A 54553-nucleotide genomic window follows, 5' to 3' on the forward strand; every position below is an offset into this window, starting at 1 on the left:
TGTCACGTCTGGAGGAAACCTGGCACCATCCCTACGGTGAAGCATGGTGGTAGCAGCATCATGCTGTGGGAATGTTTTTCTGCGCACAGGGACTGGGAGACTAGTCAGGTTTGAGGCAGAGATGAACAGAGCAAAGTATAGAGAGATCCTTGATCCAGAGCACTCAAGACTTTAGACTTGGGTGAAGGTTCCCCTTCCAACAGGACAACGACCCTAAGCACACAGCCAAGACAATGMAGGAGTGGCTTCTGGACAAGTCTCTGAATGTCCTTGAGTGGCCCAGCCAGAGCCCGGACTTGAAACCGATCGAACATCTCTGGAGAGACTTGAAAATAGCTGTGCAGCAACGTTCCCTATCCAACCTGACACAGCTTGAGAGGATCTGCAGAGAAGAATGGGAGAAACTCCCCAAATACAGGTGTGCCAAGCTTGTAGCGTAATACCCCTCAAAAATTGAGGTTGTAATCGCTGCCAAAGGTGCTTTAACAAAGTACTGAGTAAAAGCTCTGAATACCTATATAAATGTGATACTTCAGATTTAATAAATTAGCAACAATTTCTAATAATCTGTTTTTTGCTTTTTGTAAGATATGCCTGCCCATACTATAACCCCACGACCACCATTGGGCACTCTGTTCACAACGTTGACATCAGCAAACCGCTAGCCAACACAACGCCATACACGTGGTCTGCGGTTGTGAGGATGGTTGGACGTACTGCCAAATTCTCTAAAAACAATGGTAGAAAAATTAACATTCAACTCTCTGGCAACAGCTCTGGTGGGCATTCCTGCAGTCAGCATGCCAATTGCATGCACCCTCAAAAAAAAATCTGTGGCATTGTGTTGTGTGACAAAACTGCACATTTTAGTTGCCTTTTATTTTCCCCAGTACAAAGTGCACCTGTGTAATGATCATGATGTTTAATCAGCTTCTTGATATGCCACAATTGTCAGGCGGATGGATTATCTTGGAAAATGAGAAATGCTCTCTAACAGGAATGTAAACAAATTTGTGCACAAATGTTTTTGATAAATACGCTTTTTGTGCGGATGAAAACTTTTGGGGATCTTTTACTACATGTTGTGCTTATATATTTAATCAGTGTATATTGACCCGTGACAATTTTGAAGTACGTTACTTAACTATAGTTTAGTCGGCTGGCTTAAATGTCTGACAAGCTAGCCAAATGGACTGAATCGCTAGACACTACATGCCTGTAGCTAGTCACTGCCAGCCTGTAGCTAGTCACTGCCAGCCTGTAGCTAGCCACTGCCAGCCGTAGGGTTGTCCGTATGTTTTTATTAAACCAAGTCACGTCGAAATAGGCMATTGTGATTTTAGTCCCATCACRAATRTCTYCAGTTAGCTAGCTAGTTAACACYCTTACATCATGARATTGAAATCACATTTCGCCCTTTATGTACAGCTACTTGGTTTACTGAAAGCATACGTTCAMACTCGTCATACATAYCTGATTGTRTCTGAATTACCCWTAGCAAAATGTTCTGGACTAGCTGGCTATTTAAGCAAGAGACATTCAAAATTGGTCAAGTCAGTTAATGCTTTTCCCTTGTCTCTATATCCAGCTAATGTTCACTTTGTGTTCAGCAGAGAGTATTCAGAGGTGGTTTCAGCTGYACACAGCCTCATCTCTGTGCTGACCCAGACTATTAATCAGGGTCAGAGTCCAATGCCACCGCATCAACAAGCTCCGGTGCATCCATTGCATGATCAGGGACATCATCAGCAGACAGAGGTGCAGGGACAGACCCAGAGACCGCTGCATTCCTCCAGTAACCTGGAGATGGCCAGGTGCATATCAATGGTCCCAGAATCCAGGAAATGTGTCATTTTGCAGTCTATACCCAACACATTATAGGGTCTACCCCATTTTGATGATTGATAAATTCAGCCAATAATCTGTAAATGACATATTACTTTTCTCATTATCATAACTCTCGCACTCACTCGCTCGCTCACACACATTTCAGATTCGGTTTGCTGAGCTGCAGGTCACCACCCGTCTATGGCCCATGATGTGTCAGTCATGTTGTCAACAAGGCAACATGGTGCATCGTCCAGAAACACATCTTTTCCATAAAATGTAAGAATTTTCAAACTAGTTTTCATTGGAAAGGCAGATAAAGCGTTATCAGGAGTAATCACTTTTACATGTGAACACAGAACATACTCATTACTCGACGTGCTTAATTGCATCACTTTTGTTTCTAAACGTCCCTTTTTCAGGACCCTGTCTTTCAAAGATAATAATTAATGAATATGGACCTGTGGAACGGTCGTTAAGACACTAACAGCTTACAGACGGTAGGCAATTAAGGTCACAGTTATGAAAACTTAGGACACTAGAGGCCTTTCTACTGACTTTAAAAACACCAAAAGAAAGATGCCCAGGGTCCCTGCTCATCTGCGTGAACGTGCCTTAGGCATGCTGCAAGGAGGCATTATAGGACTGCAGATGTGGCCTGGGCAGAAATTGCAATGTCAGTACTGTGAGACGCCTAACACAGCGCTACAGGGAAACAGGACGGACAGCTGGTCGCAGTGGCAGACCACGTGTAACAACACCTGCACAGGATTGGTACAACCGAACATCACACCTGCGGGACAGGTACAGTATGGCAACAGCAACTGCCCGAGTTACACCAGGAATGATGTCTGGCAACACTGACGAGTCGCGGTTTTGTCTCACCAGGGGTGATGGTCAGATTTGCGTTTATCGTCGAAGGAATGAGCGTTACACCGAGGCCTGTACTCTGGAGCGGGATCGATTTGGAGGTGGGGGGTCCGTCATGGTCTGGGGCGGTGTGTCACAGCATCATCAGACTGAGCTTGTTGTCATTGCAGGCAATCTCAACACTGTGCGTTACAGGGAAGACATCCTCCTCCCTCATGTGGTACCCTTCCTGCAGGCTCATCCTGACACAACCCTCCAGCATGACAATGGCCAGCGAAGAGCCCGGATCTCAATCCCATTGAGCACGTCTGGGACCTTTTGGAATCGGAGGGTGATGGCCAGGGCCATTCCCCCCAGAAATGTCCGGGAACTTGCAGGTGCCTTGGTGGAAGAGTGGGGTAACATCTCACAGCAAGAACTGGCAAATCTGGTGCAGTCCATGAGGAGGAGATGCACTGCAGTACTTAATGCAGCTGATGGCCACACCAGATACTGACTGTTACCCCCCTTTGTTCAGGGACACATTATTCGATTTCTGTTAGTTACATGTATGCAGAACTTTTTCAGTTTATGTCTCAGTTGTTGAATATTGTTATGTTCATACAAATATTTACACAAGTTTGCTGAAAATAAACGCAGTTGACAGTGAGAGGACGTTTCTTTTTTTGCTGAGTTGACGTTACATGTATCACATAACATTCAGTGTCGATTGTTTCTATTTGAAGGCTTATTTTCTGTCAAAAGGATCACTTTTCCCCATAAATTAAAAAGAAATGAGAAGGAAAATGAAAAGTTAACATTTAACGACTGCATCTCTTTTGTATTCAAACATCTCCATTTAGTCATTTAGATAAACATTTATTATGTTGTCCATAGTGTGGTGGTAGAATTCGGGGTGAGCTGTTCTGTAGCCTGTTCTGTGTTAGACTGATGTTATGCCTTTCATTGACTCCTGGTATGTCTGCACACTAAAACAAGGCCATTGTGTTCTGGAACTGTTGCTTGTATAAAATAACTGTTGTGTAGCAATATGATTGACTGATCACCTCCCACTATATCACGGACATGTAACCATTTACTCCTCGAGTACTTCCCTGTGAAATCAGATCTCCCCTGCAGCTGCTTGATTAAATATTGATCTATTATACAATTAAATAGTCACTGCCTTAATCTTTGGATAAAATTTTCCACAACATTAGTGACCAATCAAAATCAACCAATTGGTATAATTTTGCTGCGACCACATTACATAATATTGCAGCATTTTAGAATTACTGGACAAGACGGTTATTCCTTGAGACAGTATCAGCAGAGGTATAAGGATCATTCAGCCATAAGTAGCAGCACATAGTTCAAAACAGATGCATAAATATCTTGTCCATAGTCTTGATGGTGAGGTTGGGTCGATGGCTGCTCTGAGCAGTATCATGTCCTGCTCTGTCAGCGGGCACTCCACTGGTGGGACCAAAATTCCCTGGCCATGCTCCTCCGACAGGCAGGCATCGTCCCCGACCAAGTTGTTTAAATCCTGAACATGGAAGATCATGTTAATTTACAAACAACCCATTTTTTTTTTAGATAAGACTTAATTACATTTTCATAGTGGCTCCTTTAAATMTATACTTCCACATTGCCAGGGAAGGTGACAGGATTCTCTGCTTGTCCCATTTCCCATAGCTGGTAGGGGTCAGATTTTGCTCGGTGTACAGAGAATGTTTATCCCATCCATTGGATAAGGTGTCTAGGTCTGCTTGGAGGCGTGGGAGGAATACATAGTGCACACAGAATAAGTGAAGGCTGTTCCACAATGTCCTACACAGTTTGGAAGATGAGGGCTCCCTTGACCTGTCAAAGATGTTTGACATGGCCATCCACAAGTCCCGCCATAACTGTTCAAACCTGAAAGCATATGAGAGAACATTTGAAGCAACATAATGAAACATTCAACATCATACCCAGTCCTCTGTCCTACACAAGTTATTACTATTATTGTAACCTTACTGAGCATAAGGAGATGTAATTAGTCAAAGTATTCTAAGGTACTTTGCATTTCTCTTCACCGTCTCCTGTTGAATTGAACTGTTTTTGTAATGAGGTCTGTGTGTAGCTTGTGTAGAGGAGTCAGGCGCAGGACAGCAGATATGAGTAAATAAACGTAATTTACTCAAAATAGCCAAATACAATACAATAAAGCAAGCCCACAATAACTTACCGTAATACATACAAACAATTACTCACAAACACGGGGGAACAGAGGGTTAAATAATGAACAAGTAATTGGGGGATTGAAACCAGGTGTGTAAGACAAAGACAAAACAAATGGAAAATGAAAAGTGGATCGGCGATGGCTAGAAGGCCGGTGACGTCGACCGCCGAACGCCGCCCAGACAAGGAGAGGGACCGACTTCGACGGAAGTCATGACAGTACCCCCCCCCCCCCCCTTGACGCGCGGCTCCAGCACCGACACCGACCTCGGGGACGACCCGGAGGACGAGGCGCAGTGCGATCCGGGTGGAGACGGTGGAAATCCCGCAGCAACGAAGGGTCCAAAACGTCCTCCACCGGCACCCAGCATCTCTCCTCCGGGCCGTACCACTCCCACTCCACGAGGTACTGAAGGCCCCTCGCCCGACGCCTCGAGTCCAGGATGGCTCGAACAGCATAYGCCGGGGCCCCCTCGATGTCCAGAGGGGGCGGAGGGACCTCCAGCACCTCAGACTCCTGGAGTGGACCAGCCACCACCGGCCTGAGGAGAGACACATGGAACGAGGGATTAATACGGTATGGATCGCTCCTTTGTGTCATATATCCGGGACAGTGCGTCTGCCTTAGCGTTCTGGGAACCTGGTCTGTAGGACAGAGTGAAAACAAAACGGGTAAAGAACATAGCCCACCTTGCCTGGCGAGGGTTCAGTCTCCTCGCTGCCCAGATGTACTCCAGATTGCGGTGGTCAGTCCAGATGAGGAAAGGGTGTTTAGCCCCCTCAAGCCAATGTCTCCACGCCTTCAGAGCCTTGACAACAGCCAACAGCTCTCAATCCCCCACACCATAGTTTCGCTCCGCAGGGCTGAGCTTCTTCGAAAAGAAAGCACAGGGGTGGAGCTTTGGTGGCGTGCCCGAGCGCTGAGAGAGCACGGCTCCTATCCCAGCCTCGGATGCGTCCACCTCCTCTATGAACGCCAAAGAGGGATCCGGATGAGCCAGCACGGGAGCCGAGGTAAACAGAGCCTTCAGGTGACCAAAAGCCCTGTCTGCCTCAGCCGACCACTGCAGTCGCACCGGTCCCCCCTTCAGCAGTGAGGTAATGGGAGCCGCTACCTGACCAAAACCCCAGATAAACCTCTGGTAGTAGTTGGAAAACCCTAGAAACCGCTGAACTTCCTTTACCGTGGTGGGAGTCGGCCAATTACGCACGGCTGAAATGCGGTCACTCTCCATCTCCACCCCTGAAAATGCGGTACCCTAGGAAGGAGACGGACAGTTGGAAGAACAGACATTTCTCAGCCTTGACGTACAGGTCATGCTCCAACAGTCGACCAAGCACCCTGCGCACCAGGGACACAAGCACGGCGCGTGTAGCGGAGTATATCAGAATGTCGTCGATGTACACCACTACACCCTGCCCGTGCAGGTCTCGGAAAATCTCGTCAACAAAGGCCTGGAAGACTGATGGAGCATTCATCAACCCGTACGGCATGACAAGGTACTCATAGTGCCCTGAGGTGGTACTAAATGCCATCTTCCACTCGTCCCCCTCCCGGATACGCACCAGGTTGTAAGCGCTCCTGAGATCCAATTTCGTGAAGAAGCGCGCCCCGTGCATTGACTCGATCACACTGGCAATGAGAGGCAGCGGGTAGCTGTACCTCACTGTGATCCGATTGATACCCCGAGAGTCAATACACGGGCACAGACCTCCATCTTTCTTCTTTACAAAACAGAAACTAGAGGAGGCAGGTGAAGTGGAGGGCCGAATGTATCCCTGCCCCAGGGATTCGGAGACATATGTTTCCATAGCCGCCGTCTCCTCCTGTGACAGAGGATACACATGACTCCTGGGAAGTGCTGCGTCTACCAGGAGATTTATCGCACAATCCCCCCGTTGATGGGGTGGTAATTGAGTCGTCTTCTTCTTACAGAAGGCGAGAGCCAAATCGGCATATTCTGAGGGGATGCGCACGGTGGAGACCTGGTCTGGACTTTCCACCGTAGTCGCACCGATGGAAACTCCCACACACCTCCCTGAACACTCTCGTGACCACCCCTTGAGAGCCCTCTGTTGCCACGAATAGTTGGGTCATGACAGGCCAACCAGGGTAGGCCCAGCACCACGGGAAACACAGGAGAATCAATAAGGAAGAGACTGATTCTCTCCTTGTGACCCTCCTGCGTAACCATGCATAGTGGAGCGGTGGCCTCCCTAATCAGCCCTGACCCTAATGGTCGACTATCTAGGGCGTGCACAGGGAAGGGCATATCTAAAGGAACAAGGGAGATCCCTAAACTATGAGCAAATGAACGTACAATAAAATTCCCAGCTGCGCCTGAATCTACGAGCGCCTTATGCGGTGAAAACTCAGGAAATGTAATAAACACATACATGTGAGCAACAGGGGGCTCTGGGTAAGCCTGGCACGATAGTGCCCTGCCTGCTACCTCGACTCCTGCCTGCTACCTCGACTCGCTTAGGGCGACCGGAGGAGGAACCACCCCAGCACCGACCAGCAGTGTGCCTTCTGCGGCCACAGATGGTGCAGGGAATGGCCCCTCCTCCGGTCGCCCTAAGCGCAGCACCTCCCAGCTCTATGGGCGGAGGTGCTGGGGGATGGAACTGACGGGCCCCGATCCGGACGTACGCGGTTAGCCAGCAGGTTCTCCAGCCGGATAGCAGGTCCACCAGCTGGTCCAACGTGAGGGTGGTGTCTCGGCAGGCCAACTCCCGACGGACGTCCTCGCGCAGACTGCACCGGTAGTGATCGATCAGGGCTGTTGTTCCAACCCGCGCTGGCGGCCAGGGTCCGGAAGTCCAAAGCAAAATCCTGCGCGCTCCTCGTTCCCTGCCTCAGGTGGAACAGACGTTCACCCACCGCTCGACCCTCAGGCGGGTGGTCGAACACTGCCCGAAAGCGGCGGGTGAACTCTGTGTAATGATCCAACGCCGCGTCTCCCTCACTCCATACGGCGTTGGCCCACTCCAGGGCTTTTCCTGGTAGGCGGGAGACGAGGGAGGACACGCTCTCACGTCCCGAAGGAGCCGGGTTGATGGTCGCCAGGTAGAGCTCCAGCTGGAGTAGGAACCCCTGGCATCCGGCAGCCATCCCATCATACTCCATCGGGAGTGCGAGCCGAATCCCGCTGGGACCGGGTGAAGGAGGGGTGGACCATGGAGCTTGCTGTAGTGGGTGTGGTGGAGGCGTTGGAAAACCTCCTTCTCTCTCCCATCTATCCATCGTCTGCAGCACGCGATCAATGGCGGTGCCCAGACGTTGTAACAAGGTCGCGTGCTGCTGGACACGCTCTTCGACCGAGAAAGGGTCTGCTCCTGCTGACTTCATTTCAGGTGAGTAATTCTGTAATGAGGTCTGTGTGTAGCTTGTGTAGAGGAGTCAGGCGCAGGACAGCAGATATGAGTAAATAAACGTCATTTACTCAAAATAGGCAAATACAATACAATAAAGCAAGCCCACAATAACAGACCGTAATACATACAAACAATTACTCACAAACAAACATGGGGGAACAGAGGGTTAAACAATGAACAAGTAATTGGGGGATTGAAACCAGGTGTGTAAGACAAAGACAAAATAAATGGAAAATGAAAAGTGGATCGGCGATGGCTAGAAGGCCGGTGACGTCGACCGCCGAACGGCGCCCGAACAAGAGAGGGGCCGACTTCGGCGGAAGTCGTGACAGTTTTCTTCAATGCATGTGAGAGATTGAATTAACATTGGATTCTGTAGCTAGGTTTCCATCCAATTGGCGACAGATATTTTATGCGAATATTCTGAAGTCTGCGTTTAGATAATATGCACATTTTCCCAACARTGGTGTTTCCACCAAACAGACTTGTTGAAGATCCAAAATCAGTGTGTGATGACRTAGTGTACACGAAATCCATCACATTTTCAACTCTACGGATAGTTGTCACAAATGTTTGCGTTAAATAGCAAACGCGCCCACTCTGGTCTTGGTACGTGCGCTCTAGACAACAGCTTGCTGATACAACAGCTTTACGCACTGTAGGCTTTGTGGGTAGGCTAGTCTACATGATGAGATTATTATGGATAAGAACAAGAATATTTGTCAATTGGCAGCCAAGTACCGATCATCATGTCACCAGAATAAGACCCTAAATATCTATTGGAAAGGAGCATCAAGATCACTGTGCACTTTCACCACCCTGTGAAGTTCATAATTTATTTAATCTGTAGCCTAATGAACTGCATGGTGTTAGGTTCTAATTTTTCAGAGTAAATAACTCACGGACACTAGAGATGCTTTACCCAAGTTTAATTCTTCCCAAAGGTTCTGCACAGCTGTATTCAGACAACCCAACATTTGTCCCATCCAGATATTTATATCCCACTTAAGACACTCCCCCTTCTTTCCAATCCTTACATCTTATGCTCAAGGTAAGAAGGAAGAAGGTAACCATATACTAAACCCTGATTACTCCCAACTTCTTATGGATGAGAGGCGCTATTTCCACGTTCGGATGAAAAGCGTGCCCAGAGTAAACTGCCTGCTACTCAGGCCCAGAAGCTAAGATATGCATATTATTAGTGGATTTGGATAGAAAACACTCTGAAGTTTCTAAAACTGTTTGAATGATGTCTGTGAGTATAACAGAACTCATATGGCAGGCAATAATCTGAGAAGAAATCCAACCAGGAAGTGGGAAATCTGAGGTTTGTAGGTTTTCAAGTCTTTGCCTATCCAATATACAGTGGAAATTTGGTCCGATTGCACTTCCTAAGGCTTCCACTAGATGTCAACAGTCTTTAGAACCTTGTTTCAGGCTTCTACTGTGAAGGGGGAGATAATAAGAGCTGTTTGAGTCAGGTGTCTGGCAGAATGCCATGAGCTCAGTCAGGCGCACGCCTGTGAGAGCTAGCTGCGTTCCCTTTCATTTCTAAAGACAAAGGAATTGTCCGGTTGGAATATTATTGAAGATTTATGTCAAAAACATCCTAAAGATTGATTCTATACATCGTTTGACATGTTTCTACAAACTGTAATATAACATTTTAGACTTTCGTCTGGACTAAGTGTGCCTGCGCCTCATGAATTTGGATTTGTGAACTAAATGCGCAAACAAAAAGGAGGTATTTGGACATAAATTATGGACTTTATCGAACAAAACAAACATTTATTCTGGAACTGGGATTCCTGGGAGTGCATTTTGAATAAGATCATCATGTCACGTTCTGACGGGTCGCCGTTCCTAGGAGGACACTAAAGCGGACAAAGACTATGGTGGAATGGGGTCCACGTCCTGCGCCAGAGCCGCCACCGCGGACAGATGCCCACCCAGACCCTCCCCTATAGGTTCAGGTTTTGCGGCCGGAGTCCGCACCTTGGGGGGAGGAGGGGGTACTGTCACGTTCTGACCTTTATTTCCTTTGTTTTTGTCTTTATTTAGTATGGTCAGGGCTTGAGTTGGGGTGGGCAGTCTATGTTTGTTTATCTATGTTTTTCTATTTCTGTGTTTGGCCTGATATGGTTCTCAATCAGAGGCAGGTGTTWGTCATTGTCTCTGATTGGGAACCATATTTAGGTAGCCTGTTTTRTRTTGGGKTTTGTGGGTGGTTGTTTTCTGTCTTTGTGTGTCTGCACCAGACAGTACTGTTTCGGTTTTTCACATTTGTTGTTTTTGTATTTTGAGTGTTCACCTTCATTAAACAAGATGAACAATTACCACGCTGCACCTTGGTCCTCTTCTTCTCTTCCAGACGACAACCGTTACACATCAAAGTTAAGTGAATATTTATAATGCTATTTCTGACTTCTGTTGACTCCATAACATGGCGGGTATCTGTATGGCTTGTTTTGGTATCTGAGCGCTGTAGTCAGATTATTGCATGGTGTGCTTTTTCCGTAAAGCTTTTTTGAAATCTGACACAGCGGTTGCATTAAGGAGAAGTATATCTTTAAGGGAAACTCCACAGATGTCCATCTGTCTCCCCTATCTCAACCGTTGCTCTACTCCCTTCCCCCAACCCMTTCCAACACATTCCACAGCTATCTGTCTTTCTACAGAGGCCCAGTCTCTTTCTCCTTTTATTCTATGCTTCTTTCCTATCATTTATTTAATATCTCAATGCTCAAAATGTCAAATCCAACAGTCCCTCTTGAACAATAGCATCCTAATGCATCCTAAACAATGATAATAAAACAAGAACTAAACAAACAAACAAATGAACAAACAATGAACAAACAGTCACCGCGTGGTGTACAAATTCAGAGACTTATGGCCTCCGAACTATGATCACACAACAAAATGCCATTCCAGCTGAATCTGCGGTCTCGTTCAATGGCAGATGGAGCAGCTTTAAGTTTCTCCACTTTCACCTTCTCCACTTTCCCCTTCTGGTTCCTAAGAGAGTGATAGCACAAGACTTGGAATGCAACAAAAAACATCAAACATAACAGCATTAATACCATGTTAAGATATTCACAATTATATAGGAATGACAACTCAAAGTTAGATAACAATTCCCACTCTCTCTTAGCCTGACTATGCCTTCAGGATACTTTTCTGCTGAGCTTGGCAAAAAAGGAAGCGCTAAAAAGCTTCCTCATGCTTACAACCAGTCTTCCCCATCAGACTACAGGATCCAAGAGGTGTTCCCAAGCCATGTCATTCTCACTTTGCTCCCCATCATCTATGATATCCCAACAATATCACCAAAGTAACCACGGCTATTACTAACACTGCTCCTGACACATATCTCACTCTTCCCCTCATTTGCGCTGTAGTCCAGTTCCATGCAGTCACTATAGCCTCCTGCACTTCTTCTACTGCTCCTTCTGTTACTGTCCCTACAGCGACTGCTGTGAGAATAGCTATTGCTCGGAATTTGTCTCCTATTGTCTTCGTGGTTTACTGATAAGTCTAGGACTGAACCTTTCAGATACCCCCTACCTGTTTCCCAGTTTATCCCTTGGTCTCTAGCCACCAACATCTTCAATGACCTCCTGTATTCTGCTACAGTTGGTACCTGCGGATATACATCCCTGCACTCAAGTTAGGTACACATCTCTCATCCCAAGGCCGATCTACCCCCCACCCGTTTGTAAACACCTTTGTTACAGTGTAGACTTTGGGCCCCAACGGTTGATAAGCAGCCACCTTCTGACACTTTCCGTTTACTGTGGTTCGGTCCCAATCTACTGGGAGGTATGTCAAATGTTTACTATCTGTCAGAAATGGGGGAGAGATTAGTGGCGTTGGAAGAGTATCCAACAGTACAAAACTCTGAGTCACATGTTTCTTAATCACACTCTGCAGGCTATGTGATGCTATTATCACAGCAAACTACCCTTCTGGCGATGTGGCCTCCTGTATACAGGGATCTGTAGCTAGTCCTTCTGGTGATGTGGCTTCCTGTATACAGGGATCGGTTGCTATTCTTTCAAGTGTTATGCCTTCTGTGACAAACTCATTACTGAAAGTTGACAACATTGTCTGAAATGAGCACAATATCTCTGCTACTTTCACCATGATCTGGGTATGTGTAACGTTCAATTAAATCCTCATATTGTGTACAGTTAGCTGCTCTCCTTCTTCTATGAGCTATCTCCTGTAACAATATTCAGTCTCTGGGAATGATACTCCTCTATGATTACATCGAACCCATAACACACTATACTCCTAATGCATTTTCTACATTTACAAACATACTAACACATTCTCAAATCAGTTAGTCAATATTCATCATTCCCTCCTCTGGAACAATGAACACCCTCATGTTCCACGAAACTTAAAAACATATTGACTTGAAACGAAAAGAGAAACAAAGTACATGTTTAGTAACTTAGCACCATTCATTGATGCGTTGTAACATAACATTTTTGAATACAGGGTAAAACTAAAAAAACTTTCATGGTTGTCCCAAGCTGTCATCCAGCGATTGCCCCAACAAACTACCTCCCCTCACGATGACACTTAGAGATTCTTAGAGAGACACTTAGAGCGTTTCTGGAAACACTCTCAGCCACATAAATGTTAGCAGCACCCCGCCCCTCATCGTGCTTTAGCAATTCTCTCTGGCAGTATCCCAATCACAACGAAAACATTTCATAAATTATCCAACCCGAATTTAGAATGACAGACCTGTGCTTACTTTGAGACTAAGGCTCAAATTCCTGTTTTATCAACTTAGCACAGATCATCCCTGTTAGTACATACATTTATAAACAACCTTTTATTGCCAGTCATAACTCTTCTCATTACAGCCCCCCTTTGTCCCTGTTTTCCTGTCATGAGTGGCCTGGTAAAGAAAGATCAGTATCTCGATGCATTTTATTTTAAAAAGTTAGCAGGGCGTATACAATTATTTCTACCATGCATTAGAACACGATCTCACGTCACATTCCATGATAACCTCAAAAAAGCACAGATCATAACAGTTAAGTTCATTACATTTCTGTTTCAGGAAACCAGACAAACATTGACTATATGACGAATTATGACATTAACCTTTTCTTAATAACATCTCTAAGACAAATGTCAAAAAGCATAACATAATGTTACTGCTAAAAAACATTTTCTAAATTAGTCCATACTCCCTTATTCTACTGGCGACCTCTAGGAAGAGTTACCAGATCATGAAGATAGCACCCTAACCCCTCACAGAATTCCCACACCACGATCCCAATCTGGTGAAATTTATGTTAGAACAAAAACACAACATGAAATCAGCAATACATATAATCACAATCCATTTGAAGTTACTGTCATCCCTTATTGACATATATTTTCCTTTCTATATGCAGCCTGAACACAGTACCACTTTATAAGTACCCCAAAAACCAGGACCTCAGGGAACTGGTAATTTTCCCCTTTCAAACACGTGATTAAACAAAAACATGTTAAATCCAAAATAAACCAATTCGAATAACTAATCAACTTAGAATTACAACTCTTTATAACTCCCTACGGAAATAATAATAATCTCCTAAAGTAATGGTACAATTTGGATAGAGAATGGAGTTTATTATGAATTATATAATGAAATCTCCCTGTTATTTAATTCCTAATGAAGTTGATCATTCTTCATTAGGAATTGTTAATATTCAGGGCTTTCGTCACCATTAAAATGTTTCCTCTCCCTTTCTTTCCCTGTCATTCGAAAACCATTTAAATACCTCTTCAAAACATTTCATCCTCCTGCATACCCATTTCAACTGAATTGAAAAGACCCCTTCCAATAAATCCCACAACACGGCGATAGTATCTCTCCACCGAGTCTTATGATTCACTGGTCTCCTTTTCCCCATGATTCTCCATAACCATCATACCATATAAAAAAAAAAAAAAGCTAATTCCTCGTGACCCCTCCACCCTTTCGTCCATTCTAGAATTCCATTCCAGAATAAGACGACATCAAACGTACATGTATTTAAAAATAAACCACATAAAATGTCTAATGATTTAAACAAACCCTAAGGCCTTCTGCATTTGCGAGGAGTGTTTGGCCATATCATTTAAATGTGTTACCTTTAGAATCCATTCCCCTGGCATTTCGCCTAGAATCTTCAACCTAAAATATTTTCCTGTGGCAAATTTAGCCACTTTCTCATCGTAGGTATTCCGCAATATTTAATCCCTGGCCTCTACTAAACAGTTCGGTAAAACGTTATCTCATACGTCTTCATTCACATAGAAACTGTAATCTCTATGTACCACCTATCGATCGAACAGAGACTATACACCGCCAGGTGAAAGTTCCATTCCTTCTACTTTCCGGAGGATTTGTTGTTGCGCTTTTGAAAATGATGCAAACGCTTACCTGGCAACATTTTCTCAGAATACAGCAGGCTCCATACCCACTTTACACTCCCTTTTCCAATGACCAATAGCCCCACACCTAAAACAGGTCTCCCTACGCTTTGATGCTTTTTCGCTACGTTTCTTAGTTTATCCTGGCCATTGATACTACAGTTAGTGATTTTCTCTATGGCCCTATTAAGGTGCCTCTTGGCAAACTCCAAGTGGGCTGTTGTGCATTTTACTGAGGAGTGGCTTCCGTCTTGCCACTCTAACATAAAGGCCTGATTGGTGGAGTGCTGCAGAGATGGTTGTCCTTCTGGACGGTTCTCCCTTCTCAACAGAGGAACTCTAGAGCTCTGTCAGAGTGACCTTTGGGTCTTGGTGTGTAAAATTTTTACAAATTAGCAAACATTTCTAAAATAATTTTGTCGTTATGGGGTATCGTGTATAGATTGTTTATTTTTATTTTTTATTTAATCCATTTTAGAATAAGGCTGTAACATAAGAAAATGTGGATAAAGTCAAGGGGTCTGAATACTTTCCGAAGGCACTGTCTGTATTTCCTGTATGTATGTATTTCACTCAATCTAAAGCATAGACTTTGAATATGACATAGTCAGATTTTAGTTTGGAGAAATTACTTAACGGACTATTGGTGAAATGCATGTTGTCAATATAGGATGAATGAAATKAATGATTGATGATTTACATTTTTATTTTGGGTAGTAATGCAAGCGACCGTTAMTGAAATACTAGCTTTTTATTTTTTGATTGGTGATTCAGTAATGATMATCTATTTTATTTTGRGTGTATAWTGCGAGCGACCATTATTAATGCTAGTTGTTTTGGTTTTGGAGAGGTGGTTATAATACTCATCTCTTCTATTTTATTTTGAGTTGTAATGTGAAGAGACCATTACTGTAACACTAGTTAATTTCTTTAGGAGAGGTGGTTCAGAGATAATAATCACCTATTTTTTATTTTGTAATTCAGAGATACTAGTTATTTTGGTTTTGGAGAGGTGGTTCAGCGTTAATCATATATTTTATTTTGGGTTGTAATGCGGGCGACCATTACATAAATACTAGTTATTTCTTATTTTGTAGTGTTTATTTTGAAGAGGTACCCAGTGAATGAGTTGAGTTATTTATGAATAGTGGTAATTCTGTGTGAGATTTACCAAGTGAATGAGTTGAGTTGTTTATGTATAGTGTGTTGTATGTTTCATTGTTTGGTTGTATGTGGATTATGGCAGGGTTTATTGGGTAATGGCCCAATAGTGGAATAAAAAAGTTAGGAGTAGGACAGAAATTTGAATAGAAGGTTAAAAGTATTTGTTCATATATTGTTACTTTGTATTACCATCAGGGGGCACTGGTGTATAACATATTACTACTACTCTACACCCTTAAGATATAACATTAGGAATTAAATATATATATATATTTCACCTTTATTTAACCAAGTAGACTAGTTGAGAACAAGTTCTCATTTGCAACTGCGACCTGGCCAAGATAAAGCAAAGCAGTTTGACACATACAACAACACAAAGTTACACATGGAATAAACAAACATACAATCAATAATACAGTATAAAAATATATATACAGCATGTGCAAATGAGKTAGGATAARAGAGTTAAGACAATAAATAGGCCATGGTGGAAAAGTAATTACAATATAGCAATTAAACACTGGAATGGTAGGATGTGCAGAAGATGAATGTGCAAGTTGAGATACTGGGGTGCAAAGGAGCAAGATAAGTAAATAAATAACAGTATGGGGATGAGGTAGATTGAATGGGCTATTTACAGATGGGCTATGTACAGGTGCAGTGATCTGTGAGCTTCTCTGACAGCTGGTGCTTAAAGCTAGTGAGGGAGGTAAGAGTCTCCAGCTTTAGTGATTTTTGCAGTCTGCCATGCGGGTTTCYCTGTGAGGCCCGTGTGTGACATATATTTGAGTTTAGTAGAACCAATTACTATCTATAGCCTGGATTAAGTGAGAATAGAATTAGGATTACAGTATCACCCAYTGTTATTTAACACACACTGAAAGAAGATAGAGGAGAATTTATAAAGGCATATTCCTACACATTACACCCACTTTAGAATAACCCTATAGAAATTGGAAAACACAGTACACGCAGACTATCTAAATAAAAAAAAGCCAGAGCACCATGGAACAGTCAAACCAGAATGAGGAGATAGGAGCAATGAAACCTGTCACACATGTTGAATATATGCAAAAGAAGTTTACTGCAGTGGAATTTACGTTCACTTTTAAGAAATGGCATGTCTGGACAAAGATGGCAGGAGAAAATAGATATCCAATGGCTGGAGATGTTGTGTTGACAGGAWTAAAACCTACAATAACTTCCCCTGTTTGTATCTGCAACTCAGGRAATGTGGATGTAGGAAACACCACTAATTGCCTGTCTTACACAGGCCTAAAAACAGATACCAGTAGTTTTGATGTACTGGATGGGCAACAATTAATAAGCTTATGTGTTGTCTCAGATAGAGATGGCAGCCCAACGTAATCTGTCCAGGTGCAAGAGTAGTAGTAAAGGGTAAKGGGATTAACAATTTGACATACTCCATGCAGGCCCTTACTAATTTGATAGTACAGGGTTTTACTCAGTTGTCACTAAATGTGCGAATTTGAAGGCAGTAGTGACCAGAGACGAAATGGCACATATTGGCTAAAGACAGAGGGGCCTACAGGTCCCTTGGAATAAACGATGAGGATTACTGTGTCATGTTGCTTCCTGACTCCTCTGACAACATGACAGCTATTATAAACGACCTGGCTAAATTAGGAYGTACTCTGTGAAAAGCTGACAACATCATCTTTGACCAAATTGGACACTGGTTTAATGGTGTATTTGGAAACGTGATGGGTAAGGTAATGCTGTTYAGGTCTGCCATGATTGWTCCACTCCTGGTWGGACTACTGTGTTTTGCTGTTGCTTTATGWATARTAARGTGCTTGGCTAGAAAGACTGTWGAACATTTGGGGATTATGGGACACATGTATGYTKGGGTGGTCACAAGAAAGGAGCAAACTTACCTAATGTGGTAGAGGGAAGATATGGGAGATACTAGAGCTTGTCGTGTATATWTGGGTCAACTGAGAGAAGAGTATAGTGATAGGAGAAAYTATGATAAAGGGAATTTTAGTGTGTTAGACTTACAGCAACAGGTGACAGGTGTAAACATTTCCAGGATAGGAGAAGGCATGGGAGCACCTTTTGGATGGATGTGGGTATGCAGTGAAAAGTGGTATCTCACTTTACCTTCTGGATGGGGGGGGGGTGTTGTTATTTGGGGAGAACAGAAATGTACATGTTAAGAATTCCGGTCACCGATCTTTTCAATGAGACAGGTAAAACCAACTCTGGGGTACTGCAGCGTGTCAAATGACTCATCCCAGACAATCAGGAAGCCTATGGTCATGTCCTACACCTGGGTGAGATTTTGGTATGTCAATCATACCGTCCTGGGGTGTGGCTGTCCTAGGAAAGTGGGTAAACAATTGAACTTATTCTTACAGGCCCATATGAATTTAACAATCCGAGGATTTAGCCAACTCTCATTAGATGTCCAAAATCTGAAAGCAGTCGTCAGCCGCCATGAGTTGGCTTTAGATTATCTTTTGGCGAAGGAAGGAGGACACTTAACGTACTAGGTATTATTGATCCTAAAAATTGTGTTATGCTCCTCCCTGACTCCTTTGAGAATATGACTGCAATACTTGATAAGATTGCTGATCTTAGTAAAACTCTCTCAAAATCTGAAAAATCTGTTTTTGACAAAATTGGTGACGAGTTTAATGCTGAATTTGGAAATGTGATGGGAAAAGTTATGTTGACTCTGTTTTCATTGTTTATTCCTATACTTGTGGGAGGTTTGGTGATTTTGGTTACTGTTTATATTTGAAAGAAAATGACTGTAACTGCTCATGAACATGCTGGAATGATGGTGTTGGTGGAAGCTCATACAAATCATGCTGAAAATGATACTGGTACATTTCTGGTTTCTCTTAATCCCATTGTTTAATCAACTCGTGTGGTTTCTCCCAGGACTCAAGAGGAAATGGGAGTATAGACAGACTCACCCCACCCCCACCAGCATTCCAGGAACCTCAGGAGTTGTTTCTCACTTTAGCAGGCCATCCCTGGGATCAAATGAATCCAGGGGATTTGCCTAATCTATTTGACTTCAGAGGAGAATATTATGATTGAAGCTGTGAGACTAATTAGTCTCAAAGGGGGAAATGTCAGGAGTTCACCTAGGGGTCCTGATTGGGGCTGTACCAAATGGTTGATGTATTAGAATAATTGATTATGCTTATGTTGTATTAATAGAAGGGGAGGGGTTATAAAACCAGATTAACAATATATATACATTATGAGGTTTTAATATTGTTCCACAGTTGTTTTCTAGTTCTCTCTCTCTGCCTCTTATAAAGAGACCCCTCTGAGAAATGTGTGACTGAGACAGAACTCTGCAGGGGAGCGTAGGAGATAAGACTAGTCAGACATTCCACTATAAATCAACTTGGACATTTACTGCTAAGCTTTTAGATAACACACTAAAAGCCTTGTTTATWTAGCTTTGTAGGCATGGTTTCGGTCTCATGAGTAGAAGATAATGATGTAGGCAGTGACATCACAAGGGCTGGACTTCRGGTTTGATRAAATAACATGGGACCTTTTCTTTGATGCAGAACTTACTCGGAAACATGCGTGCTATGTTCCTGATTGTCAACTTCTGTCTGCAATTGCATTAATAAAGGTTTTTGACTGATTTAATGAAAGATATTGTCATAATGCTAATTCCACCAATGAGCCAATGATTGACAAGGAAACAGGAACGAACTCTAACAGGGGCTGAAGGGAGGGGTTCGCCCAGGGAGCCATACAAGGTAGAACCACCATTGGGCGCAGGTGTTGGTAACTGGTCAGCCACTAAACCCCCTAAACTGCTCATTGGGCGCTGCACTGCGGCTGCTAAAGCCTCTCCAACCTTGTGTGTATGTGTGTGTGTATATGGGGGGATTTGGATAAAAGCAGAAGACACATTTCCATCTCACAGCGACAAATAAAGTATATCATCTAATCAATGGGGTAATGAAAGAGTTGGAACGTCCCAARGATTACGTTTAGAATTTTCCACCCCAGATTACATTATGATTAAATKAAATGCAACACAGTGAACAATAGTTATTGACCTCAAATAATACTTGAAGAAAGAAGGGTTGCCTACGCTCCTTTAAAAATACATGCAGCTGACACAAATTGACACTCCCTCAGATGTGTTAATTCATTTTTTATCAAAAGGTACAATCTGAGATATTCAATGCTGTTGAATAGTCCTTTTAACAGGCCCCTTGTCACACCCTGATCTGTTTCACCTGTCTTTGTGAGTGTCTCCACCCCCTCCATCTTCCCCAATATCCCCTGTGTATTTATACCTGTCTTCTCGGTTTGTCTGTTGCCAGTTCGTTTTGTTCATTCAGACCTACCAGCGKTTTCCCCCTTGCTCCTGTCCTGTCTATAGTRCCCGTTTCCTAGTTTTCCCGGTTTTGACCTTTCTGCCTGCTCTGAGCCTGCCTACAGTCCTGTACCTTTGCCCCACTACTCTGGATTACCGACCTCTGCCTGCCCTGATTCTGAGCCTGCCTGCCGTCCTGTACCTTTGCCTGCCTGTGTTCAATTKAATACACTTTTGTTACTTCAACATTGTCTGAACCTGGGTCTTACCTTCAAACCTGATATCTATTGATTCTTGAATAATATCTTATATGYCACGTGGACTTAGTAGGTTACAGCTGTTGATGTGAGAGTAGTTATATTTCTCTTTATTCCACACCCAAGTGCCAGGGCTGCCATTGGGCCAAAACACTTCAAGATAATGTGGTAATGCAACAACAACAAAAATACAATTTRARCTATATTGAAATGTCACATGATTATGATCAACCCTGTGTTTGCAAAATCACAGTATGTAGTAGTATAAAGTATATTATTTATATACACACCACCGGTCAAAAGTTTTAGAACACCTACTCATTCAAGGGTTTATCTTTATTTGTACTATTTTCTACATTTCAGAATAATAGTGAAGACATCAAAACTATGACATAACACATATGGAATCATGTAGTAACCAAAAAAGTGTTAAACAAATCAAAATCAAAATATATTTTATATTTGAGATTCTTCAAATAGCAACCCTTTGCTTTGATGACAKCTTTGCACACTCTTGGCATTCTCTCAACAAACTTCATGAAGTAGTCACCTGGTATGCATTTTAGATAATTAACAGGTGTGCCATCTTAAAAGTTAATTTGTGGAATTTCTTTCCTTCTTAATGTGTTTGAGCCAATCAGTTGTGTTGTGACTAGGTGGGGGGTATACAGAAGATAGCCCTATTTGGTAAAATACCTAGTCCATATTATGGCAAGAACAGCTCAAATAAGCAAAGAGAAATGACAGTCCATCATTACTTTAAGACATGAAGGTCAGTCAATACGGAGCATTTCAAGAACTTTGAAAGTTTCTTCAAGTGCAGTCGCAAAAACCATCAAGCACTATGATGAAACTGGCTCTCATGAGGACTGCMACAGGAAATGAAGACCCAGAGTTACCTGTGCTGCAGAGGATATGTTCATTAGAGTTACCAGCCACAGAAATTGCAGCCCAAATAAATGCTTCAACAGAGTTCAAGTAACAGACACATCTCAACATCAACTGTTCAGATGAGACTGCGTAAATCAGGCCTTCATGGTCAAATTGCTGCAAAGAAACCACTACTAAAGGACACCAATAAGAAGAGACTTGCTTGGGCCAAGAAACAAGAGCAATGGACATTAGACCGGTGGAAATGTATCCTTTGACCTGGAGTCCAAATTGGAGATTTTTGGTTCCAACCGCCGTGTCTTTGTGAGACGCAGTGTGGGTAAATGGATGATCTCCGCATGTGTGGTTCCCACTGTAAAGCATGGAGGAGGAGGTGTTATGGTGTGGGGGTGCTTTGCTGGTGACACTGTCTGTGATTTATTTAGAATTCAAGGCACACTTAACCAGCATTGCTACCAYAGCATTCTGCAGCGATACACCATCCCATCTGGTTTGGGCTCAGTGGGACTATCATTTGTTTTTCAACAGGACAATGACCCAACACACCTCCAAGCTGTGTAAGGAAGGAGAGTGATGGAGTGCTGCATCAGATGGCCTGGCCTCCACAATCCCCCGACCTCAACCAAATTGAGATGGTTTTGGGATAAGTCGGACTGCAGAGTGAAGGAAAAGCAGCCAACAAGTGCTCAGCATATGTGGGAACTCCTTCGACTGTTGGAAAAGCATTCCAGGTGAAGCTGGTTGAGAGAATGCCAGTGTGCAAAGCTGTCATCAAGGCAAAGGTTGGCTACTTTGAATTATTTCAAAACATTTAATATATTTTGATTTGTTTAACACTTTTTTGGTTACTACATGATTCCATATGTGTTATTTCAAAGTTTTAATGTCTTCACTATTATTCTACAATGTAGAAAATAGTAAAAATATTGAAAAACCCTTGAATGTAGGTGTTCTAAAACTGTTGGCAGGTAGTGTATATTTATTTATACTCCCATCAAAAGTTGTCTSAAGCATTATATTACATTATCTTTATACTTATCCACATTAATGGAGTTCATTATTAAGCAATTTTGACAAAACACACTTTAGTTGTTCCAGACTCACTTAGGCTATAAGTGCATATTCTAACGCTTATAGTTAGTTATATTTCTAGGGTTAAATTGTCAAATGTTTTGACTATGAATAGACATTTTTCAAAATCAGACTTCAATCCACAACTTAAAGGCTGGGGAGCAATGTGCTTCATCTTAATGTTGCACTTCATGATCGCAAACAGGCACTTCATCTGTTGCAGTGGTTGAGGTAAGACTCGGCCACTCTGGCCAAGCCACCCATTGCCAACCTAAAGAAACAAAACCACATCAGATGTTACTGACAGTATCTTGTCCTGATATAAATCTAATATCCTGCAGCTTTATGAGAGTCAGGCCCTTGTTGTGTCATCCTAAATCCTAAACATCCATTGAATATGTTTTTTATTAAAGGGATACTTTGGAATTTTGGCAAAGAGCCCCTTTATCTACTTCCCCAGAGTCAGATTAACTCGTGGATACTATTTTTATGTCTCTGCGTGCAGTTTGAAGGAAGTTGTTAATTAACTAGCGCTAGTGCAATTGCTAACTAGCGTTAGCGCAATGACYGGAAGGCTATGGGTATCTACTAGCATGCTAGCAGATACCCATAGACTTAGTTATTTTGCTAATGCTAGTCAGCATTTGCTCGTGAAACTACGTCTAACTTCCTTCATACTGGACACAGAGACATAAAAATCACATCCACACGTTCATCTGACTCTGGGGGGAGTAGATAAATGGCCTCATTGCCAAAACCCCGAAATATCCCTTTAATCTTCCTGTTATTCATAAAAGCAATGTCAGCATCATTGTCTTCTTCACACGGTAAACACCCAGGCACAATTAACAGTTAGTACAACTAGGAGCTAGTGTGGTATCAGTTTGCAGAATTCAATTTTGATTACTGATGCTAACATAACATTTGAAATTGTACTTTCATCTTATCTTGATGTGATATTGATTTGACCTGTGTTCATGTAAAGAATAATATCAATTAATACACTTACATGAAGTTAGAACTGACTTAAACAATTGGTAAACTTCAGTTGAGAACTGCCAGATACGAGGGTCAACGAAAGAAACTGCAATCTGTGAAAAAATAACAAGAAATAAAAACTGGTTCTCCTTGTATAAAATGTGTTCTATAGAGTCACATTGTATTTAAAAGAGTGTACAAATTATAGAATACCTCAGGATGTATATTAAGCTTCTTCAGAATCTCTTTGACTGCTGCTTCATTGCGATGACACTCCAATAGTCCCTGGCTCTCATGGAAGAGACAGTCCACTGTGAGTATTACATCACCTCTGGTCACTAGTCTGCTGCTGTCAGGTACAGTGTAGTCTGGGTTGAAGGTGTGATGCAGTACTACCAGAATGACAGGTTTACCAGCTGTCAAAAAGGAATCAAAATACATGTCAACTCTAAACCATGGCTATGAGTAGCCTAGCAACGTATGCTAAATGTAATAACATGTATAAATTACTGTTGCCATTGTTAATTACTTTTACTTCGACCCATCTAAACATGGAAGACAGTAGCTGTCAGAGGAATTTGGTCAGATTACTGAATTACCTGGAATCTGCTGCAGTGCTGCTTCAATATCAGTCCCAGCACGAGAGACGATGGGACAGAAAACCATGATGAAATCACTCTCCTTTGGTGATTTCACCCCAGTTACACTACTGGTTGTGGTTAGTTGCTGTGTTATGCCCTCATGAGACCCCAGAGTATTCCCTGCTACAATAGCTAGTAGAGCTATCCTTGGCACTACAGAGAGAAAAAACATTTAGGTAAAAAATACCTGTGCTGCAACAATGGTACATTCACAAGCGTCAAATTTGTTTGCAAAGTATGTCATGAAATACATAGGGGACATTTCGTAAATATGCCCCTGAAGGTGCAGTTGTATGCGCTTTGCAGCCGCACTTTTCTTAACCTGTGCTGCAGTGCAGGGAAACGTAATAAACTGCCCAACTGTGGGTATAATATCAATGTTCGATTTATAACAGGTACTTTCTTACCTTTTGGAGAATCCTGCTGCAACAGAGAGAGAAGTTCAGAAATGACCCCAAAAAGTAAGCTCTCTTATTTTTGTATAAAAGTTAACTGTTTTTTTTGTGCTGTGACTCATTCTGATCAACCGGTCAATGTCTATCAGTTGCTGGGGTTGCTACAGAGAGGAGTTCAAAGGGGGGTGCAGTGTAGCCATGTAATAAGTAACCCTGCTGATTGCTTCATTGCTTATTGCTTGTTTTTAGCTCCCAGAGCTAATGCCCAGGCTATAACTAAGTGGTCTAATGCAGTCTTGACAGTCCAGATTCAATACATTTAATCATCCCTAGGAAAGTGTTTGGACACCAGCATAATACAGTGCATATTTTTGTACAGTTGTACAATCACATCAGCCTTTGAGCAAAGTAGCAAAATCTGAAAKTAGAAAAAAATACCTCCAGGTTTTTATGCTCAAGGGCTTTACTGGCTTCACTGACTTCACTCTTGTCAATAATCTCCCAGCCATTCTGCAAGTTAAAATACACAGTATAGGTAAGCATGCAGGAGGTGCAACTTGGTGTTAGTATTCCCAACTGAAGCTTGCATTACCCCACAGGATAAACTACATTACCTCTGGCGGTATTATGTTCACAATCGTTTTGACTGCTGCTTCATTGCGATGACACTCCAATAGTCCCTGCCTCTCATAGAAGAGACAGTCCACTGTGAGTATTACATCACCTCTGGTCACTAGTCTGCTGCTGTCAGGTACAGTGTAGTCTGGGTTGAAGGTGTGATGCAGTACTACCAGAATGACAGGTTTACCAGCTGTCAAAAGAGAGAGGGACAAATAAGAGCATTTGGAATTAGATAACACTTTTTGAGAAGTTTCTTTATGGATATTGTTGATCTGGAAATAGTCTCTGATGACAGACTGTTACAGTACACTTGGTTCTGGGTGCCAAGATTACCAGGAATCTGCTGCAGTGCTGCTTCAATATCAGTCCCAGCACGAGAGACAATGGGACAGAAAGCCATGATGACATCACTCTCCTCCGATGACGTCACCTTAGTTAAACCATTTTCAGTGAGCCGGCGATTTATTTCCTCATGAGACCCCAGAGTATTCCCAGTCAGAATGGTGAAGAACTTCTCCATCTTYGACTCTATAGAACAATAAACATATGGTGTAAGTATGTGGTTAAGCAACTGTGACACCTCAGTTACAACATAAGCATATTGAAAGAGTCTTACAGCCTGCCATCATGATGGATCTCAATTGCATGTTCCCTAGGCTAACTTCAATTGTATTGAAGCCTCTGCTACAATAAAGACATCTAACTAGCCTGCGGGAATCACTTGTTGTGCCCTTACAGGCAATGTCTGCGAAATTGATGGGCACCGACAAAATGACAGAGCCCATTCATTTTCAATGGAAGGAAAGCGGATCTCGCTAAAATGAGCACGGCCAGAGGAATGCAAAAAGTTGGAGATAGCGGAACTTCGCAGTGCGATTGACCAATTGGGGACAATAACTGTTCTACTGGTGCACAAACTTTCACCACTATGGACAGCACAACAGCAGCGTGAACTGTATATCAGCACACACGTTCTACACTCCTAAAAATAAAGTTGCAAATTGTAACCAAATAAAGGTTCTTGAGAGTGATGCCATAGGGCAAACTCATTCCACGGAGTGCGAGTGTCTGCAAGTTCTCTCMTCCCTTATACTTGATTGAGGAATTAAAGTCACTGATTAGTAAGGGAGAAATCAAAAACCAGCAGACTCCAGGCYCTCCATGGAATGACTTTGACACCCCTATGGGTCTCTGAAAACCATAAATTGGATGGTTCTTAAAAGAACCATAGAAAAATCCAAAACCAGAAATGTTTTTGCTCTCCAGGACCTGAATGGAATAGCTCTGCAGTAGGGTTTTAACCCTTATTTGCATATTTCCCAGGATGCCTTTCGAGTACATTTTTGAATTACCAGTACCACCCATGACTTTGTTAGCTAGTGACAGAGACATGGTTGTTGCATCAGGCCTGCAAGTCACATTGGTTGTTACATCAGGCCTGCAAGTCACATTATGCTGGCTTGCAAAGTGATGTGTAATTCCTATTGGAATCCAGACAGAGAGGTGATATCCAACATTTAGTATTTTTATTCACCTGTATTCAGAATGAAGTAGTTGAAACGGTAACAAAGCATCCCCCCTGTTTGGTAAGAAGCTGAGGGATGGGTCTGGAGAAATGTAACCTCTCTCAAATTCAAATACAAAGCTATGCATGCAAGCTTGCATGGACTGACCATACTTTATTTAAAAATTATAGTTTTAAACATGTTATGAGGCTATATAGTGTYCGTTTACATTGCTTACAAACCCACAAAACAAGCTTAAATTTTGGGTTTTGATGGGGTACGACAGTTCAACTAAACTCATGAGGCATTTATAAGTTATATTCTTCAAGATTCACTGGGTACATGTCATTCATTTATAAGTCCAACAATGTGCATAGCAGCTGCTGATTGCCCCTTTAAAACATCTAAACTGGAACAACCATTTCAGTAACGGGTGAAAAACGTCCAAGTAACAGACTGGAATAGCAAAGAAAAATGTATGTTATTCATATTTGAGTAGCATAGGATAATTAATCAATCAATATACAGTACCAGTCAAAAGTCTGGACACACCTACTCATTCAAGGGTTTTTATTTGAACTATTTTCTACATTGCAGAATAATAGTGAAGACATCAAAACTATGAAAAAACACATATGGAATCACGTAGTAACCAAAAAAGTGGTAAACAAATCTAAATATATTTTAGATTCTTCAAAGTAGCCACCCTTTGCCTTGATGACAGCTTTGCACACTCTTGGCATTCTCTCAACCAGCTTCATGAGGAATGCTTTTCCAACAGTCTTGAAGGAGTTCCCACATATGCTGAGCACTTGTTGGCTGCTTTTCCTTCACTCTGCGGTCCAACTCATCCCAGACCATCTCAATTGGGTTGAAGTCGGGTGATTGTGGAGGCCAGGTCATCTAATACAGCACTCCATCACTCTGGTTTTTGGTCAAATAGCCCTTACACAGCCTGAAGGTGTGTTTTAGGTCATTGTCCTGTTGAAAAACAAATGATAACCCCACTAAGCGCAAACCAGAGGGGATGGTGTATGGCTGTAGAATGCTGTGGTAGCAATGCTGGTTAAGTGTGACTTGAATTCTAAAAAAATAACTGACGGTGTCACCAACAAGGCACTCCCATGCCTCCTACTCCATGCTTCACGGTGGGAACCACACATACGGAGATCACCTACTCTGCATCTCACAAAGACCCGGCGGTTAGACTAAAAAATCTCCAATTTGGACTAATCAGACCAAAGGAGAGATTTCCACCGGTCTAATGTCCATTGCTCGTGTTTCTTGGCCCAAGCAAGTCTCTTCTTATTGGTGTCCTTTAGTAGTGGTTTCTTTGCAGCAATTTGACCATGAAGACCTGATTTACGCAGTCTCCTCTGAACAGTTGATGTTGAGATGTGTCTGATACATGAACTCTGTGAAGCATTTATTTGGGCTGCAGTTTCTGAGGTGCAGTTAATACTAATGAACTAATCCTCTGCAGCAGAGGTAACTCTGGGTCTCCCTTTGCTGTGGCGGTCCTCATTGAGAGCCAGTTTCATAGCGCTTGATGGTTTTTGCGACTGCACTTGAAGAAACCTTTAATGTTCTTGACATTTTCCACATTGACTGACCTTCATGTCTTAGAGTAATGATGGTCTGTTGTTTCTCTGCTTATTTGAGCTGTTCTTGCTATAATATGGATTTGGTATTTTACCAAATAGGGCTATCTTCTGTATACCACACCTACCTTGTCACAATAGAACTGATTGGCTCAAACGCATTAAGAAGGAAAGGAATTGCATAAATTAACTTAACAAGGCACACCTGTTAATTGAAATGCATTCCAGTTGACTACCTTTAAAAWATATATATATATATTTTATTTCACCTTTATTTAACCAGGTAAGCCAGTTGAGAACAAGTTCTCATTTACAACTGTGACCTGGCTAAGATAATGCAAAGCAGTTTGACAAAAACAACAACACAGAGTTACACATGGGATAAACAAATGTACAGTCAATAACACGTTGGAAAAATCTATACACAGCATGTGTAAATGTAATAAGATCAGGGAGGTAAGGCAATAAATAGGCCATAGTGGCAAAATAAATTACAATTTAACATTAAAACTGGAATGAAAGATGTGCAGATGATGATGTGCAAGTAGGGATACTGGGGTACAAAAGAGCAAAAAGAAATAACAAAATGGGGATGAGGTAGTTGKGTGGGCTATTTACAGATGGGCTGTGTACAGGTGCAGTGATCGGTAAGCTGCTCTGACAGCTGATGCTTAAACTTAGTGAGGGAGATATAAGTCTCCAGCTTCAGTGAATTTTGCAATTCGTTCCAGTCATTGGCAGCAGAGAACTGGAAGGAAAAGCGGCCAAAGGAGGTGTTGGCTTTGGGGATGACCAGTGAAATATATACCTGCTGGAGTGCGTGCTACAGGTTGATGTTGCTATGGTGACCAGTGAGCTGAGATAAGGCGGGGCTTTACCTAGCAAAGACTTATAGACGACCTGGAGCCAGCGGGTTTGGCGACGAATATGAAGCGAGGGCCAGCCAACGAGAGCATACAGGTCGCAGTGGTGGGCAGTGTATGGGGCTTTGTTAACAAAACGGATGGCACTGTGATAGACTACATCTAATTTGCTGAGTAGAGTGTTGGAGGCACTCTACTTATAAATGACATCGCCGAAGTCAAGGATCGRTAGGATAGTCAGTTTTACGAGGGTAAGCTTATCAGCATGTTTGAAAGAGGCTTTGTTGCGAAATAGGAAGCCAATTTATAGATTTAATTTTGGATTGGAGATCCTTATTGTGAGTCTGGAAGGAGAGTTTACAGTAACCAGACACCTAGGTGTTTGTAGTTGTCCACACATTCTACGTCAGAGTAGTGATGCAAGTCGGGCGTGCGGGTGCAGGCAGCAATCGGTTGAAGAGCATGCATTTAGTTTTACTAGCATTTAARAGCAGTTGGAGGCCACGGAAGGAGTGTTSTATGGCATTGAAGCTCGTTTGGAGGTTTGTTAACACAGTATCCAAAGAAGTGCCAGAAGTATACAGAATGGTGTCGTCTGCGTAGAGGTGAATCAGAGGGATCACCAGCAGAAAGAGCGACATCATTGATATATACAGAGTCGGTCCGAGAAGTGAACCCTGTGGCACCTCCATAGAGACTGCCAGAGGTCAGGACAACAGGCCGTCCGATTTGACACACTGAACTCTATCTGAGAAGTAGTTGGTGAACCAGGCGAGGCAGTCATTTGAGAAACCAAGGCTATTGAGTCTGCTGAAAAGAATGCAGTGATTGACAGAGTCGAAAGCCTTGGCCAGGTCGATGAAGACAGCTGCACAGTACTGTCTTTTATTGATGGAGGTTATGATATCGTTTAGGACCTTGAGCGTGGCTGAGGTGCACCCATGACCAGCTCGGAATACAGATTGCATAGCGGAGAAGGTACAGTGGGATTTGAAATGGTTGGTGATCTGTTTGTTAACTTGGCTTTCGAAGACTTTAGAAAGGCAGGGCAGGATAGATATGGGTCTGTAACAGTTTGGTTCTAGAGTGTCTCCCCCTTTGAAGAGGGGGATGACCGTGGCAGCTTTCTAATCTTTAGGGATCTCAGACGATACGAAAGAGAGTTTGAACAGGCTAGTAATAGGGGTTGAAACAATTGCGGCGGATCATTTTAGAAAGAGAGGGTCCAGATTGTCTAGCCCAGCTGATTTGTAGGGCTCCAGATTTTGCCGCTCTTTCAGAACATCGCTTAATCTGGATATGGATGAATGGAGAAGTCCAAGGGGGGGGGGCTTGGGCAAGTTGCTGCGGGGGGTGCAGAGCAGTTGGCTAGGGTAGCCAGGGTGGAAAGTATGGCCAGCCATGAGCAAAAATGCTTGTTTGAAATTCTCGATTATCATAGATTTTTCGGTGGTGACAGTGTTTCCTATCGCCTCAGTGCAGTGGGCAGCTGGGAGGAGGTGCTCTTGGTCTCCATGGACTTTACAGTGTCCCAAAACTTTTTGGAATTTGTGCTACAGGATGAAAATCTGTTTGAAAAAGCTAGCCTTTTGCTTTCCTAACTGACTGTGTATATTGGTTCCTAACTTCCCTGAAAAGTTTCATATCGCAGGGGCTATCCGATGCTAATGCAGTACGCCACGGATGTTTTTGTGGCTGGTCAAGGGCAGTCAAGTCTGGAGTGAACCAAGGGTTATATCTGTTCTTAGTTCAACATTTTTTTGAAAGGGGCATGCTTATTTAAGATTGTGAGGAAAGCACTTTTAAAGAATAACCAGGCATCCTCTACTAACGGGATGAGGTCAATATCCTTCAGGATTCTTATATTTTTATTTTTTATTTTACTTTATTTAACCAGGAGGCTAGTTGAGAACAAGTTCTCATTTGCAACTGCGACTGGCCAAGATAAAGCATAGCAGTGTGAACAGACAACAAACAGAGAGTTACATGGAGTAAACAATAAACAAGTCAATAACATGGTAGAAAAAAAGAAAAAAAGAGAATCTATATACAATGTGTGCAAAAGGCATGAGGAGGTAGGCAATAAATCAGATAATTACAATTTAGCAGATTAACACTGGAGTGGTAAATCATCAGATGGTCATGTGCAGTAGAGATACTGGTGTGCAAAAAAAGCAGAAAAGGAATAAAAAGCAGTATGGGGGGGTGAGGTAGGTAAATTGGGTGGGCTATATACCGATGGACTATGTACAGCTGCAAGCGATGGTTAGCTGCTGCGGATAGCAGATTGTTAAAGTTGTTGAGTGGGTGGCGATTTTAAGATATCCGCCGGGTACAGCGCAGGCCAAGCAAGAATGGAAGGAAAAATTTTGCAATTCGTTCCAGTCGCAGCAGCAGAGAATAGGAGGAGGGTAAATTGAGGTTTTTGGCTTTAGGGATGATCAGTGAGATACACCTGCTGGAGCGCGTGCTACGGGTGGGTGTAGCCATCGTGACCAGTGAACTGAGATAAGGCGGCACTTTACCTAGCATAGCCTTGTAGATGACCTGGAGCCAGTGGGTCTGACGGGGAACATGTAGCGAGGGCCAGCCGACAGGGCATCCAGGTCGCAGTGGTGGTCGAATAAGGTGCTTTGTAACAAAACGGATGGCACTGTTGATAAACTGCATCCAGTTTGCTGAGTAGAGTATTGGAAGCCATTTTGTAGATGACATGCGCGAAGTCGAGGATCGGTAGGATAGTCAGTTTCACTAGGGTAGTTTGGCGGCGTGAGTGAAGGAGGCTCTGTTGGCGAAATAGAAAGCCGACTCTAGATCTGATTTTGGATTGGAGATGTGTGATATGAGTCCTGGAAGGAGAGTTTGCAAGTTAGCCAGACACTAGGTACTTATAGACTGTCCACATTATTCTAGAGGTCAGAACCGTCCAGGGTGGTGATGGCTAAGTCGGGGGGAGGCGTGCGGATGTAGCAGGACGCAGCGGAACAGGGATTATGAATGAAGACATGCGATTTGGTTTTACTAGCATCGTTAAGAGGCAGGGCGATTGAGCCACGGAAGGAGTGTTTGGAAGTCGGCATTTGAGAAGCCTCTGTTTGGAGAAGTATGGTCCTTATACATCGGTCACAATAGAAGGGCCATGAAGTATACAGAATGGTGTCGTCTGCGTAGAGGTGGGAACAGTTCAGTTCAAAGGTATTCGAGACACCAGCCCGTCTAGTAACTATATAACGACCTAACGGAAGCAACATCATTTGGATATAGGTACCGTCACAATGAGAAAGAGTCGGGAGTTCACCGAAAGAATTGAATCTCGCCGTGCTTTGGTACCGGGCAGTGCGAGGCGTCCCAAGGGTTCCCCTGCTCAAGCCAGCCGGCCATCATGATGAGACTCAGGCTCGAGCGGTTAGGACGATGAAGGAACAGTTCATGTGTCGCCCTTCACGTATTTTGACGGCACTGAACTCTGTCGTAGCAAACGTAGGTTGGTGAACGCAAGGCAATTGGCAGTCATTAGAAAACGCTGAGGCTGACTGAGTCTCTGGCCGAGATGATATAGTAACCTCGAGAAGGAGGTAGCAGGTTGATGTTGGAGACAAGAGTGCGAAGAAGCCTTGGGTCCCAAGTGGCTGGTTCGATCCGAAGCAGTCGATGAGGGACACCAAAGCAATAAGACAAGAGATTTTATTCTTTGTGTGGTCTATGATATCGAAGCTTGCGCACCTGGCTTGATAATCAGGGGATTTGTATGTTAGTTCGGAGGAGAAGATGTGTTGAGTCGAGTTATCTAACGGCTTGAAGTGCGCCAGACAAGAACACCATCGTCCAACCGTCCTGTGTACCGAAAGTCCTGGGGACGTGCGATAGAAACACGGCATTTGCAACAGTGCGGCTGAGACAGTGTTAGTGGGCGGTGGGATGCTTATTTTTCGATGATGGTGTGCAGCTTGTCGAAGTGCTGTTAGTTGGTTTTGTGATGAACACGAGTGAGCTTTTTCGAAGACCTTGAGAGTTAGGACCGAGCAGTCGCTGCTAGGGATGGAATTATAGAGACTCTGTAGGCTGTTTTTGGAGTTCTCAGGGGTAGGTCTCCCGTGCTGGTATGGCATGGGTCGATGAAGATGGGGGGTTGATCCGGGCTGGGACTATGGCTTTTCTCACATCTCCTTTGGGGGATCTGGCGGAGATGAAGTAATAGAATGGAGTAGCGTTTGATTTAGGCGCAGCTGTAACATACGCCTTCGGTAATCTTACGGCCGGGTTTGGGCACAATATGGGTCGGTCAGAAGGACAGTTATTCGAGCAATACTTGAAAGGGGGGATCCATGAATTGGTGGTCTAAGTCCATAGCTCGATATTTGTAGGTGTGGTCGGAGCTGGTTTTTCCAGCTTCGTTTCAGAGAGGACATCTGCTATCTGGATTTGGGTAAGTAGCGTTGAAGCCTGGCGGGGCGGCTTGGGGTGAGTAGACCTGAAGCGAGAGGCGGGGAGCGGGACCCGGGGCGAGGGGAGACACAGGCCAGGGGGGGAAGCGTGTGCTGTTGGATCAAAGGAGTGGGTGTGGACTTTGTCCGCCAGGAGGAAGGCAAGTGGCCACGCGTCATATGAAGGAAAAGCTGCTTATGTCTGAGTTCTTCGACTACATAGGTCCTGGAGTTGGCCTATGGCCAGATCTCCAGACCTCAGGAAACGCCAATAGGAGCAAGTACTTTTATTGCGTGGTGGGTGAAACCGGGAGGTGTCTTAGCTGTAGACAATGTCTTCCCAGTGCGAGTTGAGGCTGCCCAGCTGGGAGGAGGTGTCTTGTGTCTGCCATGGGCTTTTACAGTTATCCGCAGAACTTTTTTTTGGGAGTTAGAGGCTACAGGAATGGGCAAATTTCTCGCTTGAAAAAGCTGGCCTTGTTGCTTTCCTGACTGACTGGGTGTATTGGTTCCGTGACTTCCTGGAACGTTGCATATTCGCGTGGGCTCTTCGATGCTGATTGCAAGGTGTCGTGCCAGGGATGTTTTTGTGCTGGTCGAGGGCCAGTCAGGGTTCTGGAGTGAACCGAAAGGGCTATATCTGTTCTTAGTTCTGCATTTTTTGAACGGAGCATGCTTGTCTAATATGGTGAGGAAGTAACTTTTAAAGAATGACCAGGCATCCTCAACTGACGGGATGAGGTCAATATCCATCCAGGGTACCCGGGCCAGGTCGATTAGAAAGGCCTGCTCGCAGAAGTGTTTTAGGGAGCGTTTGATAGTGATGAGGGGTGGTCGTTTGACCGCGGACCCGCAGCGGATACAGGCAATGAGGCAGTGATCGCTGAGATCTTGATTGAAGACAGCAGCGGTGTATTTGGAGGGCAGGTTGGTCAGGATAATGTCTATTAGGGTGCCCATGCTGACGGATTTAGGGTTGTACCTGGTAGGTTCATTGATCATTTGTGTGAGATTGAGGGCATCTAGCTTAGATTGTAGGACGGCCGGGGTGTTAAGCATATCCCCGTTTAGGTCACCTAACAGTACGAACTCTGAAGATAAATGGCGGGCAATCAATTCACATATGGKGTCCAGGGCACAGCTGKGGGCTGAGGGGGGTCTATAACAAGTGGCAACAGTGAGAGACTTATTCCTGGAAAGGTGGATTTGTAAAAATTGAAGCTCAAACTGTTTGGGCACAGACCTGGATGGTATGACATAACTCGGCAGRCTATCTCTGCAGTTTATTGCAGCACCGCCCCCTTTGGCAGGTCTATCTTGACGGAAAATGTTGTAGTTGGGGATGGAAATTTCAGAATTTTTGGTGGCCTTCCTAAGCCAGGATTCAGACACGGCTAGGACATCAGGGTTGGCGGAGTGTGCTAAAGCAGTGCGTAAAACAACACTTAGGGAGGAGGCTTCTGATGTTAACATTTATGAAACCAAGGATTTTACGGTTACAGAAGTCAACAAATGAGAGTGCCTGGGGAATAGGTGTTGTACTGGGGGCTACAGGGCCTAGGTTAACCTCTACATCACCAGAGGAATGGAGGAGTAGAATAAGGGTAWGGCTAAAGGCTATAAGAATTGGTTGTCTAGTGCGCTGGGAACAGAGAATAAAAGGAGCAGATTTCTGGGTGTGGTAGATTAGATCCGGGGCATGATGTACAGACAAGGGTATGGTTGGATGTGTGTACAGTGGAGGTAAACCTAGGCGTTGAGTGACGATGAGAGCAATTGCATCTCTGGAGGCACTAGTTAAGCCAGGTGAGGTCTCTGCATGTGTGGGGGGTGGGACAAAAGAGCTATCTAAGGCATGTTGAGCGGGACTGGGGGCTCTACAGTGAAATAAAACAATAAGTACTAACCCGAGACAGCAGTAGACAGGGCATGTGACATTAGAGAGAGGCATAAAGCCATCACGGGTGTTGATTGGGAGAGCTAAGACAACAACAGGTAAATGGCAATGAATGGGCAGAGAGGGTCAGTTAGGTATGCACAGGACCTGATTTCGAGGCTGGGGCCGATAGATAAACAAAAAGAGGTACCGCGTTAGTGAATAGTCCAGCAGGCATCAGCTGTGTAGCCGAGTGATCACAGGGTCCAATGAGCAGCAATAGGTGAGTCAGGGAGCAGCAATAGGTGAGTCAGGGAGCTGTTTGGTAGTCGCTACTATGCTAGGCGAGAGGGAGACAACGGCGTTCAGAAAGCTAGCGGGCCGGGCTAGCGGATGGGTCTTCGGCGACATCGCAGCGGAAAAGCCTGTTGAAACAACATCGGACGATTACATTGGCAGACCAGTCGTGATGGATCGGCGGGGCTCCGTGTCGACAATAAAGGGTCAGGCCAGTTGTCAAAAGAGGTATTGTAGCCCAAGAAGTTAGCTGGTATATGGGCCTAGCTCAAGGCTAACTGGTGCTTGCTTCGGGACAGAGGCGTTAGCTAAAAGTAGCCACTCAATTGCAGCTAGCTAGCTGCGATGATCCGGTGTAATGGTTCAGAGCTTGCGGCAGGAATCCTGTGATGTGGTTGAAAGAATAAAGCTGGTTGAAAGAATGCCAAGAGTGTGCAAAACTGTCATCAAGGCAAAGGGTGGCTACTTTGAAGAATCTCAAATATAAAATATATTTTGATTAGTTTAACACTTTTATGGTTACTACGTGATTCAATATGTGTTATTTCATAGTTTTGATGTCTTCTCTAATATTCTACAATGTAGAAAATAGTAAAACTAAAGAAAAACCCTGGAATGAGAAGGTGTGTCCAAACTTTTGACTGGTAATGTACATGCAAAAACATAGATATTAATACAAACTATTCTAAAAAATCTACCTGCAATAGAGCATGCTGGGAAATATGATAATAATGGGCATGGTTTTGGTTCAATGCTGGTTATTAACACCAACAATGGGGTTATTTTACACCACTGAATTTTTATTTAACTCTTTACAGTGTTAATWTAATTATTGCATCGACACTAGAAATGTTACACTGACAAATCAACACTGGCCAATTTGCTGTGTGCTATGAAAGGGACACATCTGCAGGCTTTCTATACATTTCAAAAACCTTTTAGAATTCTGAAGAACTGTCGATGCAAGGTTATTCTTGGGCAAGAGTTCTCCAAGAAACCGGACTACCCATCCCGGATCCGGGATCATTCTCATCAGAAACGCTGACTAGCATAGCATAGCCTAGCGCCACAGGGATATAATATAATATAATTTCATGAAATCACAAGTCCAATACAGCAAATGAAAGATAAACATCTTGTGAATCCAGCCAACATGTCCGATTTTTWAAATATTTTACAGCGAAAACACAACATATATTTATGTTAGCTCACCACAATATCCAAAAACACACCGCCATTTTTTCACAGAAAAGATAGCTTTCACAAAACCCACAAATAGAGATAAAATTAATCACTAACCTTTGAACAACTTCATCAGATGACAGTCATATGACATCATGTTATACAATACATTTATGTTTTGTCGATTATGTGCATATTTATAGCCACAATCACTGTTTAATTGGCGCATGTTAAAATGGCTCCAAACATAGCGAAAAGTAATTCAGGCATATGAATACTAATACTCATCATATAAACTTGATGAAAATACATGTTGTACAATATAATTAAATAAACATCTTGTGAATCCAGCCAACATGTCCGATTTTTAAATTTTTACAGCGAAAACACAACATATATTTATGTTAGCTCACCACAATATCCAAAACACACGCCATTTTTTACAGAAAAGATAGCTTTCACAAAACCACAAATAGAGATAAAATGAATCACTAACTTTGAACAACTTCATCAGATGACAGTCATATGACATCATGTTATCAAATACATTTTATGTTTTGTTATATGTGCATATTTATAGCCACAAATCGTGGTTTTACATTGGCGCATGTTCAGAAATGCTCCAAAATAGCGAAAGTATTACAGATAGCACTGAATCAGAAATACTCATCAAACTTTGATGAAAGATACATGTTTAACATATAATTAAAGAACCTGGTTCTTATAAGCAACCGCTGGTTTAGATTAAAAATAACTTTAGTAAAAAGCACAGCATGCATTAACCTGACACAGCGCTCAGCCATTCTCCGCCATGTTGGAGTCACGAATACGAAATTACATCATAATATTCCTTACTTTGATGATCTTTCATCAGAATGCAGTGCCAGGAATCTAGTTCTCACAATCAAATAGTTTTTTTGTTTTATAATGTCCATTACTTCGTCGAATTAGCAACTTTGGCTAGCATGTGTAGTTCACGTGTCCATCGAACTTTCGCTAATGAACGAAAACTTCAAAAGTGAGTATTACAAATCGAATAAACTGGTTAAACTCAGTTGAGAATCAATCTTCAGGATGTTTTTTCTCATATATATCCAATACGTCCCAAAGGAGCATTTCTTCATGTCTATCTACGCATTGCAGACAAGGACATCACATGCGTAGTGTGCGTGGCCGTAAAGAACTGGCAAGTATGCGACCGAGTCACGTCCATTGGCTTATCCGGTCCAATCAAGCTATATGCTTCATTCCACGTTCTACTGCCTGTTGACATCTAGTGGAAGGCGTATGAAGTGCATACAGATCCATAAATATAAGGCAATTGAATAGGCGATGCCTTTCACAGCGACCCATTTCAGAATTTTCACTTCCTGTTTGGAAGTTTGCCTGCCATATGAGTTCTGTTTTACTCACAGATATAATTCAAACAGTTTTAGAAACTTCAGRGTGTTTTCTATCCAATAGTAATAATAATATGCATATCATATGATCTAGGACAGAGTACGAGGCCGTTTAATTTGGGCACAAATTCATCCAAAAGTGAAAATGTCGTCCCCTATCCCTAAGAAGTTTAAGAGCTGAAGAAGTACCATCATTTAAGAACCTTCATTTTTTCAGTGAATGGGCGCACAAAAGTTCTGCACCATGGACAGCACGAACTGATAGGTAGCAGGCCTATTGTTTTCAGACACAACCTTTTTTGCCAGATGCCCAGATGCCTATTCCCCTGAAATGTTGAAATGTTAAATAAATAGAAGATGATTGCAATACTGATCTCGGGACTCTTTGATATCCTGCTACATGCGGTTACCACAAGTTAATTGGGACCCAGATACTTGATTTCACAGTAGGCATACCTTTTGGAGGTTCCTGCTGCAACAGAGAGAAAAGTTCAGAAATCACACAAGATTGTATTATAAAAAATGGATAAGATTACAAGGCTTTATTGCATGATGACGTCACCCTTATTAACGCTGCATATTTAACATTTAATTAATGTCAATGATCTAATTTAATTGTACAGTTGGTAATATCAGCTGATAAGAACCAAAGTTTGAAATGAGAGTATATGCTACACATACAGTACCTGGATGTTATTCTGCTCATAGGTCTCCATGTCATCTGCATTCCCCACCTTGAATAAACACACTTTAACACTCACCACTAGAACTCAAAGCACACGATCCAAAATTGAATGAAACACCAAATGTGATTTTTATTTCAATTAGCTAATTATGGAAAATTGTCTCGTAATCAAACTTCAACAAAAAACCTATTAGAAAACGATAACAGCAGCAACCTTAATGACAGCCTTGCTTGAAAGCTTGGATGATTTCTCGCTGTCGGTGGGAAGTTTGTTTACATCTTGAATTGATTCTTGAATGTTAGCGTCTTTGTTAACGTCTGTAGGAAGTGTGTTTGGTTCGCCTCCTGTGGCTGAGTAGTTTCCCATTGCATCTGACAAGAGGTCCTCTTGAGGCCTACTTAAAGGTGCTAAGATTTCCACCTGCAAATATACCTAATGTCAATAACATATCAATAGAAGAAAATGAATAAAAAACTATGATAGAGAGGTCAATTGAACATTTGCAGCATCTTTACCTCCTTATTGTTCATGACTGACTGTATTTCACTGACCCTGCAGAGCGACACAGACATGATCACCTGTTACTGAAATACAGACAAGATGGTAGCTGAATCCCAATATGGCAACCAAATCACAATGGGCGAGTGCGTGTGTCGAAAGGAAAGGAGTGAGCGTGTCGAGAGGAATGGGTGTGTCGAAAGGAGTGGGTGTGTCGAAAGCGCTCTGCTATAGGTTAGACGGTTTTGATTGAACTGTGAGTTTTTTTTCTTCCATTTCTTATTACGCAACTACCTTACATTGAAATATAGTTTGGACTTCTGTTTTCAAGCCAGATGATGAGTCTCAGTCATATTTAAAAGTGACTTATTAAAAGTATTTACGATGGGGTGTACTGTTGCTTCATGTGTTGTTTGTGTGTGATTACTGTGACGTTCACCCTGATATTGGCTACGAGGTAGCTATTTCCCATGCCGTTGCCAGACAGTACATTTACATTTAAGTCATTTAGCAGACGCTCTCATCCAGAGCGACTTACAAATTGGAAAGTTCATACATATTCATCCTGGTCCCCCCGTGGGGAATGAACCCACAACCCTGTCTTGCAAGCACCATGCCTCACCAACTGAGCCACACGGACCACCACAGTATGCTTCAAAAAGCAAGCTGGAGCAAAGGACTGTGCCCGTGTTTCCCTCATGCCCTCCCCATAGTAGTAGACCAGTTACAGTTGAAGTCGGATAGTTTACAAACAGCTCTACCAAATACATTTAAAACTCATTCCACAATCCTGACAGTTTAATTCCCCACTCCAAGAAGTCCTTGTCTAGTCAGTAGATCACCACTTTATGTAAAAGTAAAAGTCAAACGAATGATAGGAGAGGAAAATGACGTTCCATATTCATCTTTTATTTCTTTCATCACATTCCCAGTGTCAAAAGTACATACACTCAATTAGTTGGTAGCATTGCCTTTAAATTGTTAACTTAGGTCAAACGGTTCGGATAGCCTTCCACAAGCCTCCCACAATAAATGGGGTGGATTTGCCCATTCCTCGACAAGCTGTTTAATTTAGTCATTCTTAGTAGTAGGTAGAAGTCGAGCTTCTCTCACTCCAATACCTTGACTTTGTGTCCCTAAGCCATTTTGCCACAACTTTGGAAGTATGCTTGGTCATTGTCCATTTGGAAGACCCATTTGCGACAAGCTAACTCCTGACTGATCTTGAGATGTTCTCAATATATCCACATCATTTTTCACCTCACGATCCATTATTTGTGAAGTGCACCAGTCCCCCTGCAGCAAAGCACCCCCACAACATTATGCTGCCACCCCCATGCTTCACGGTGGGATGGTGTTCTTCGGCTTGCAACCCCCATTTTCCTCCAAACATAATGATATTATTGGCCAAACATGTCTATATGTTTTCATCAGACCAAGGACATTTCTCCAAAAAGTACGATCTTTGTCCTCATGTGCAGTTGCAAACTGTAGTCTGGCTTTTTATGGCGTTTTGGAGCAGTGGCTTCTTCCTTGCTGAGCGGCCTTTCAGTTAGATTCTATATAGGACTTTTTTTACTGTGGATATAGATACTTTTGTACCGTTCCTCCAGCATCTTCACACTCCTGGCTGTTGTTCAGGGATTAATTTCTAATACATCTTTTACCACCCACACAAGAAGGTATCATCTCTAGGAGAAAGAACGCGTCTCCTTCCTGAGCGGTATGACGGCTGTGTGGTCCCATGGTGTTTATACTTGTGTACTATTGTTTGTACAGATAACCAATATACCTTCAGGTGTTAACAAGAAATCTGTGGAGTGGTTGAAAAACAAGTGTTAATGACTCCAACCTAAGTGTATGTAAACGTCCGACTTCAACTGTATGTATGTATGTATGTATGTATGTAGGTATCAAGGGGACATCTACTGAACAAAAATATAAAGTGTAAAGTGTCGGTCCCATGTTATATGAGTTGAAATAAAAGATCCCAGAAATGTTCCATATGCACAAAAAGCTAATTTCTCTCCAATTTCACATCCCTGTTAGAGAGCATTTCTCCTTTGCCAAGATATTCCAAAAAAACTCATTCTGATTGGCTGGGCATGGACTCCCCTGTGGTTGGGCCCCTGCCCAGTCATGTGAAATCCATAGATTAGGGCCAAATAAATTAATTTCAATTGACTGATTTCCTTGTATGAAATGTAACTCAGTAAAATCCTTAAATTGTTGCATGAAGCGTTAATAACTTTGTTCAGTATAGATGGTTATCAAAATGTGTTTTTATGGTGTATGCCAGACTGCTATTCTACTTTAAATAAAATCCCGTGGAGAGAAAAWGGCCACGTTAGCTACCGCCGGCGACACTACCATGATACCCAGTATGAAGCCCCTTAAATTGGCAGGCACGTTGATACAACACTGCCTGCAGTGGTTGCCGATTTACTCGTCATCCAGCTCAATCAACCACGAAAAACGGTTTTGAGTAGCAACAAATCTGCCCAATAGCTGACTTGATTTCTTTCGACACACCCACTCGCCCATACTCCGATTGCCATATTGGACTGCAGCTACCTATACATGGAAATACAGTACATAGCCTAATTMTATTGTGGCTGGGGCAAGAAAAATATGCCCAATTTAATAATATATATTTTTTACTTGCACAATACTCTCACGATGTCAATCAACAGAGAAAATAAACAAACTTGTCACAACGTCAGGTTTGGATGAGAGGGTCGTCAAATACCAGATCAAAAGTCGTATTATCTTAACAGGTTATGTAAACACGTCTGTACTGCTTCTACTTTCACTCTTGAAACATCCTCCCGATTTCCAGTAATCAGAAAGTGAAAGTGTAAGTATGCACAGCCCGTTGGTCGGGGATAACGTTCAACGCATTATCAACCAACACTCTCGCTCTGACAAAAATAAATGTATCTATTCGGTTTTATTGGTTACTTTCACAACAGTTCATTCTCGTCACAACAATACAAAATGTTCTGATAAAGTAAAGGTCAAATTGCATTACACAATGCAAATATTGATTGGTTTAACAATAATAATAATCTGCATGAATTTGTGAGTCATTATGACGATTTCACTGACCCTGCAAAGCAACACAACAGGGATCACCTGCTACTGAAATACATAGCTAATTACATAGATTATGGCTGAGGCAAGAAAAGATGTGCAATTAAGAATATCAATTCGTTTAGCTACTTACCGCACAATACTGTCACGATGTCAACCAAGACAGAAAAATAAACAAACTAGTCACAAACATCAGGTTTGGATGAGAGGGTCGCTCAAATACCAGATCAAAAGTCGTATTATCTTACTTGATCTGTCTGTCCGACTTGCTCTTTCCAGTAATCAGAAAGTGAAAGTGTAAGTATGCACAGCCCGTTAGGCGATCATTTTCAAAGCATAATCAGCCAACACTCTTTTGCTCTGACAAAGATAAATGTATCTATTCGTTTTTATTGGTTACTGTCACAACAGTTCTTTCTTGTCACAACAATACACCATGTTCTGATCAAGTAAGGTCAAATTGCATTACACAATGCAAATATTGATTGGTTAACAATAATAATAATCTGCATGAATTTGTGAGTTCATTTACTGACTATTTCACTGACCCTGCAAAGCAACACAGACAATCACCTGCTACTGAAATACTAGCTAATTACATAGATAATGGCTGAGGCAAAAAAAGATGGGCAATTTAAGAATACATTCGTTTAGCTACTTACCGCACAATATTGTCACGATGTCAACCAAGACAGAAAAAAACAAACTAGTCACAAACATCAGGTTTGGATGAGAGGGTCGTCAAATACCAGATCAAAAGTCGTATTATCTTAACTTGATCTGTCTGTCCGTACTGCTCTTACTTTCACTCTTGAAACGCACAGATAGAACAATGAGACAGATATTTAACCGGATGTATAAATGTAGTGAGAGGAAGCCCACTGGACGGCAGCGGCAGAAGGATGAAACAAGATGGATTTTGGCCGACACTCTGTTATGAACAGAGTGGACTAAGTTTTGTAGACTTTACCCTTTGCAAAMGTTTTTAAAAATCGCGTTGTTTAGAAGGATTGCAAAAGCAAATTGAGTTATTGCACACGCAGACAATAGCGCTCTGAAATCGGAGTACATAGCCACAGCGAATTTACGAACGCATCCACGAATAATTTGTTCCCATTGGAAACGACAGGCTGGGGTCTAGCTTGGTTTAGTAATACAAAATATTTGGTGCAAGTGTCAGTAGCATCCTTGGCTCCCCCTGACAACGGTGAGTCAAGGAMATTTCTGGTTGCGACAACCAATCATATAGCAATTTGTAACCAACAAGTAACCAATAATTGCACTCACCAACCAATCTGAGACGCCTGTGCAACCAAGRCGTAACTAATAATTGACCAAATAGAAAAGAGGTATAGAATTGGCCGGAACTAGAAGAGGAGCGTCTCCTCTCTGTCTCTACCGTGAACATTTAATTAAACTGTAACGTTTTAAACTTTGGTGGCTTATGTTACCTTTTTCTGAAATCAGATGTTTTGTTGTCTGTCGTTTTCGATTGGAATATCTAGTAGTAGCAGGTAAGATCAGTGCATTAGGCTACATCACGTTAGTAGAGTTGACTAACAACTTAGCTAGGTAGTTACAGTACTTACAGTAACAGTAGCTAGCTGTGTGTTTTGACTGGTTTTCAAAATAGTTTGTCACATCATCAACAAAGTAGTCTGTCAGCTAGGCATGGGCAAAATGGCCAAAATATAATATCAGGTTATAACAAAATATATATTTTATGTTTTTGAATAATAAAAGTTATACATTTGCTTTATGAGTAGTGTGTGAACCTAGGGTGGCAACACATACATTCTAAGTGATTTCAATGGGTCTTTCCCTATTCTGATTGTTTTATACTGTTAACTTCAACTTAAACCAAAAATATTTAATATATTTCTGCATTCCCTGCACTCATTTGAGATCATTTCCACACTGCCACGAAGGGCAGCATGATATGGGCAAACCATTTAGGCCTTATTTTTAACCAAATGTTGCAATTGAGATTTAGAGCAAAACACTTGGGTAACTGTTGGAATCATGGAAATATARTAGTTATTCTAATTCTATAGTTAGAATATAATAGTGGGCACTTTGAATACAGTGTTTAACATGCCAACAAATGAAAATGCCAGGGAGGAGTTATTGTGACAGGGTASGAACCAAAGGGATGGTCAGTGTTTTCTAGGGACCCTAAAGTCTTTGGCTACATTTAATGTTGTCTCTTAGCTACTTCATGTAGCTAACATATTCATGCATTGCGTAGTCCTCTTTGATTTAAAAGATACTGTTGCACAAACAACATGCTGATTTAGGTCACACCATCCCTGGTATTATCTGGCTGTACAGCTAGCTATGTTTGCTCAGACTCAGTACATTTATTAGCTAGCTAACTAGCATTAGTGGCTAACACAATTTAGGCCCAACATGCTAAGAAAAGACAAACTAGCCATATGCAGATGTAAGAAACTCAAACTTATAGTGTGAAAAAATCTCTCTATTTCTCTCTTGCTTCTCCTTCATTATGGAAGAAATTAATATATTCAAAACTGTTCAACTATTTTCTTTCTCTCTCTTTGAGTCAACTACTCATCACATTTTATACACTGCAGTGCTAGCTAGCTGTAGCTAATGCTTTCAGTACTAAATTAATTATCTGATTCTTTGATTGGATGGACAACATGTCAGTTCCTGCTGCAAGTTCTTGGATAGGCTGGAGGACGTCCTCCGGAAGTTGTCATAATTACTGTGTAAGTCAATGGAAGCGGGTGAGAAGCATGAGCCTATTCATTTTTGTATTGACGTCAATGCACTGTCATGAATTACCAGTCCTGAGATGGAGATTGGGGGTGCCGGCTAGGCAAAGGTCTGAAGACCCCCTCTCTTGGGGCTGTTGGCCAGTTTTATGATGGTCGTAAATACCTTCCCTCGCCAAGCCGTATGGAGGGAGAGACCTTAGTAGAACAAAGGATCTTCTCCCGCCAAAACTACCTCCCCAAAATTGGAGAATTAAACAATATTTATATTTTTGAGAATGTGGAAATGTTCAGTGGAGACTAAAAGAACCCTTATGTTGAACACTTAAGTTTGTATGTTGTGACTTCATGAAAGATGGTAGAACCACATAACTGTATCTCTGTTTGTCTACACTTCTCAATTATGAGGTTTGCATCTGAATGTTGTATAAAATTAATGATTAAGTMTCAGAATACTATTGAAAAAATAGAAATGTGACTTTAGTCATCTAAATGAGAAAAGGGTTTTTCATGTAAAGTTTATCCAGTCAGTAACCACGCCCACATGAGCACAGACATTATGCGAAATGTAATGGAATGCCCTTTTTTCCCCAAGTGTTTAAAAGGACACGCTGAAGAATTAACATATTAGATCAGTTACGTGCAGCGTGCAACTGGTTAAGAAATCTACCACTCTATAGACCAAGCAGAAWAAGGCGTGAGCCAGATGTTGCAAAAAGGTTTAAAACTACAACTCTACCAAAGGACAAGACCAGAGAACGTGAGGACGCTGGTACCCGTTACCACTCTATAGACCAAGCAGGCTGAGGTGTAAGCCGAATGTTGCAAAATGGTTATAAACTCTGAAACTATTGATCACTACAGAARAAGCAAATCCTTGAAATCGCGTTATCAGTCTGCAGCTGAAAACGTAAGTAGCCTAGGACGAGAACACCAACAACCTCTGAAGTATTCTATCAAGATCAACTCTTAGAACTACTGTACAGGGTACGTCGAAGTATCCATTCTTACCAGCACCACGACCAGGAGCTCTACCTAAGGACTTGGGGATCTCTGGTGGCCGAACCAGAGTCGTACACCCAACATCTTTGTGACCAAAGGATTTGGACGATAAAGCACAACTCAATCGTAAATAATCATAAATTGCATTCTCTTTTTCCGAATGAGCGGTTATTAGAGTGCTTAAGATTTTGTATTTTCGTGAGCGTAGCTTCCCAATGTCCAATAGAGTAACTCCTTTGTCTTCCCCCCCCCCCTCCTCTCTCTGAATTCGCCAACGTGTTATAACCAAACTGTCCTGTTTTSTTAGTCTTTTAGAGACTATTTACTGTATAATGTTAGTGTGTATTTGTGTATTCTGTAATTGTTTAATAAGTTAGTAAATAAATAATTGAGCCAATTTGTGTATCGCTGATTCATCAATAAAAAAGGGTTTGTGCAGACTACAAGAAATTACGACGTTCAGAATGACTGATGAGGTAATAATACTTTAATAAGTGACAGTAGTCGATAAGATATGAAAAGATCTGAAGAGAGTTAAATTCGGGAAATACTAACTCTTTAAACAACATTTTCCCGTGGTGCCGCGACTTCCTAGTTAATTAATGTTTACATGATTAGTTTAATCAAGTAATAATTACACATAGAGAATTGATTTGATAATATAGCAGTCTTCACATTAATGAATAGTCCAAGACACGACAGTACCCAGAGGACGACGGAAGCTAGCTGTCCTCCGGCTACACCGTGATGCTACCCTACAGAGTGCTGTTGAGGCTACTGTAGACCTTCTTTGCAAAATAGTGTGTTTTAATCAGTTATTTGTTGACATGATTATATTTAGTATAGTTTTAGTCTAATACATTTTTCTAAGTTTTACAATTTGTATTGTTATGAAATTCACTGAGGAGGTTGGTCTTCCCCATCCTCCTCTGAGGAGCCTCCACTGCTAGGTAGCTTGCAGTTGATATTGAATAAATATACACTTGCTTGTGTGTTTGTGTCTGTGTGCACTAATGTGCTGAGCAAGTTGAGATGTTAGGTAAAGGTTAGAGACTTCTTTTAATGTTCCATCTATACATCCAATCTACTCACTGTGATTACGTTTTACATCTTATCCTCATAATTACAAACTTTACCCCTTATTTCCATAGAAGACATGGAGTAGCCACTGTTCAAAAAGATGCCAGATGACACCAGCTTCTACAGATGCATCATTGAGAGCATCCTGTCTGGCTGCATCACCGCCTGTAAAGGCAGCTGCACTGTCCCTGCACTGGAAGATGACCAAGGACTTCAGCCACGGACTGTTATCTCCTCTTACGTCTGGCAGATAGTAACACAGCATCCACCACCAGGCCATAAGACTGTTSAAAAGCCTAGCTATCCACCTGCACAACGTGCTGTTCACCTGCATCTTTAGAGACTATTTCCACTGACTCTCTCACAGTATTGCTTCCGTCACTCTCCTTGCCCCAACCTGGGCTCGAGCCAGGGACCCTCTGAACACATCGACAACTTGTCACCCACAAAGCATCATTACCTATCGCTCACTCACTCCCATCACTGCTGTTATTATTTATTACTATTTATTTTTCCTGCTCTCTTTCTACTTGTTGACATAGCACATTTCACAGTACATACCGTTACTGCTAGTTTTACTTCTACTTTTATACCTATATTTGTTTACCACTTGCCTTACTGTGTTATTGTTGTTTTATTTTTTATATTTTGATATTTCACTGCACTGTTGAGAGGTAACATGTTTGTGGTGTCCGTCTTCCTWTTACACACAGGTATTAGGAGACGCAGGCAGCTAATTAGCACTGTCACGCTGTCACACTCTGACCTTAGAGAGCCTTTTTATGTCTCTATTTGGATTGGTCAGGGTGTGATTTGGGGTGGGCATTCTATGTTGTGTTTTTCTATGTTTCTCTATTTCTATGTTTTGGCCAGGTATGGTTCTCAATCAGGGACAGCTGTCTATCGTTGTCTCTGATTGGGAACCATACTTATGTAACCGATGTGAAATGGCTAGCTAGTTAGCGGTKGTGCACGCTAATAGCGTTTCAATCAGTGACGTCACTCTCTTTGAGACCTTGAAGTGGTGGTTCCCCTTGCTCTGCAAGGGCCGCGGCTTTTGTGGAGCGATGGGTAACGATGCTTCTTGGGTGACTGTTGTTGATGTGTGCAGAGGGTCCCTGGTTCGCGCCCGGGTCGGGGCGAGGGGACGGACTAAAGTTAAACTGTTACATTGATGCTGTTGACCCGGATCACTGGTTGCTGCGGAAAAGGAGGAGGTCGAAAGGGGGGTGAGTGTAACCAATGTGAAATGGCTAGCTAGTTAGCGGTGGTGTGCGCTAATAGCCTTTCGATCGGTGACGTCACTTGCTCTGAGACCTTGAAGTAGTGGTTCCCCTTGCTCTGCAAGAGCCATGGCTTTTGTGGAACGATGCTTCGTGGGTGACTGTTGTTGATGTGTGCAGAGGGTCCCTGGTTCGCGCCCGGGTCAGGGCGAGGGGACGGACTAAAGTTGCACTGTTACACTTAGGTAGCCCTTTTCCCTCCTTTCAGTGTGGGAGGTTAACTTTGTTTGTGGCACATAGCCCTTAAGCTTCACGGTTGTTTTGTATTGTGTATTGTTTTTGTCGGCGTCATTTCTAATAAAAAGGAATATGTACGCTTACCACGCTGCGCTTTGGTCCAGTTCTTTCAAAGGGCGTGACACACGCCTGCTCGCGCTCTCCCTCTCTCTGGCGCCCTTAGGCCCTCAGACTGCCTATCTTTACGCACACCTGTCCCCTTCATTACGCGCACCAGTGCCTCATTGGACCCAGCTGAACTCTATTATTATTATTATTTGATTGCCTTCCCTTTATCTGTCTGTTTCTCACGTTATTCCCTGTGTCAGCATTGATTTCGTTTCTTTGTCCTGTCCAGACGCTGGTCCTGTCCTGTTTTATTTCTGTAGTTGATTAAATGTTCTCCCTGTACCTGCTTCCTTTCTCCAGCGCCATGCCTTACAAGCACAGGTAGTCGACTCTGTCTTCCGTAAACACACGCTGTAACATGGAGATACGGCGGTGTGGTAACACTAACCCTATAAAGGTGTGTATCAATTTAACCTTTTGTTTTTTGAAAATAATTTCTCGCTGATATGAAAGATAAGGTCCTTAATAACCTTTCTGGCGCAGGGGTCCCGCTAGCGACCCACTTTGACAACATCCGGTGAAATTGCAGAGYGCCAAATTCAAAATACAGAAAGTGTAATATTAAACCTTCATGATAATACAAGTGTCATACATGATTCTTTAGCTTAGAATCTTGGCAATCTAACCGCATCRTCGGATTTCAAAAAGGCTTTACGGCGAAAGCACAGCATTCGATTATCTGAGGTCAGCGCCCCACAACAGCATATTTTTCAAACAAGCACAGGCGTCACAAAATCCCAAATAGCGACAGAATAAGTCACTTACCTTTGAAGATCTTCCTCTGATCACAATCACAAGAGTCCCAGGAACTCAATGAATGGTTGTTTTGTTCGATAAAGTCCTTTATTTCCCAAATAGTCCAATTAGTAGGCGTCATTGAGTTCAGTAATCCACCCGTTCAGAATGCAGACATAGGAGTTCCAAAAGTTACCAGTAAAGTTTATCCAAACAAATCAAACAACGTTTCTAATTCATTATTAGGTACTCTAATATCTAAATAAACGATAATATTTCATACGGAGCAAACTATTTTCAATAGGAAAGGAAAAGAACGTAGCGCATGCTCTCGGTCATGCGCTCAATGAGACGAGTTTTGCCATAGGACTTCCTCAGGATAAACAACTATTCCTCGTTGGTTTTTATAATACAAGCCTGAAACCATTTATAAAGACTTGACATCTAGTGGAAGCCATAGGAACTGGGAGGCGAAAGTCTTTGATTTCAATAGCTTAAGCTTGGAATTGGCTGTCAGGTCAACAGAAAAAAAATTGGTCCTCGGGTTTTCGCCTGCCAAATCAGTTCTGTTATACTCACAGACATAACTTTTTTTTTTTTAATTAATTTTTTTTTTTTAACAGTTTTAGAAACTTTAGAGTGTTTTCTATCCAATACTACCATGCATATGCATGTATGTCAAGATTTTTCCTAATCTCTAACTGCTTCTTCAATAAGAGGACAGTTCAGTAGTCCTCCCTGACTCTCATGGAACAGACAGTCCACTGTGAGTATTCTATCACTTCTGGTCACTAGTCTTCTGCTGTCAGGTACAGTGCACTCTGGGTTCAAATAGTGACGCAGGACTACCAGAATGGCATCTTTATCATTTATCATCTATTTTTTGTAATGGACAAAAAAGAGAAAAGTATAGACCCTAAAACTAAAAGTAGCAATGTTTTGGTTTAGATCAATGCCCAGACAGCTATTAGCCCAACCTAAGATTTGGCCTTAAACATGATTTAAATAAATGGTAGGCCTTTGTCCTGTTAAAATAATTACCTCTGCGTTCCATTGTGGATATGTAAGTGGAGTGAACAGGGAAAAAATATTTATTAATCATGTAACAGACAATAAAATACATATCTTACTGTATAATATAACAACCAGTGTAAATATTTCAAGTCATCTTTCATTCTGACTATGACATATCCCTCTGAGATAAGATATGCGGTCTCCCAGCCACCTCCCCTCTTGCCTTTATTTGACCATGTGATCTACAGGAAACAAGTGAAAGTCAATTGCTGACATCTATTTTACACCCATATAATTAGCATCATAAACCCCATTATATKTTCWTKTYTGCACCAGTAGCCTATACACATCACATCAATTTGACTTATTYATAAAKCAYAGTGGTGTTAAATAAGATAACTCAATGAAGGATGAACAATGAGCAATGCATGAGWWTTCAGACAGSTGATCTCCTAAGAACAACTCATCTGCAACATAATGGCTGTATTACCACAGGCAGACMAATTCWGAAGTTTTGACCAATTATTGACTAAAGAGCTGATCTGATTGTTCAAAAGGTCAATTAGTAGAAMAAATATCAATGTTGGRRTGCCTATGKAAAYGCAGCCAATGATSCMATGACTCATTCTGTGTGCCTATCAATTTGGAAATGATTATCYGTCTTTGTTGTCATCCGTCCGGATATCAATTGAACAAACGATACAGAGCTKCCTTTAWCTGTATYATGTGTCAGTTAGTGCCAAATGTAAGCAGGAAAATTTACTTACCGAACCATAATGGTGTATGAATTTCTTTGGAAGATGACTATTGAAAGACAATCAGCCTATGTTTTTTGATGCCCAGAGGAAAGTGAAAAAAAGTACACAGCTTGAGGGAAAAGAGGAGGAGAGATGGTTTTATCAGAAACAGTTTCACTTTCATATTCAAGAGACACTATAGTAGGCTTTTAAAACTGCAGCATCACCTGATTTTTCAACTGGCATTTGGTTAAAGATTGGTATGCCCTAGTTAACCATTAGCCTGTGAAACAACCTAAAAAGCCTCTACGACTTTCATTGTAAAAGTAAAACAGAAAAGTTAAAGTATAACTTGTCACCAACGCTATGAGTATTATTCATACAGAAATCACATCCAGTATTGTTAGACACTGTCACTGGAACAGCTTTAAAGCTTGGTGGCCATGTGGGGGAATGCATGTAGGGTAGAAGTAGCTGATCTGGAATCTGTCTTGCGTCTGCTCAACACAAAACCTGTTCCTACTGGTTGGCCGCAAGAAACTGCCCCTTTTACAGTTGTGGTGAATGAGATGAGAATCTCATTTGTTGTCTCCACTAAGAGGGGGTTTCAGGATTGAAGTCATCTCAAAGAAGGTATGCAATACGAGAATTAATACTGTAGTATTTGTCTTTGCCAGAAGATACTGACTACTGCTACGCTTGTTTACACTAGCTGCACTGAGGTCGGAACGCAAATATGGTTATATCAAGACACCGTAAAGCCGCGGCAGATATTGGTCAGAAAACATACCTCAATGCAGGGATGGGATATGCCACTGTACTCCAAATAACTTCCCTTTTCGTCCTCATGATAGCTACCTGAAGCCCAGAAGCCGTTATGGAAGCACGTAGCGTTGAACAACAAAGGAGCTATTGGCTGACATTGCCATTCTAAATGGCTGTGGTGGCTACTGCTAGGGAAATTTTCTGTAAAACTAGCAGTTTTCAATATTCTTAATATATCAGTGTAGAAAAGGTAACATTTTGAGTACAGTGGCATATACTAGGATTGTGCCGAGTAGTCGGACAAAATGAGTATCACCACTGATATGGGCAATTTTCTGTATAACTCAGCTGGCTGTCTGTAAAATAAGGGCGGGCTATGTTGATCCTGCTTCTCTGATTGGATAGAGTGAAGCTGTATTTCTCCAGCCACTTTCTTCATAATTTCAGCCTATCAGTTTTCCTTGCAGTGTTTTTGGTCTGATCATTTAGATTCAGGGTGGTCGGTGTCCCATTTAAGATTATTATTTAATGAGCACGGCACATATTGGATGACTAATTCATATTCCATTCACCCAGCTCAATGTAACATCGATAGGTGTAGGCAACAACATTATACTAGAATTTCCACTGTACCCATCATGAGGTTGCTACAACCTAGCCTATGAATAACATTTTACAATAACGTAGGTGCACCCCTGATCACACGCAAACACATTTCACTTTCATAACAGCCACATCAAAACACATGATCCCTTTGCAAGTTGTATATATAATTTCATTTTTGCAACTATCTACGCACTCTCCTCCTCTCACCTTTACCATTTACATGTGGACTTCGGTGCACAAAACATCAGCTGTCTGTGACCAGGAGAAAAACCTTTCCAAGCCAAACCTTCATATCATGACTGCTAACCGCTACACACATACCCTACATCACTGTCAAGTCATAGTCAACGAGAACTACTAGAACTAACGCATTAGTAAACCAACTACAATCATGCAGTACAGTGTACAGTCAAAAAGCAATTTTGCAGATACACTGGTGGGCCTTGGTGGCAATAAATTAATAAAACCAAAAGCTTACCTTGACTTGAAGAGTTCCAATGTTGGATAGCCATAGCCAGATAGCTAACATAGCATCCCTCTCTGTTTGAGCCGGGTGTTTGAGTAGGCAAAACTAGCTATATTTTTCAGGACCCTGTCTTTCAAAGATCATTCATAAAAATCCAAATAGCTTCACAGATCTTCATTGTAAAGAGTTTAAACACTGTTKCCCATGCTTGTTCAATGAACCATAAACAATTAATGAACATGCACTTGTGGAACGGTCGATAAGAGACTAAAAGCTTACAGACGGTAGGCAATTWAGGTCACAGTTATGAAAACTTAGGACACTAAAGAGGCCTTTCTACTGACTCTGAAAAACACCAAAAGAACGATGCCCAGGGTCCCTGCTCATCTGCGTGGACGTGCCTTAGGCATGCTGCAAGGAGGCATGAGGACTGCAGATGTGGCCAGGGCAATAAATTGCAATGTCCGTACTGTGAGACGCCTAAGACCAGGCTACAGGGAGACAGGACGGACATCTTATCGTCCTCGTAGTGGCAGACCACGTGTAACAACACCTGCACAGGATAGGTACATCCAAACATCACACCTGCGGGACAGGTACAGGATGGCAACAACAACTGCCTTAGTTACACCAGGAATGCACTATCCCTCCATCAGTGCTCAGACTGTCCGCAATAGGCTGAGAGAGGCTGGACTGAGGGCTTGTAGGCCTGTTGTAAGGCAGGTCCTCACCAACAATGTTGCCTATGGGCACAAACCCACCGTCGCTGGACCAGACAGGACTGGCAAAAAGTGCTCTTCACTGACGAGATGCGGTTTTGTCTCACCAGGGGTGATGGTCGGATTCGCGTTTATTGTCAAAGGAATGAGCGTTACACCGAGGCCTGTACTCTGGGGCGGGATCGATTTGGAAGAATCACAGCATCTCAAMGCTGTGCGTTACAGGGAAGACATCCTCCTCCCTCAAGTGGTACCCCTCCTGCAGGCTCATCCTGACATGACCCTCCAGCATGACAATGCCACCAGCCATTCTGCTCGTTCTGTGCGTGATYTCCTGCAAGACAGGAATGTCTGTGTTCTGCCATTGCCTGCGAAGAGCCCGGATCTCAATCCCATTGAGCACGTCTGGGACCTGTTGGATCGGAAGGTGAGGGCTAGGGCTAGGGCCATTCCCCCCAGAAATGTCCGGGAACTTGCAGGTGCATTGGTGGAAGAGTGGGGTAACATCTCACAGCAAGAACTGGCAAATCTGGTGCAGTCCATGAGGAGGACATGCACTGCAGCACTTAATGCAGCTGGTGGCCACACCAGAT

At 42.5% G+C, this 54553-nt stretch overlaps 1 protein-coding gene across 5 annotated transcripts; it reads right to left on the reverse strand.

Annotated features, from left to right (window-relative positions):
- Positions 1–20535: 20535 nt before the first annotated feature.
- On the reverse strand, positions 20536–43644 carry LOC111954606 (uncharacterized). 5 transcript variants are annotated; one of them, XM_023974472.3, is made up of 13 exons: positions 43133–43644; positions 39395–39431; positions 39093–39299; positions 38880–38927; positions 38650–38665; positions 25379–25573; positions 25039–25235; positions 24863–24934; positions 24437–24452; positions 23988–24182; positions 23602–23804; positions 23420–23501; positions 20536–22681 (listed from the first exon to the last, which is right to left on the reverse strand). In XM_023974472.3, the coding sequence occupies exons 2-13, from the start codon at positions 39407–39409 to the stop codon at positions 22587–22589; spliced, it is 1341 nt and encodes a 446-aa protein (XP_023830240.2). In that variant the 5' UTR covers positions 39410–39431; positions 43133–43644; the 3' UTR covers positions 20536–22586. The 5 variants fall into 5 exon arrangements, with proteins under 5 accessions (XP_023830240.2, XP_023830235.2, XP_023830237.2 ...); XM_023974467.3 differs by having other exon boundaries at positions 39395–39463; XM_023974469.3 differs by having other exon boundaries at positions 38650–38662; positions 39395–39463; positions 43133–43643.
- Between the last annotated feature and the right edge of the window lie 10909 nt (positions 43645–54553).

Source organism: Salvelinus sp. IW2-2015, linkage group LG28 (genome assembly GCF_002910315.2).
Source record: "Salvelinus sp. IW2-2015 linkage group LG28, ASM291031v2, whole genome shotgun sequence".
Classification (NCBI taxonomy): Eukaryota; Metazoa; Chordata; class Actinopteri; order Salmoniformes; family Salmonidae; genus Salvelinus; species Salvelinus sp. IW2-2015.